We start from the raw sequence: 72,089 nt of genomic DNA, 5'->3' as shown, positions 1-72,089 counted from the left end.
TCTTGATTTTCCCTCCAAAATTGCTTTTCCCTCCATTTTCTCCACCTCAGTTAATGATGTCTTCCAGTTGTTTAGGGCAAAATCTAAGAGTCATCTTTGTCTCTTCTTTCTCTCTGTTCCATTGAATTATATCTATCAAATCCATTTTGCTCCACTTTCAAAATCTATCCAGAACTCTACCATTTGTAATCTCCACTGCTGTCATTCTAGTCCAAGCGGGATTCTTCTTGCCTAGGTTACTACATTATCCTCCTAGCTGGTGTCTGTCCCTCCACCCTTACCCTTGCACAGTCTCTTCTCAACAGGAAGCCACAATAATCCTAGCAAAACTCAAGACAGATCATGCCATTACTCTGCTCACAACTATCCAGTGGCTTCTCATTTCATTTCAAATTAAAGCCAAATTCTTTACAACAGCACATGACTTGCCTTTCCACAATTCTTCTCAAAATTACTTCCTCCAATTCTGCCAGATGGATCTTGCACTTCTTGGAGCATTCCAGGCATGCTTCTGCCTGAGAGTTTTGCCTTTGCTGGGACTCCTAGCCCAGCTGTTCTTTCTTCAGATGTCTACAGACCTCATTCCTACAACCCTTTCTCTCTTTATAGAGGTGCTTTTCATGACTCCCCTATTTAAATTTTCAGTAATATCCTTAACTGTTTAATTTTCTCTATGCACCTACCACTATTTTTCCAAAAAAAAAATTGTTTTTACTCTCTTCTTATTGGAATGTCAGCTTCAGAAGGGCAGAAATCTTGTCTATCAATGATTATGACTCCAGGACCTACAAAAATGCCTAGCAGACACTCAATAAATAATTATGGGTGGATAAGCATTTCTTTACCAAAAATAATGTCTTTGAAGTAATTAGCTGTTTAACATTACAGATAATACATGTTGACAAAAACAAACAAACAAACAAAAACTCGACTCAGAATTTTTATCTTATGGCAGAATATAAGAGGCTGGTGAAGAAAAATCTTTGGAAAATTGACTTAAAATGTAATAAGTCTTAAGATAGAAAAAAGAAAATGCCATGTTTCTACTTATTGGATAATTTATATAACAACATGCTGATTATAATTATATCATTGGGGAAAAATAAAGACTATGGATCTTATATAATTGAGGCAGCAAAAAGTATAAAGCTATTTGCCAAAACATTTATTTTTTTAAATATTTATTTATTTACTTTGAGAGAAAAAGAACATGCATGAGTGGAGTAGGGGTAGAGGCAGAGGGAGAGAGGGAGACTGAACCCCAAGCAGGCTCCACACCCTCAGCACAGAGTCCAATATGGGCTAGAACCCACAAATGGTGAGATCATGACCTGAGCCTAAACCGAGACTCAGATGCTCAACCAAATGAGCCACCCAGGGCCCCTTCCAAACCTTTTCTAAAGTAGTTTCTATTTATGGGCAACCTAAATTTCAAATATGTTAAGAATATCAATACTTCTTCATAAACTGATAATAGTAAATATTTCCTATTGAGAAAATTTGCATTGTTCATAAGTTACATTAAAAAGAATTTGTTGGGGAGCCAGGGTGGCTCAGTTAGTTAAGTGTCTGACTCTTGATTTCAGCTCAGGTCATGATCTCATGTTTCATGAGTTAGAGCATTGTTTTGGGCTCTGCCCTGACAGCTCAGATCCTGCTTGGGATTCTCCCTTTCTCCTCTCTCTCTGTCCCTCCCTGGCTTGTGCTTTCACTCTGTCTCTAAAAATAAATAAAGAAACATTAAAAAATTAAAAGAACTTGTTAATATCCCTGCTTGGAAACAAGCAAACAACAAAATTAATTACATATCCATTCAGAGATAAAAACTTGAGACCCGGAGAGAGAAAAAACAAAACAAAACAACGATCTTCAAGGTCAAAAACTAGCCAATGGAAAATCTGGTATCTTGTATATTCCTTCCATAGTCAACAATACTGTCCCTAAAATCTGTCTCTGTAATGTTTGGATTTCTTTACTCATAATACATTCCATGTTAGCAATTTATTTTAGAAAGAAAAGCTCTCGAATTAGTTTAGCAACATAAATGTCATACACATAGAGATTAAACATACAGAATCTTTAATGTCTTAATATAACAGCTGTTATCCTCATTTTTAGCTGAAGCTCAGGCAAATAAAATACTATTTAAGAATTCAAGGAAAGGGACATGCTTTTTTAAAAAATCTATACTATCTAAAATAAGATACTTACATATGAGCTTCTTAGTTCATTATTTCATACCTCAATCTCACCAGTGCTCCCTGAAGTGTAAATATTCAGTATGTTGGGGGCTATATCTGAATTTTCCAGATAGCTCAGAAATAAAAGACCAAAGTGACCATTGAAAATCTAGAAATTTGGTGGCAGCCATTATCTTTAGCATTTCTCTGTTCTGAGATTTCACAGAACCCTAAAGAAAAAAATAAAAAACTTTAAATGTTCCTCTCGTTCCACTGTAAACCTAATATATCATTTAAAGCTGAAATAGTGTTATACAAATAACAACAAAAAAGAGAAGAGGTTAGAAATCTTCGGCATGGTAGAACTTTTTACAACTGAATTTCTAGGTACTATATATCCAAGTCCTAGCTTAGGAATTATTGCAAAAAAAAAAACAAAAAAAAAACAAAAAAAAAAACTCATTAATTCAACTTACACCTTACCACACAATAACTAGTATTAGACACTAGAAATACTTAACCTTTACACTGAAGGAATGCAGTACAGAAGACAGATATAAGCAAAAATTTATGATCAGTGTGATGAGTGTTATCACATTGACCTGCAAAGGATACTGTAAGATTGTGTAAGACAGACACCCTACCCAGACAGGAAATAGAAGGAACCTTAGGAGAAAGGCAGGCAGGCAGGAAACACTGACCAAATCATCCAAGCAGAGAGGAAAGAAAATTTAGATATGATAATAAGAGGAAGAATGAAGCCACCATTTCCTCAGCACCCAATATCAAAACTTTGGAGTAATATTTTGCTTCTTCTTATCCTTCCCACTTCTTATTCTGGTTATTAAACTATGCTGATTCATTCTCCCTGTTTTTCCACTTCCTCTACATTACCTGGTCCCAAGTTTACTAGATGCTTCCAGCGTGACTGCAAAAGCCCCTTAACTGGTCATTTGGTCTTGATCTGGAGCCAAGGGATCATCTCCTAAACTACTTGATAATAAAAAGAAAATATACATATGTAATAAACATATGTATAATAAGTATAAATTATATATGTATATGACATATACAACAAAATGCTAATTATCACATTGCTGGGAAAAAATAACTATGTTTCTTACATAATTAAGGCAGTGAAAAGTTTAAAGATATTTGCCAAACGTTCTTTTACAGCATTTTCCGTTTATGAGCAACTCAGACTTCAAATATGTTAAGAATATAAATACTTCTTCCTAAAACTGATAATGGTAACAAATACATATTTAGTGTAAAGCTTAAACTTCCAAAATGGAAGAGCAAGGCTTTCCAGTAGATTGATTTTACCCAAACTATTCAGCTTTATTTCCTATTTAACTCCCCAGATCTTCCACTGATGCATGATTATTTTGTCTCTGTCCACAACATGTCTACACCTGCCACTTTGATTTTTTTTCCACATTGTTTCTACATACATAGCAGCACACATGCACCCACACATATACATACCCATACAGACTCCACTCTATTTTTGTTCAGACCTTAAATGTTCTTCAAGGTCCACTTTAATTTTCAGCTTTTCTGGATTGTCTTTAGCAGCTTTTCCATTCCATTCCAATTCAAATTGCAATCCTCCTTCCCAGAACATTTATAATCTCTTCATCCCAATTTGCTTCTTGTTCATTCAATCCAGATACATTTATTAAATATGCACAATGCATAAGGCACTAAGTTAAGTGCCGTCAAAACATAAATAAGCAAGGTAAACATGATTATTGCTTTCGTGGAGTTAACATTCTTAATTTAAGACTGATGACATACCGTCTCTGCAGCATTTTCCTAAACATGGTGTTTTATATGTACAGTTACTTCACATGTATTCTAGTTTCCTATATGTAAAAACTACATGAAACAGTTATTTTGTATTCTCTATAATAGTTCGTAGGCAGTGTCCATAAAAGGCAGGTGAGTTAAAAAGAAAAAAGAAAGTACATGGAGCTAAATTTAAGATGAAATAATTTCCTCTTTATTCTTATCTCTTTATACTTCAAGAAAGATTAACAATGGAAAAGGTTGCATTTGAATTCCAGGATTCAAAACAGCATTTTTCATAGATCTCTATTTAAACTTAAAAATAAAGTGACTTTAAAAGCTAATGTGTCCAATAGATGGTCATATCTCTCTAGAGAATATAATCCTTCAGAGGTTTTCCAAAATTTTATTAATATAACTTTTGGGGAATTTGCCAGTCACTCTCTTATTTTTTTTCTAGAATCTAATCAAAAGACTTCCCAATGCATCCTCCTTTGCAATGGAATTATCTTAAAAATAATTCAGAACAAACCAAACTAAATAAATTGTATTGCGCAAAGAGCAAGGGTATCTTTAAGTAAATCATAACTTAAATGTCTGCAAGTGTTATTTTTATAATAGCTTTAGGAACTATGACTAGAATTGACATAAACATGTTATGTGCCCTGGGATGGAGATGTGAAGAATGTTAGATAGTCATCAACAGTAGTCTAGCTCATCAATCAAGTAAAACTAGGTTTCAACCATTGTTCTGAGAAGGGTTTTGTCCTACCTTGACCCTACATTTTCAGACCTGCATTCTCCTAAGTCACAGTTAAAACAGAACATCTAATGTTCATGGCCTTGGGCAAATACTTCAAAAGAGTAATATTATTTGGTCCAATATATTAATTCCTTATCAACTGTATAGAAAGCAGGGAAAGTTAAAACAGTACTGGAACATGGTAGTTTTAGGGTGTTGAAACAATGATAGCTTTAGGTGTTTAAACACACACACACACACACACACACACACACTCATTCCCATTCAAAAGAGGAAATAAATGTTGAAACAAAATGGAAAACAATGTATACTGTATTACCCCAATAAGCCCCTCATACATAATGAGCTCATTTATTTGCATATAAGTATATTAGTACTCTTATTCTCTAAGCCACAATACTTAAAATACACTTATTTTTAAAAAGAATAACCCTCTCTAATTGAAGAAGATATAAAGAAATGGAAAGACATTCCCTGCTCATGGATTGGAAGAATAAATATTGTCAAAATGTCAATACTACCCAAAGCTATCTACACATTCAATGCAATCCCAATCAAAATTGCACCAGCATTCTTCTTGAAACTAGAACAAGCAATCCTAAAATTCATATGGAACCACAAAAGGCCCCGAATAGCCAAAGTAATTTTGAAGAAGACCAAAGCAGAAGGCATCACAATCCCAGACTTTAGCCTCTACTACAAAGCTGTCATCATCAAGACAGCATGGTATTGGCACAAAAACAGACACATAGACCAACGGAATAGAATAGAAACCCCAGAACTAGACCCACAAACGTATGGCCAACTAATCTTTGACAAAGCAGGAAAGAACATCCAACGGAAAAAAGACAGTCTCTTTAACAAATGGTGCTGGGAGAACTGGACAGCAACATGCAGAAGGTTGAAACTAGACCACTTTCTCACACCATTCACAAAAATAAACTCAAAATGGATAAAGGACCTGAATGTGAGACAGGAAACCATCAAAACTCTAGAGGAGAAAGCAGGAAAGGACCTCTCTGACCTCAGCCGTAGCAATCTCTTACTCGGCACATCCCCAAAGGCAAGGGAATTAAAAGCAAAAATGAATTACTGGGAACTTATGAAGATCAAAAGCTTCTGCACAGCAAAGGAAACAACCAACAAAACGAAAAGGCAACCAACAGAATGGGAAAAGATATTTGCAAATGACATATCGGACAAAGGGCTAGTATCCAAAATCTATAAAGAGCTCACCAAACTCCACACCCGAAAAAACAAATAACCCAGTGAAGAAATGGGCAGAAAACATGAATAGACACTTCTCTAAAGAAGACATCCGGATGGCCAACAGGCACATGAAAAGATGTTCAACGTCGCTCCTCATCAGGGAAATACAAATCAAAACCACACTCAGATATCACCTCACGCCAGCCAGAGTGGCCAAAATGAACAAATCAGGAGACTATAGATGCTGGAGAGGATGTGGAGAAACGGGAACCCTCTTGCACTGTTGGTGGGAATGCAAATTGGTGCAGCCGCTCTGGAAAGCAGTGTGGAGGTTCCTCAGAAAATTAAAAATAGACCTACCCTATGACCCAGCAATAGCACTGCTAGGAATTTACCCAAGGGATACAGGAGTACTGATGCATAGGGGCACTTGTACCCCAATGTTTATAGCAGTACTCTCAACAATAGCCAAATTATGGAAAGAGCCTAAATGTCCATCAACTGATGAATGGATAAAGAAATTGTGGTTTATATACACAATGGAATACTACGTGGCAATGAGAAAGAATGAAATATGGCCTTTTGTAGCAACGTGGATGGAACTGGAGAGTGTGATGCTAAGTGAAATAAGCCATACAGAGAAAAACAGATACCATATGGTTTCACTCTTATGTGGATCCTGAGAAACTTAACAGAAACCCATGGGGGAGGGGAAGGAAAAAAAAAAAAAAGAGGTTAGAGTGGGAGAGAGCCAAAGCATAAGAAACTGTTGGAAACTGAGAACAAACTGAGGGTTGATGGGGGGTGGGAGGGAGGGGAGGGTGGGGGATGGGTATTGAGGGGGGCACCTTTTGGGATGAGCACTGGGTGTTGTATGGAAACCAATTTGACAATAAATTTCATATATTGGAAAAAAAATAAATAAAAAGAATAACCCTCTCAAGCCTCAGCATTCACATTTTACTATGAAGGCACATGTACCTTCCTTTTTTATTTTCCCCTCTCATTATCAGATTCATGGGACTATCTCAGGCCTGTTGATCTGACACCTCTAGCACTCTGCAGGGCCTGATTTTATGTGTTTGTCCTTCTCTTTATCTCAAAGAAGCCCATTTCTAAAGGAATAGGCAAATTAATTGGTTTTGGCCTCCTCCTAACTAGAATTTAAATGTTTCTCCCATAGCCAACATGATTCTTCTTACATGTCTGATTATCTTTTCTTCCCCATGTGATTTATCTAAGGCTCTTCACTATTATTCATATACTGAAACACATATGCTGTAGCATTTCATAAGGTTCTAGAATGTAAGAGGGAAAACACTGTAAGAGGAAATAATGATCTCGGAGCAAAGTATCAAAAGAATATGCAGCATAAATTCAAGATTATTCCTACTGTATAGGGTTCCAGCATTATTTGTGTATTAAATCACCTGGATGCATTTTTAAAACTTATTCCCAGATCACAGCCCAGAATGATTACACAAGTTTCTAAGGGGATTCCAACACCAAGCATTACCAACCACTAACGCAACAAGGATATAACAAACTTGTATGGAGATTGGAAGGAAATATCTAGTTCCTTATTGAAATGAGAGAGATGCTAAGTGAGAAAGCCAGGTAATATGCCAACCTTTCTTCAGCTAGCAGGAGGATCTGAGAAGCAGAGGAAGAGGATGCCATTAGGCAAAATTCCAAAGATTGGTGTTATGGGTTGAACCATGTCCCCCAAAAAGATGCAGTTAAGTCGTAACCCCTATTACCAGAGAATGTGACCTTATTTGGTAACAGAGAGTCCAGAGGGAATCAAGTTAAAATGAGGTTATCAGCCTGGGCCCTGATCCAAAATGACTGTTATCCTTCTAATAAGAGGAAACTGGACACAAAGACACACATGAACAGAAGGGAAATGATGTGAAGACCCACAGGGAAAAGACAACCAGGTGACTGCGTGGTGCTTCTACAAGCCAGGGAACACCAAGGTTTGCCTGCAAACTCTAAAGGCTAGAAGAGGCAAGAAAAGACTGCCCCCTAAAGCAGTCACAGAGAACATGGTCCTGCCAACACTTGTTTTCACACTTCAAGACTCCAAAACTGTGAGACCGCCAATTTCTATTGTTTTAATTCACCCAGTGTTTGGCATTTCATTATAGCAGCCCTAGGAAACCAGTACAGTTGGGAAGGGGGATTATATTCTGGCAGAGTTCACAGCAGTTGGAGGAAAACTACACAAGGGGTAGGGAAATGCAAACTAACATTAAAGACCACAGTCTCTACATAGTTGGAATTTCTTGGCTTGGCACAGTGTTTTATCAGTGACTAATGATTAGCGATACATTTTCCTTTTCTTCAGAATCGATTGTCTAGTTATTACTAATGCATGACAATGTGCAACAACCAGCCCAGATATTTTTCCTTTTAAAGATGTTCTTTTTGCTATTAGATTGGCATGTGCTTTTCTGAGATGGTTCAAAACACCAAAACAACTGTTTCTAAGTTTTTCATTGTAGAGACCACCACTTCATTCAGCACTTTTGCAGCAAACCCAAACATTTCCATTTCATTGCAGATGGGAAATAACCTATTTTGAAAAGGGTTAATAACAAAACCTAAGCACTGACAATGAAAATGTAAATGATGAAGATACAATCCAGCAACAGTTTGTTTCTTAGATATATATAGTTTGGTTCTTAGATTGACCACTGAATTTTATTTCTATTTCTATTGTCATATAAACATGTATGAGTAAACATATGTGTAAACATATGTTATACATGTTACATATACACATGTACCTATACACATGTATATGTATATATATATATATATATACATATACACATATATATTATATATATTACATGAAGTTTCTCTTATTTCCTATTTAAACATTAAAATCTAATACCTTGTGCTATAAAAATAAATTTAAAAATTAAAACACAAAGGGGAAAAAAAGACCATCATACTATGCAATCAATTAACTCTTACTTTGCTGAAACACTAATTTCTTCTCCTAACCTCTTATAATAGTTCAAAGTAACACATCCATTATTCTCAGCCTAGGTAACACCCTTACTGGTTTTACTGGTTCTGTAAGAGGGATGGAAAGACTCACTGATAACCTTCTGCCAAATCCTATGTAACTTATAACCCAAAACCACAACACTGATATTTACAGTATTCTGTATCTTTTATGTAAATCCCATGAGAGCAAGATTCTAAAGGATGTGTGCATAAGAGAATGTTAATAGTATGGGGGGAAAAAATCTAATAGTAATAGTATGAGGGGAAAAAAATCTAAGTCAGCATGCGTCAAGAGGCCTGTGTTGGAAATCAAAATCTGCCACTCTCTAGCTACTGGATTTCAGACATATCACAATTTTCCTGAATGTTTTCTGGTCATTAAGACAAAAGTATTAGTGGTCATTAATACAAAAATCAATAGTGGATAAACAGCAATTAAAAATTAGCAATTGACCCTTCCTCTTCCTATGCCTACTTTTTAAGTGTCAGAGATTCTTGCATGTCTCTTGCGATCCCATTCTCTTTTTAGATGAAAACACACTCTTTCTGCACATATGTACTGCCAAAGTTTCCATTGTCCTAAGGTATGACAAATTTGTTGACTAAATGTATCAATTAGTGAAAACCAACTATATCTGCAACATAGATCTCTTTCTTCAGAGTCAGACCCATGCACCCAACTTCCAGTCACACAATCCTCACTTGACTGTTTCAGAAAAAGCCAAACTCACAAAGTCTAAAAGAGAGGTCATCTACTCCCCAACTATGCTTCTATTCTCATGTTCTCAATCTTTGTGACTGACCCCCTATAGAATACCAATCTTTCTATGGGTCTGTACATATGTGGGTGTCTTGAGTTCTTCTGAAGACAATGACATGAATTAGTACTATAATAATTTCATCATTTCCATTCTCAGGCCATCAGCTCTCTCTAGCATATACTTTCTTCTGAGGGACGTCAGTGGGTCCCAACATCAAATATGTTTGAAAAACACCAATATGCAATGTTAAATAAGTTTCTCCACTAGGGGAATTCTTGGTTTTTAATAAATTAATGAGCACCGTGAATGTACAAGGGTGTGGGAGTTGTAATGTGCAGCATTCCTAAATGTATTTGTCCATACAACACTTACCCATCAGATATCTCATGAAGAAAATGCTGGTGAGAGCATATTTTGATTAGCTCCGGTGTAGCAGACCCAGGATATGGCCAGACATTATCTAAGCCGGCCCTTCAACCTTGGACAGAGCTTAAATGCCCAGGGTCTCACTTCATCTCCACCATGCGGATTGGTCTGCACTACAGAAGACGAATTTGCTTTACATTAAATAGTTCCTAATAGCTTTTTGTCAAACCAAGTGAACCCAGTTATTTTCTTTTTAATTCTGTGAGGTATCATTATCTTTATTTTACAAAGAAGCAAATAGGATCAAGAGAGAGCAAACATTTGCTCAAGAAACATAGATATAAACTAACCAAGTTAAGGATTTACATTTTGTCATATCATAACCAGGCCAATCCTCTCTCCCCTGTATTAAAATTCTATGATTTACGATTGTTAGCATGGAAGAAAGATGAGTGAATGACAAACTCTGGGAAAGAGTTCTCATTTGTACTGAGTTAAAGGTAGTTTAAATCAGTGGAAAGTGAAAAAAAAAAATCAGCAGAAAGTGGAAATTACCAGAAACTTTCAACTTTCTGAAGATTTTATGTACGTATAGAAGATTAACAAGCAAATTTTAAAATTACATTTTATGACTACATTAGAACAATTTAGAATGAAAATATCAACTATTTTATGTAGCCTTTCAAGTTTATGAAAATAAAGAACTTTTCCCTTACATTACTAATTTTTTAAAAACAGCTTTATGTCACGGAGCCATCTTCAACCCTGACTATTCTGTGCAATAGTAATAATGAGGATGACAATAGCTGACATGTACCCAGGATTTACAATGTGTCACGTACTGTAGTGGAAGCTTCGCAAAGCATTCTCTTACTTAATCCTCACAACCAACCTCTGAAATAAGATGTTATTATTATCCTAGAGGAGCACAGTGAGTCTTGAAGGAGCTGTATCAAAACTTCCCAATCCATGAGCTAGTAGACAGAGCCAGATTCAAACCTCTGACCAACTGGCTAGAGGAAACCAATTCTTAAGGAACATGCCACAGTGTTTTCTGAGTAAAATAAGACTTAATCCATTTAAGACACAGCATTAGAAAGTTAAGAAAAATACCTGAGGCTGGAGCTTGTTACATGCTGTGAATATGTAATGATTCTAGCAAGAAATTTTAAATTAAATAGATCTATGCACTTTAGAAACAGGTTAAACAAAATTCTTCTGAAAGTTCTCCCCCAAGATGAACAATGTCAGGATCATACTACCTGTCTGGTGACATTAAAGAAAACATTACAAAACTCACTCACACAACAGGAAAATGTCATGATGTGATGGCTCGCATCCAGAATTAGCCTGGATTTTCTTGGCCAAAAAGAGGGAAGGGAGTAAATAGAAGAGGATTTTAAAACTACTAGGCTGCCTCTGAGATTAGAGCTACATGCAATGAGCCTGTCTCTCCTGTGCTCCTCTGGCCAAGGCCAGTATAGATTATGGCTCAAAATTCCTCCAAATTCTGCTATTCTATGATTCTACTAGGTAAGTAAACTACTCCCTGGGTGTGAGGTAACAACTCTTCTAGGAGATACATTACTGCTTTAGGTTCCCACATTGCCAATTAGTGTACTAGAGATGAAGTGTAATGCCCTGAAAGAGTTAGTGTTCCAAAGAGCCAACAAGGTGTTTCTTATTCACCTTGAGGGCTGGCTGGTGGAAGTTACCTGTCTAAGAACCAGCACAACATTTTGAAATATGTATCCTGAGAGTAAAGCTGGGTTCACTCACCTTTGTCTAAATCTGCAGCAAACCTACACATGAAAAATGAATTAAACTACCATGTGTTTTTATAAGGCAGTGACATTATCTGAGGGAAACTAATTGGAAAACTTTTATTTTTCTGGAAATTCCCAGAAGATATCATTCATCAAATAGGTTTGTGTCCTGGGCTGTTATATATGGGGCTCTCCAAACAGTGAGCTATTAACTCACAGCCTTATCTCCCTAAACCCACTCATCTTTTTTTCTTTAATCTTGTAATGAAATGTGAAGCTGTGGTGGTTATGTGTACACCCTTCCCCCGATGAACTTGGGGTTCTCTCTAGTCGACATGACTGTCACTCTCATGTAACTGGGACCTTGCTCCTGGGTTCAGTGCCTTGCCCCTACTCTTCCTTGACTTTACCTCTGGTGGACCCATCCCCACTTATGTCATCCCTAAAAGCACACATAGGTAAAGGGCACATTTACACTTAAAACTTCAAGACGAGAGAATTTCAAGGGATCCCTGTTAAGAGACATGGTAGTTGCAATATCTGTTTTCAGCTTAGAATTTTTCAGACTCTCAGTTACTTACCGTCTAGGTTATTAGAACACAGGCCATAAAAGCATCAAATGATTTCACCAAGCTCTGCTTGTTGATCATTTCCAAATATTTGTTGAGGAATATCTATGCACTGGCATTGGTGATGCAGCAGTACTCGACAAGGATATGGACCTTCTTACCCCGATCTTCAGGATAAAATGGAGAGACATACTAGTATAAAAATTTCAATATGCTATGTTTAGTAGCATAATCAGGGAAATAAGAGTTTCAAGCAAGTATGCACAGGTAAGGGACTTCTTGCTCTTCTCTTTCCTGGATCTACTTTCATCGGCCCTCATGAGTGTTCATTAAATGCAGTGATCTGTCATCTGGAACAATTTTAAGTGTACTGAGTTACTTAGTAGGTCTCAGCACTGTCTAAAGCACTTAACATATATTACTTCATTTTATCACTCCAAAAACCCAATGAAGCTAGTATTATTACTAAACACTTTAAGCTAAGGGTTTCACCTTAGAGCTAAGGCAAGAAAGTTTACCTAACTTTCCCAAGAACCCACAGTTATTAAGTGGTAGAGACAATATTCCATTCTGGGTAGTCAGGTTCTAAAGCCCACATGCTTAATCACTCCACTCAACTCTCTATTTTCTATACCTTTTTCATTAGAGTAGCCTCTGAACTGTACCAATCAACCACCAAATGCATCCATCTGTTTAATCTGTTTAGCCAACAAACATTTACGAGGGGCTTACCAGGTACAATGCACTGTAAGATCATAAAGACAAAACTACAGAGCTAGTTTCTGCCCTCTAAGAAATTTAAAGTCAACGCTGGGAAACAAATAACATAGAAGGCAAGGTCAATCCAATTCCATCAGAGACAACATCTAACTACCCCCAACCTGGGGAGGAGACAAGAGCACTTTCTCTCTGTATCCAATATCTTCCACATCTAAAGGGTGACCAGAAGGTAGCCGGTGAAATGTCGTTGGGGCAGAGAGAAGAACGTGTCCATGAGCACGAACAGAGAGATGGTTTGGTATGTTCCTGAAAAGCGATAAGCTGGCAGCTTGCAGAGCCAAACTGTCCTGGAAGTAGGGTGGGAAGTCAAGACGTAGGCCTGGAGAGGAAAGCATATGTCACATCATGAAAGCATGCCTTTTACTCAGAGCAAACAAGGAGTCACTGAAGGTTGATGAATTTTCATCAAAAGAGTGGCAAATCAGAACTAAAATGCTTTAGGAAGAAAATTTTGGCTATCGCTCATTTCCCATCTTTTTAATATCATTAGCTAACCATGTTCTCTATATGAATACATGAAAGAGTGAAGCTTCCTCCCTCTTTCCCTTATTAAGTCTACAGAACTTCACCAATGATTCAGAATAATTGTCCTTGAGGAGGGCTCTTTCTCAAAATTCTGCAATAAAGTATGCTTAATTCTTGCCCCCAAACTCTTTTGCTTGTCTTTTTCCTTTGGCTTCACAAAGCAAAAATGGAACACAAAACTGAGCAGAAGGAGAAAGCCGCTGCTCTGGATGTGATGAATGGCAGCGTTATTATGTTTAATGCTCTTCTCCTGGAATGGGTTGCTTTTTAGAAAAACATTAGTAAATGGCTGATAAAACATGCCAAAAGTCCAAGTATATTTAATTCAGTTCAGTCACCTAACAACTATATATGATTGAAGCTTTTAATGGCATTACAACTTCACCCCTTGACGTTCTTTCTACCTTCAATTTTAAGACATAAACTCCTACACTTTCTTTCAGTTTCAGAAACCACTCCTCTATTGCATTTTAGTTACTATACTTTTTTTTCTTTTTTGCTCTTGTATATGAGCCATGTAGAAAAGAGGAGATCAAGTATCTATATGTATATATTTATTTACATCTTAGTAAAACTATAAAACAAATGTCAGTGTATCTATCATCCAGAATAATATATGAGAAAATAAAAACAAGTAAAAAAATTTTTTTAGTGTTTATTTTTTTTTAATGTTTGTTTATTTTTTTTAGACAGAGAGAGACAGAGCATGAATGGGGGAGGGTCAGAGAGAGAGGGAGACACAGAATCCGAAGCAGGCTCCAGGCTCTGAGCTGTCAGCACAGAGCCCGACGCGGGGCTAGAACTCACAGACAGCGAGATCATGACCTGAGCCGAAGTCGGATGCTCAACCGACTGAGCCACCCAGGCACCCCTAGTGTTTATTTATTTTTGAAGGAGAAAGAGACAGAACGTGAGCAGGGGAGGGGCAGAGAGAGTGGGAGACTCAGAATCCCAAGTGGGCTCCAGGCTCTGAGCTGGAGGCAGAGCCTGAAACAGGGCTTGAACTCACAAGCTTTGAGATCATGACCTGAGCTGAAGTCAAACACTTAACTGACAGAGCCACCAGGCACCCCAAAAAACAACTTTAAAGCCCCTCTTATACTTCTTCCCACATCCCTCTCCCTCTTCCCAGAAGTAGCTACTATTCTAATATTTTTGTTAGTTGATCCTATGTTTTCTGTATTTATGTGGGAATCTCTAAACAACACAGCTTAGTTTCAATCATTTTGAACATAGAATAAATGAAAACAGATTAACAGTCTGCCATGCAGCTGTCCCCAATCAAGCAACAGTGTTCCTATGAAGCTTCAGGGCATTGTCCCTTATCTGTTCAGCAAGATCCCAAAGGAGAGAAGAGTTACCATGAAGAAATTTGTGATAAAGCCTTTGTCAAGTGGAATGAACCCCAAGAAAGTATACAAAACACCTAGAAAGTTCTTAAGAGTTATTTATGCACCAACATGTCCATTTTGCCTGAGGAGAATATAGCATACAATCAGGAGAGGACATCAGATCTTTAGAATTTTACTGACAGGCAGCAGACTGAAAGGGATGCTCAGCTACATACATATGCTGCCTGTGGTGACAAATTAAATATGAAGATGATAGCAAGAGCCCAAACTGTGGAGCTGGGAGCCATGGAGAATTATTCCCAGGCTTTGAAACCTAATGGAGGAAATCCTAATATTTGCCTGGCTAGGTTTCAGAATTTTTATGGGCCAGAAATTCCTCTGAGGCTCCCATTTTATTCCTTTTGAACAAGAATGCTTATACTAGTTACACTATGCCTGCTCAATCATTACATGTTAGGGGTATCAGGGAAAGACAACTTGTTGGTTTTGTTTCACATGTCCATAGATTAGGAGAGGTGGTATTCAGAAAGCTATACTTAAGAAACTATACCCAGAAAACTTGTTTACACCTGGCCCTGGTTTACAGCTAAGATGTTGGATTTTTAAGCTAATGCCATAATAAAATAAGATAGAGCTTTGGGAAGGGGTAACTGTATTTCGCATTTGAGAGGGCCATGAATTCTGGAAACCAGAGGATAAATGATGCAGGCACCACTAAGATCGTCTCTAATAATTCCTGCTTGTTGGTGTCCTTGTGTAGTCCCCTTGAGAAAAGGCTGGTCTTCCTCTCTTCTAATTAATAAAATATGGTGGAAGTAATAGACCGTTACTGTAAAGATTAGGTTATAAAATAACTATGGCCTCCATCTTCAGTTGGTTTCTTCTCTCTCTCTCTTTCTCTGTCTGTCTCTCCATTTCTGTCTCTCAAATTGCCTATGGAAGGGCCCATATGTTGAAAAACCAAGACCCGCCTACAAATATGGGAATGAGCCTGGAAACAGATCAACCCCTCCAATTTGAGCCTTAAGATAAGACCACTGCCTTAGCCAGTAGCTTGACTGAAACCTAACAGGAGACCCTGACACCCAACTAAGCTTCCTCCGTAATATTCCTGATCCACAGAAACTAGAAGATACTAAATGTTTATTTTAGGTTGTTAAGCTTTGGGTTAATCTGTAATGAAGAAACAAATAACTAATGCAGATTTCTGTTGTGTGACAATACAAAATTAATATATACTCAGATCCTCAGACAATGAAATGCTTAGTTATCTGATTCCAAAGTCTGGATGGTTTATCAGACAAGACCAATAATTCTATAAGACTAACTCCAAAACTTCTGAGCCAGAAGGGCTGAATAACCAGACTTGATACAAAACTTGGTATCCTCAGTGACAACTGTTTAAAGAAAAGGGATTATAGCAGTAAAAATAAAATGAAAATTATAATAGTACCTTACATTTATATAGGATTTTAGGGTTTACAGAGAAATTTCACATCAATGACCTAATTTTATTCTCAGAAATAACTCTATGAGTTTGATTATTCTAATTTCAATTTTAAAGATGAATAAAGTAGACAGCAGAAAAGTTAGAGACCGGCTGAAAGTCATCCTCTAATAAGTGGCAAAACTGTCCTTAAACTTCTGCCTTCTGAGTCTATAATCCACGCTTACCATGTCTCTGGAGTCTTTCTCATTGGGTCTAGGTGTAGGGCAGTCTGTGGTTGTATAGACGCAGAAGAATAATTCTAAAATGCCAGATGTTATTTGATATAAATGATAACTAAAACATCTCTGATAATGCACTAGCTTATTTAGGTTAAAACAGCTGATAACTAAATGGTTCTACTGCATAACAAAATTATCAGGCCTTATTAACAAACCAAATCATTATTACATGAGCACTTTATTTCACCATCAGTAGCCTTTATATAAAAGAAAGCAATTTCACATTCAGAGCCATGATGCTTTGTCTCTGACTATAAAATTGGAGGTGTCTAAAGATATGATAAAAATCCAATCACATCTTCTCTCATTTTTTGCCACTACAGTCATTCTAAAATATTCAGGGCTCCAATTTGCCTCAACTTGCAGAAGGCATGGAAAGTAATTTCCTGTAAAGAAAGAGCACGTGGCAGATTATCTCTATCCCATACATCAAAATAATGTAGCATTCCAATCTTAAGTTAAAATAGACCGAAGAGATCCTATGGTTTTGTGTAGGAAGGGATTGAAAAATATTCAAGAGAATATGCCTCAGGACAAAAAAAAAACTCTCAAAGGAAACTTTCTAAATATCACTGTTAAATTTTGACTCCCAATCATTTCAGAAGACAGGTAAGCAAAAATTTCTTATATTTGTTCTTCATTTCTCCCACTCGCCAAAGACTTTTTATTTTCCATTGACTGGTTAGCAGTAGTTGTGAGATAGAAGCATAAATGTAATTTTAATTTTTTAATGATAAATCTAAAGCCATTCTCATAAAACAAAAGTTGGTATTTCACATCTTCTAAGGTATAACTTTTAAGTTTTTCAAATTGAAAAAGTTTACATTTATTAAGGGTTTCAGATGCCTAGTGAAAACTTGAAAATTCATTCAGGTAAGATATTTCTGCTTATTTAGGACTTTTAATGGACAAATTTTTATATTTTTCTTTTGAGTATTTTAAAACTAAAGATATCTGCATAAAAATAGAATCTGCATTTTTAAGACTTCATCTGTTCCTCATTCTTCTTAACTCAAAATTATAATATTCTGTTTACAACATCATAATCCTTTCCATGGAACAAAATCTGATGTAATAAAGGACAATTATGACTTCAAGTGAGCAGTAAGTACAGGCAGCAAATAAATTCTTTCATGAAAAAAGCTTTGTTTACAAAGAATTTCACAGCATTTGATGTAAAAGTCAATATTTTACACCTGTTTTTTTTTTTCAGCAGCATTCAACACATTTTACAATTCTAAGGGCAGTATCTAATGTCTCATTAAATGAATAATATCATTTTAGCATCTTATAAGGAAAACCCTAATGAAATTATCATTCTCCTTCACAACTAAAAAGAGGAAATTCTTGAACTCTTAGCAAAAAGAAGTCTGCTGAAGATGTTGTCTCTGTGGAAATTTTAAAAGGGTCATACATTTAGTTGATTGCTGTTTTGAGCATACGGATTAGACTGGGTTTTTCTGCATATCTTTGTGAAACATGTATCAGATCATGTCAGTAACTTTCTTAAACACTTCGATATCTCCTCTACCACTCTCAAGACAAAGTCTGAATTATTCTGCATGACAGATGAGCATGTTCAGATTTTGTTCTCTGAATATCCAGCATTGTCTTTCATCTCTGTCTTCCTCCTCCTCCAATCCCCTATCCTATCGACACACAGACTTACCACTTTTTAACATTGCAACCTCTATCACATCTTCAATAGCTTTTTTAAATGTTAATTTATTTGGGGAGGCAGGGCAGAGAGAGAGTGGGGGACAGAGGATCTGAAGCATGATGGACGCTGACAGCAGAGAGCCAGATGCAAGGCTCAAACTCACAAACCATGAGATCATGACTGGAGCTGAAGTTGGACGCTTAACCATCTGAGCCACCCAGGTGCCCCAATAGCTTTTAAAGTTTATTACTTGAGGGGCATCTGGGTGGCTCAGATGGTTAAGCGTCCAACTTCAGCTCCAGTCATGATCTCGCAGTTTGTGAATTTGAGCCCTACATTGGGCTCTGCACTGACGTTGGGCTCTGCTTGTGATTCTCTCTCTCCCACTCTCTCTGCCTTTCTCTCTCTCACTCTCTCCCCCTCTCAAAATAAATAAACTTTTTAAAAAATGATAAAGTTTATTACTTAAGAAGTTATTCTTTCCCGAGCCTCAATTTGGTCACCTGGCAAACACCTTCCAAAACTTAGTGGGAATGCCAAGTTTTTCCTGGTTTCTTTTTTTTTTAAATGTTTATTTATTTTTGAGAGATAGACAGAGTGTGAGTGGGGAAGGGACAGAGAGAGAGGGAAACACAGAATCCAAAGCAGGCTTCGGGCTCTGAGCTGTCAGCACAGAGCCCCTGAATTGTTTCTTGATCTTCAGGCAGAATATGTCATTCTCCCTTCTGGATTCCCAGACTTTATTCAGTGATAGTATTTAACAGACTGGGTTTGGATTATTTGTTTCTCTACTCATCTCTCTACTAGAAAGTAAGCTCCTTGAGGTCCATGTCTCCAAGATGACAAATAAAAGAAAGATGTTTATTATTTGAACAGATGAAGGATCGAAAGAAGGGAAGATTGTCTGATTTCACGTTGGAATATATCTAATTAATCCTAACTAGAGATCAGACTGGTGACCCAAATTCTGATACAAAGGTAAGGAAAAAATGACACTTTATGATTTTGTATATTTCCTCATATAACTATTAAAATGAGGACTTAATATGTCTTATAAAAGAGAAAGAGTATGTAAAGTTCCTCAAACAGGGCAGACATTACCATAGCTAACATTTAATGGACTCATTTTATGTACCGGGTATGATCAGCGTTATTCCATTTGATTGTTAAAGAAACTTTACAAGGTAGATTATCATTAGTCCTATATCCCAGGTAATAAAACGAATGAATGGAAAAAAAGGTTACAGCTAATAATTAAGGAGGAACTGGGGGTAGATGCTCTTGTCTGTTCATCTTGAGCCCAAGTTCTCACTGCTACACTGGAAGTCACCAGATAATTTACAAAATAAAAAGCATCATCTATTGTTTATGTATCATAAAAATGGTTGCATGAATATTGCATTACAAAAGTGACAAAATAAAATTTCCCCAAACATAGACTATTAAAGCCACATATTTCTTTAATTAGAAAGATCCACAACAAGGAGCAGGAAGCAAGACAGAACCTCACATATACTGCTGATTATAATGTTACCTAAAACAAGCCTACCTGTCCCTAAGTATTGCCAGGAAAAAACACACATCACGTTATTTGCTACTTAGCCAAGGTCATCGGAATGTTGAGTAAAACACAGAGTTCATTTTCATGACACTTTTTAGATATTCAAATTAAGATATTTAGGTTCAGATAAATATAAACTGTAATTATTATTAGCAATAATATAATTTTGTCTTGTAAAAGAAAATGTTTGCTACTTTAACTGGAGTTTGATCCCAAGGATTACTTTGCAACAATTCCATTCAGGTGAATATTTCTTCTAAATGGCTTGCACACAGACAAACCTTCTAAAGTTCAACTCAAATTTATGCATCTCTGACATATATAAACAGACACAAGAGCTGCCATTAGATGACAACCTTAAACATCACTCAGAAATTCCCTGCACACAAATATCCTCGAGGCAGATAAATGGTTTTTGCAGAATTTCTTTTCCAGCAGGAAAACTACAGAGCTTATTTTGCCCCATTATGCTCACAGCATGTAAGTGTGAAGGAAATCATAAACATTATCTACCCCGGTGGTCCTCCAAAGTGTGGTCTCCATGTTACGAGCACTAGCATGGCCTGGGAATCTATTAGAAACCTTAATTCTCGGGACTCCCCAAACCTACTGAATCAGAAACTAGGGAGTGAGATCCATTAATCTGTGTTTTAACAAGTTCTCCAGGTAAATCTGATACATGCCAAGCTCCAGAACCACTGACTTACCCCCTGCTCTTGTTTTCCAGGTGAGGAAACAGAGTCCTTGGGTTCTGTAACTAACCAACTTAATCCGATCTAAACATAATAATTTCTTGTTCAGAAGCCAGTAAGCTCTCCTAGTCTTAATTTTCCTTTCACTGATTACCATAGGAGTCAAGCCTCTAAGCCACAATACAGAGAAGCCATTTGGTTTACTGGATCCCAGTGAATTTAAAGTCTTAAGATCTGAACATACAAATGGAAAACACCAGAGAGAACTTTATTCTTCAATTAAGACGAGACAGCTGCTTCACTAAGAATATACAATTCTTGTAATTGCCCCAGAAATCATCTCTATTATTGATTTATTCAAAATGAACCTATTTTAACTTCCCTATTAAACCCAAAGGAAAGACAAAATTTCCCCTTTCTTAAAACAATCCTTACATTTCACCATTTCCACTGGACACAACCCATCTGGAGGACCCACATACAATGGAGATACAAAAGTGAGAACCTTGACATGTGTGAGAATTACAATGTGTTGGGGTAATGTGGAACATCTGGAGGTTTAGGTTGTCTGGTTTGAGCCCTTACCCCATTTTGGTTCCCAGTTCCAGTATAGTTACAAGCCTATCACTCTCTCTGGATGTTTATATAATCTAAAAATACTTGTTCCCTTTCTGGGAGAGCAAGGCAAAATTTGTCATCATTGAATAACAGCATACCAAGAGCTTCTCCAATGTTCTGTATGGATTTCCACATATGCTTAGGAGTATACTTCCAATGTGGATCTCGAAGGAAGTACAATTTGTATGTATATAAAATTTTATTTAAGAACTAAGAGAATGTATCCCTCTACTCATTTGAGGACATGTTTTTTTCTAGAATTAGAGATTATAATTCAAATCAAAAGCATACATGAAATAGGAGGCCTGATAGCAATTGGCCTACGCGAGATCCTCTTTACAGATTTGCCAACTGCTTCTCTAGTGTCTGCAAACTCCCGTGTCCATGCACAGGTACTGCATGTTCACTGATTATTTCCTATGTTGGTCAGGCTTCTATTTGAAAGACAGTACTTCTTATTCTTAAGAAGATGTCACGTACTGTCATAAGAATTTGTGCTGTGCGTTCTGTGAAGATATTAATGCTTCCGTAGGACTGATCTTTGTCTTCTAATTTCAACCACCTGGTGTATCAATATATTAACTAAACTCTTGCTAAGTCTCCTAAGGCTAATAAACATTTCCTCATCTCCAGGATTTATTTGTTTACAGTACTTTAAATTACTAGAGATCATAAAGAATAACCCTTCATCTCCCTTATTGCTATGACCTTTCAGAATGAAGAGAGCTATAAAATTTAAAAAAAAAAAAAAAGAGAGAGAAAAAAAAACACCTCTGCTGCAGCATTTCAAGCCTTTACGACAGTATCTGGCTCGCAGTTTTCTCAACAGCTTGCTGCTTTCCTAATGATCCCTTTTTCAGTTTTATTTCCTCAAATCCATTTATTTTCAGGCCTGCAAGGGCATATCCTCTTCTGTCTCTCCAGATACATAATACAAGTTTCCAGAGATTAAAAACTATCTAATCACAAATTAAGAGAAAAAAATTTAGGAAGAGGTTGCCTGTTGGTAGGGCCTCACCCGAAATCTCTGCCCTGGCACACTCAGAAAGTCAGCAAGAGCAGGGGCTCTCCTTCCCAGATCGACAGTCAGACACAGGTTCATTTCACAGGAACGGCGCATGACAACTCACTCTGGGAACAGAACAGCACATGACAACTCATTCTGGGAACAGGATTTGTTACCATGCTTCTACACAGTATTGAGAACTAACAGCAGTAGCCCGTGTTATCACACTCAGCAAATAACGCATAAAAAGTCATGCTTAATGTGTTAAAAGTTGTTGATAACAGAAAGGAAAGTCATCAAGAGAAAAACCTCAGACCAATGCTAGACCAGGCTAGCTTTAGAAATATACCATCCCCTAACTATATACAGCGAGGTGGGGCGGCGGGGGGGGGGGGGGGGGGGGGGTTGTACTTTGTTCATTTGTTTGTGTGTAAGAAAAACACCATGTTTCTCTTTTACTCACACACAATACTATTGACACCAAATGTGTGGGGTTTTTTCCAGACCAAGCAATCCTCTTTGACATCAGCTGAGTGTCTTACAATTTAATTCCATTCTGACAATAACTGGAGTTAATTCACACACTACAGGTTAAGGGCTCAGTCTCACAAGACAGTCCCCCAGTTCAGATGCCAATAGCAAGTAGGAGGTCCTCAGGTTAACCACAATTTCTACCCAACGCGTCTACATATCAGCTCCCATGACCCTCTCCTTGGATTTCAGCATTTGTTAGAATAGCTCACAGAACTGAGAGAAACACTTATATTTATAGTTTATAATATAAGATATGATAAAGGATACAGATAAACTGCCAGATGAAGAGATACAGTGAGGAAGATCTGGAAGGGTCCCAAGTGCAGGAGCTTCTTCTATTCCTGTGGAGTTGGAGTGGGTCACTCTCCCAGCACACAGAAGTATTCACTAACCAGAAAGTTTTCTGAACCCCACTTTAAGGATTTTTACGAAAGCTTTATTACATAGGAATGATGGGTCATTAATTTAATCTCCAGCCCTCTCCCCTTCCCAGAGGATGGGTGGTGGGCTTAAAGTTCCAAGCTTCTAATCATGGCTTGATCTTTCTGGTAACTTGCCCCCTTCCTAAAGCTATCCAGGAGCCCACCAAGAGGTACCTCATTAGGTTGGGGGGGGGAGGGGGGGCGGGACATTCCTAGAACTCACAGAATTCCAAGGGATTTGGGAACAGGGATTTAGGTCAGGAACAGAGTCAAAGACCAAATAATAGAAGAAAAAATGTTCCTAATACTCTTATTACTCAAGAAACTATAAAAGGTAGGAGCTCGGTGCCAGGAACCAGAGACAGAGATAGCTCTAGATTTAAAGTATAGGTATAGGTATAGATGCACATTTACAAAGCATTATAATAGATAATACATTTTCTGTTATTTTCCAGTTCACCTATTGAAATAACCACATTTTCTGATCAATGAATTTCTTGTTTTAGATTTCTCTTGTTTTCTACAATATTCCCACTGGCTTCCACTTCTACCAAGGGGTCCGCAATGTTTGCTGTGGGTTTCCACATTAGGGGCAGACTTTAGAAATGCTTCGGAATGCCGAGTCACTCACAAACACAATAAACTATTCAATTCACAAAATGAGCCATTCATTATACTGGAGATTCTCACTGTAGACACAATTATTTTCATTCATTTATAAATATTTTTGAGGGCTTATAACATGCTATCCTCTGGACCAAACATTTGGGGGCAAAAGATGAATTAATCGTGGAATCTACCTTATGCCATTTGCTACATTTTAAAGGATGAGTCAAACTTAATGTGTTTTCCATGCTAATTAGCTTGATTTTTTTTTGTTTCTTTACCTAAAAATAAATACCTTTCCAAAAGAAATATATTTCTAGAACTATTAAAACTGCCCATCTATTTTCAGAAATGAATGGTCCCTCAAAAATGCTCATTTCCAGAATAATCTCCAAATTTTAATCATTTGTACTTTTATTACAGGAATAAATCTCTAGTATCTTTTTAAAAGAAAGTTACAGGTATGGTCAACTGTCCTCTGTAGAAAAGTACTAGTCTTTAATGTCCCACCTCTCTACTTCTATGCTTTCCTTGGCTTTCTCAGTGGCCCCACTAAGTACACTAAGGCAAAGGTGCCTCAAAGCCAGCCCCAGGTGTCCCCCCTCATAGAATCTTCCACCTTTCCCACCACGAGCCAAATTAGTCCAGACCAATTTGAGCTGCCTGCTTAGGGTAGAACACACCATCTGTACTAATGAGGCAATAACTTTTTTTTTTTTAATTTTTTTTTTTTAATGTTTATTTATTTTTGAGACAGAGAGAGACAGAGCATGAGCAGGGGAGGGGCAGAGAGAGAGGGAGACACAGAATCTGAAACAGGCTCCAGGCTCTGAGCTGTCAGCACAGAGCCCGACGCGGGGCTTGAACTCACGAACTGTGAGATCATGACCTGAGCCGAAGTCAGACGCTTAACCGACTGAGCCACCCAGGCGCCCGGAGGCAATAACTTTTAACGTGCAAATGTGTCACTCCTCCCAAATAATTTGTGTGTGTGTGTGTGTGTGTGTGTGTGTGTGTGTGTAATTTAAATACATAATTCCTTAAGTGAATGAACTGCTCTATATGGGAAATTAAGTTCTCTGTCATATGAGCAAATGAGATATTTGGGGATAAAGGGTCTTTCAGTATTCAAATTAGATCAGCTTCAGAGGTTCTAAGGATACGCCTCTATTCTCTTCACCTCTCCAACACCTACAATCTTTAAACATCAACTAAAATCTCATCCTTTCCACGGGCTTTTCCCTACCACTTCAGCCCTGAAAATATATAGCACTATGAGCCCCACTCTGCATTATATGAAGACATCATTCTACGTCATTCATTCATTCATTCATTCATTCATTCATTCAAAGCTACTTACTGAGCCCCTGCCGTGTATTAGGTGCTGAAGAACACTGATAAATACTGTAATAGGTACGGGAGATTTAATGCTATAATACATGCCCTCAAGAGCTTTCAGTCAGTTAAAACCAACACCAATTAAGCCTATGAAAAATTAGAGAATATGAACCTGTAACCAAACTTTGATCACTATACTTCACAAAAATTCATGTTATAATGAAACTATAGAATTAAGTAGCCTTATTAAAATTTTTACTCACAAATTAAAACATCGTGAGACTAGTTGAAAATTAACCAAAATAACATTGAAGCTGAATACTGCAAACAACAATGCATGTGCTTAGTACTGTGCCTGGCACACAGTAATCTACCATAGTTGCAGGTGCTGATCCACTTGTGATCAACTGAATCCAAACCTCCAGTTCTAAAATTCCATAGACATTTCTGATAATCACTGTTGCCTTGATGGATAACACCTACCCTATAGCAGAACTCCATCTTCCAAGGGAGAATAACCAAGGTAAACTTTCAGTTTTAATTAATTAATTAGTTAATTTGTTAATTAACTAATCTTACACACATTAAAACCATATGCCAGGAGATAGGTTCAAGATGGTAACATAGAAGATCCTGAACTCACTACCTCCCACAGATTGACAAATATGTAACTACAAATGGAACAATTTCCTCTGACAAAGACCAGAAAACTGGATGAAGAAAGCCTCTACAACAAAGAACAAAAAGAATAGCACTGAGAGGACTAGGACAGGCAAAGACACCATCTCACCAAAAAACCCCAGTGCCAACTACAGTGATCCACAATTAGGAGGGATCTCTCAAAAATATAGAACTTTTGGGGGTAATAACAAAATATGGAACTTTTCCCTAAGGAGTGGGGGGTTTGAGCTCCACATCAGGCATCAATGATCCTGCACCAGAAAGACAAGCACTCTAAATGTCAGGCTTTGAAAACCAACAAACATTACATCCAGGAAAACCAAAGAATTGCAAGACAAGAAAAACATGCTTTTAAAGGGCTCCTGTGCAGACTCGCCCACCCCAGGATCCAACCCAAAACACCAAATTGGAAATAGTCCTCTGACTATATATATGAAGGGCACCCACTAATTAATCTTGAAGTGACAGCTAGAGAGGTAGGAAATACTGAGACTTTTCCCAGGGCCTGAGACACTGATAGGCACCATAATTTCATCCTCGTCCTACTTTGCTAAGGTCACCACCAGAGGGTGCTATTTTGGAACACTCCCTCTAACCTGTTAGAGCTGGTGACCACACTCAGCTAAGAACCCCACCCACCCCTTGCAGCATATCTGCATGTCATGGCCAGGACAGGCATTAGTCCGGCCCAACCTGTGCCTTAACACAGCTGTGATCCATGGCCAGGCTGGACACCAGTCCCAGTCACCCATCATATCCCAGCATGGCCATGTGATGTGGCCAGCAGGAAACCAAGCCCACCCATCCCTGTGCAGCACACATGGCCATGCATCACAAAGAGGCACTAGTCCTGCCCACACACATGCCAGACACATGGTCTACTACAATAGATGGGTGCACACAGCCCACACGAGGGACACCCCTTGAGCACCTAGCTCTGGTGGTCACAGAGGATAGTGCTTCTAGGCTTCACGTGGCATTTCCTTCACACAACTGCTCCTTCAAGACAAGGAGAGGTAGTTGATTTGCCTAATATATGGAAATAAACACAAAGAGGCAAATAAAACGAGAAGACAAGAGAAATATGTCCCAAATGAAAGAACAAGACAAAACATCAGGAAAAGACATTAATGGAATGGAGACACGCAATTTAACGGATAAAGAGTTCAAAGTAATGGTCATAGAGATGCTCAGTGAACTCAGAAGAAGAGTAAATGAACACAGTGAGATCCTCAATAGAGAGAAAATATAATAAAATTTCAAACAGAAGTTACAGAGCTGAGGAACACAATAATTGAACTGAAAAATACACTAGAGGAGTTCAAAAGGAGATTGGATGGAGCCAAAGATTGGATCAATGACCTGGAAGACAAAGCAACAGGACTCACCCTGACAGAGCAGCAAAAATGAAAAGAATTTGTTAAATAAAGATAACTTAAGTGACCTTTGGGACAACATCAAACAGAACAACATTCACATTATAGGAGTCCCAGAAGAAGAGAAAGAAAAACGGTCAAAAGACACATACAGGTCCAGGAAGCCCAGAGAGTCCTAAATAAGATGAGCCCAAAGAAATCCATACCAAGACACCTTATAATTAAAATGGTAAAAGTTAAAGGTAAGGAGATATTCTGAAAAGCAGCAAGAGAAAAATAACTTACTATATACAGGGAAAATTCATAAGGCTTTCAGCAAATTTTTCAGCAGAAAGTTTGCAAGCCAGAAGAGAACAACACACCATATTCAAAGTGATGAAAGGAAAACACTTTCAACCAAAAATTCTCTACCAACTAAGGTTATCATTCAGAATTGAAAGAAAGATTAAGAGTTGTCCAGATAAGCAAAAGCTAAAAGAGTTCATCACCATGAAACCATCCTTGTAAGAAATGTCAAAGGAGTACAACACCCATTCATTATAAAAACCCTCTATAAAGTAGATCTGGAGGGAACATAATAAAGGCCTTATATGAAAAACCCACATACTCAAAGGGGAAAAACTGAGAGGTTTTCCCCCAAGGAGAGGAACAAGATAAGGACGCCCACTCTCACCAATTTTATTCAACATAGTACTGAAAGTCCTAACTACCACACTTAGACAACATAAAGAAATAGAAGGCATCCAAATTGGTAAGGAAGAAGTAAAACTCTCACTATTTTCAGATTACAAGTGATACTACAGAAATACAAAGGACCATAAGAGACTATTTTTACACCAGCAACCTACAGGAAATTAGGCAACCTACAAGAAATAGATAAATTGCTAATAATATATAATCTTACAAGACTGAATCAGGAAGAAACAGAATTTCTGAACAGACTGGTTACTAGTCAGGAGATTGAATCAGTATTCAAAAACCTCTGAGCAAATAAAAGTCCAGGACCAGAAGGCTTCACTGGTGAATTCTACAAAACATTCAAAGAAGAATCAACGTCTATTCTTCTCAAACTCTTTCAAAAAACTAAAAAGGGGGGAACACTTTTAAACTCACTTTATGAGGCCAGAATTACCTTGATACCAAAACCAGACAAGAACACCACACACACACACACACACACACACACGTGCACACACACGCACACACACATACACAATACAGGCCAATATCACTGATGAACAAAAATGCAAAAACTCCCAGTAAAATATTAGCAATCCAAATTCAACAATACATTAAAGGAATCATACACCATGATCAAGTGTACAGAATATATTCCAGGGATGTAAGAATGGTTCAATATCTGCAAATCAATGTGGTACATCACATTAACAAAATAAAGGACAAAAATCATATGATTATCACAAAAGATGCACAAAAAGCATCTAAAAAATTGAATATCCGTTTATGGTAAAAACTCTCAACAGGGGTGCCTGGGTGGCTGAGTCACTTAAATGGCTGACTCTTAATTTCGGTTCAGGTCATGATCTCACGGTTTGTGGGATTAAGCCCCACATCAGGCTCTGCACTCACAGTGCTGGGCCTGCTTGAGATTCTCTCTCTCACTCTCTTTCTGCCCCTCCTCTGCTCTCAATCTCTGTGTGTCTCAAAAATAAACATTTAAAAAAGAACGTTAAAAAAATACTCTCAACAAATTGGGTATAGAGGAAATGCACCTAAAAACAATAAAAGCCATATATGACAAACCCACAGCTAACATACCCAATGGTAAAAAGCTAAAAGCTTTTCCTTTAAGATCAGAAACAAGGCAAGAATGCCCACTTTTATCACTTTTATTCAACACAGTATTGGAAGTCCTAGCCACAGCAATTAGGCAAGAAAAAGAAATTAAAGGCATCCAAATTAAAAAGGAAGAAGTAAAACTGTCACTATTTGCAGATGACAAGATACTATATATAGAAAACCCAAAAGCCTCCAATAAAAAAACTGTGAGAACTAATCAATAAATTCAATAAAGCAGCAAGATACAAAATCAACACCAAGAAATCTGTGGTGTTTCTATACACTAATAACAAATTAACAGAAAGACAAATTTAGGAAATAATCCCATTCACAACTGCATCCAAAAGAGTAAAATGCCTAGAAGTAAATTTAACTGAGGTGAAAGACCTGTACACTGAAAACTAAAATACTGATGAAAAAAATTGAAGACAACACAAACAAATGGAAAAGTAGTCCACACTCATGGATTGAATGAATTAATATTGTTAAAATATTCATAGTACTCAAAGCAATGTACAGATTTAATGCAATCTCTGTAAAATTCCAATGGCATTTTTCACAGAACTAGAATAAATAATTATAAAATGTGTATGACATTAAGAAAGATCCCAAAAAGCAAAAACAATCTTGAGAAAGAACACAGTTGAACATATCACATCCCCTAATTTAAACTATACTACAAAGCTATAGTAATCAAAACAGTATGAAATTAACATAAAAACAGGCATAATGATGAATAGAACAGAATTGAGAGCTCAGAATTAAACTCACACATATATGAGCAATTAATTTAAAGGAGCTAGGAGAACACAATGGAGAAAGGATAGTCTCTTCAATAAATGGTGATGCAAAAACTGGACAGATGCATGCAAATGAATGAAACTAGTCCACCATCTTATACCACAAACAAAAATTAATTCAAAGTGGATTAAAGACTTGAATATCAGACCTGAAACCATAAAATTCCTAGAAGAAAACACAGGTGGTAAGCTCTTCAATATTAGTCTTAGCAATACATTTGTCCATCTGACTCCAAAGGCAAGGGAAACCAAAACAAAAATAAATAAATGAGATTATATCAAAGTAAAAGCTTTTGTGCAGTTAAAGAAATCATCATCAAAATGAAAAGTCAACCTACTGAATGAGAGGAGATTTTTACAAATCATATACCCGACAAGGAATTAATATCCAAAATATATAAAGAATTCATACAACTCAGTAACAAAAAACAACTTAATTTTTAAAATGGCAGAGGATCTGAACAGACATTTTACCAAAACACACATACAGATGGCCAACAGGCACATGAGAAAATATTGAACATCACCAATGATCAGGGAAACAAATAAAAACTACAATGAGATATCACCTCACACCAGTTAGAATGGCTATCATCAAAAAGACAAAAATGATAACAAATATTGGTGAGGATGTACAGAAAAGGGAACCATTGTACACTGTTGGTGGGAATGCAAACTGGTGCAGCCACTACAGAGAATAGTATGGAGATTTCTCAAGAAATTAAGAACAGAACTACCATATTATCTAGCTGTTCTATTTCTGGGTATTTATCTGAAGAATACATAGATGCTAATTCAAAACAATATATGTACCCCTATGTTTATTGCAGCATTATTTATAAATAGCCAGGAAATGGAAACAACCCGAATGTCCACTGATAGATGAATGGATAAAGAAGATGTGGTATATACATACATATTTAACGGAATACTACTCATCCATAAAAAATGAAATCTTGCCATTTGCAACAACATGGATGGACTTTGAAGGTATTATGCTGAGTGAAGTAATTCAGACAGAAAAATACAAATATCATAAGATTTCACTCATCTGTGTAATTAAAACAAATGAACAAACAATACAAAAACAAACTTATAGATAGAGAAACCAGATTGGTGGTCAGCATAGGGGAAGGATGTAGGATGGGGCCTATGTAAAATGGATGAAGGGTGTCAACTGTATGGTAATAAATGGTAACTAGATTTTAGTGGTGGCCATCTTTTTCTGCATAGAGATATCAAATTATAATGTTGTACACCTGACCCTTGAACAATGTGGGAGGAGCTGAAAATCCATGAATAACTTTTGACTCACCAAAAATTTAACTATCAGTAGCCTACTGTTGACTGGAAGTCTTACCAATATCTAGGCTACATGGTTCATCTGCAAGCTTTTAAAATTGTCACAAATCTCCAAGACATGTTCAATATATTTACTGAAAAAAATTCACATATAAGTGGGTCCATGCTGTTCAAGCCCACATTGTTCAAGGGTCAATGTATAATGTTACATACCAATTTTACCTCAATTTAAAAAAAGGTAATCTAAAATAAAATTAAATGGACAAACAAAACATATGTTAGGCATTGAGAACATAAAAATAATTAACTACAACCCTGCCCTCAATAATTTCACAGTCTAGCTGGAAAGACATTTAAGGAAACATAATTTCAAATCCTGTAGTTGTCACACTGGTTGTGTTCTGTGAGCACACAGGAGAGAGACCTAACCCTGTTGATAAAGAAATGAGCCAGAGATTTGGTCTCGTGGGCATTCTAGGCAGCTGGACTAATAAAGGTGCAGAAGAATAAGAAAATAAGGCAGAAATGTGCATGAATTGTTCAGACAAATGCTAACAGTAAATCTGGTACTCAGGCTACATGTGACTAAGTTGCCTATAAAAATATATAACCTCTGAAGGCTGGGCAGGTGGGAGAGTGTCAGATTGAAGGGCCCATATGCCATGCTCAGAGACTTAACTAATAGGCAGTAAAAAAACAATTAATAAAATGGGTTTTAAAATTAGAGTATTTCACTCCTTGTTTTCTCAAGTCTTCCCAAATTAATAAGCACAAGGAACAAAAATTCTACTCTTATCTTCAATGAAACTGAAAACATTTGTAGTAGGAAACTATATAAAGACTGAACTCAGAGGAATGGCTAATAAATTTTCACAGCAAAAGGTCAACTCAAACTGCCGGCGGAAGAGTACATTTACAAGAAGCTAGCTGGTTCCTCCAAGGAATGGAGGAACCAGGTACTACAGAGGTCATGGGGGTGGGTAAAGAACTGCAGACAGCGAGATTGTTTGAAATTTGTATAAAAAGCACATACAAGTTTCCAAACCTTCATTAGGTCTGGCTACTGTGCCATAACCACAGGGAGGGAGGTATATATTCTGGAGAATTTGAACCAGAGAAGTTCCTGATTCATACATATATACATAAAACTGCAGATCTTGATGTGGAAGTCACCAGTGAAAAGCCTGGATACCCTACCATCCTCAAGCAAAACCAACATTTCAAATAATCGTTACCCAAATACTCGAACCTCCAAACATCTTTTCAATGTTTACTCTTAAGTAGGTATCAAGAACAATAATGAGCAGACATTTTAGTAAAGTCTTTAACATAAAATGTAGGGACAAACATACCAAGTAACTTAAAAGAAATAAAAGTAATGCAAGGATGAGATGAAATAACCAAACACAGTATAATTAATATCCTTTAAAATGTACAAATATTATAACCAAAAAATAAAAATAGGACATTATAAAAGAAATGAAGAATAGCTCTTAGAAAAATTAAAAATAAAAATAAGAGACTCCAAACCAAAATTTAACTAGAAAAAGGGAGTGAAAGAAATATTTTAGAAGGCTGAAGTAGAAAAATATGGGGAAAAAAGATAGAAAATTAGGGAATCTATCTAGGATATCTAACATACAACAAACCGCAGTTCCAGAAAGAGAAAAGAAGATGTGATGACAATTATAATTTCCCATAAATAAAAGGTACCAGTCACCAGATTGTAAGATTATATGAGCAAATAAAAAGAGTGTTGTTTGCAGCTACCAAGTTTTCAGATGGATTTTATGCCAGGAGGTAATTATTAGGTCATTATTACCCAGCATAAGTCATGCTCTACATTCTAGCTGCTCAGGGTGGAAGGTGGTCCTGCCTTCTGTTTAGGGTCACACATTCTAGGGGCACCTGGGTGGCTCAGCTGGTTAAGCATCCGATTCTCGGTTTCAGCTCAAGTCATGATCTCACCGTTTGTGAGTTCGAGCCCTGCCATGGGCTCCAGGTTTGGAAGTGCAGAGCCTGTTTGGGATTCTTTCTCCCTCTCTCTCTGCCCCGCCAATCATATTCATTCTCTCTCTCTCTCTCTCTCTCAAATATAAATAAATACATTTTTAAAAAAGAGTCACACATTCTATAATTCACCAGTTTTAAGAGAGTTTGCTCACAAAAATGCACAAGCATTCTTCAAGTCTTTGTTGTATTCTATTAGCCAAGGCAAGATTCACTGCCAAGCTAAGAATCATGTGGGAAAGACTACATAAAGGTATAAGAAGAAGAGGGATTCACTGGGGACATTACTATAATAATATATCCTATTAGACCAAATAGGGTTACTCAGAATTTGGATCTAGACTGAGTAACTTAAAATAAAAAGAACAGTAAAAAAATATTCCATACGATGTTGGCTTGGCTTTCATAAACACGCTAATCTTAGCATTTATACTTATTTTCAACTACATATTTATTTGTGCACTTGCTTTTTAACATCTGTTTCTTGCTTTACATTGTAAGCTCTATGAAGACAAAGACCTACCTCCTTTTTTTTTTTTTCAACCTCTATTGGCTCAGGAAGTGGCAAAGTGCCTAGCCATTGTGTTTTGGTTTTGTTTTTATGTTTATTTATTTTTGAGAGAGAGAGAAACATAGTGTGAGCAGGGGAGGGGCAGAGAGAGGGAGACACAGAATCCAAAGCAGGCTCCAGGCTCTGAGCTGTCAGCACAGAGCCCAACACGAGGTTCAAACTCACAAACTGTGAGATCATGACCTCAGCTGAAGTTGGACACTTAACCAACTGAACCACCCAGGCACCCCCTAGCTGTTGCTTTTTATATGAAGTACTGGAATAACAAATGAATGCCCAGAAATGGGCAATTCTAGGGTCCATGATAGCACCAAAGACCTGTAGAGCCCAGGAGGAAGACAGCTGTTTAGCTACTTTAGCACATAGGCTGATGTGAAGAGGTCATTTGTGTATCTCACATATACAGAGGTTCACTAAAGGTGCATTCAATATGAATATAACAAAACAAAATGCGATCTCTGATCTTGGTTAGCATTTTTCTCTCCGTCCTATTGAGAAGCTTTCAAAACTGTGTAAATGTTCCTGCATTCACAAACATTTCATTTTAAGAGCAGTTCTCAAATTCTTCAGTCCAGGACCACTTTATACTTGTCAAAATTACCGAGGACTCTGAAGAGCTTTTGTTTATTTGGGTTTTACTTATTGATATTTCTCCTGCTATACAGTCCAGCTGAGAACTTTTAAAATATGTAATCATTTAAAAAATAACAATAACAAACTCATTGCTGTAACATAAATAACAAATGTTCATAAAAAGGAAAAACTACGTTTTCCAAAACCAAACACTTTAGTGAGCAGAGTTGTATTGTTTAACATTTTTGCAATTCTCTGTAGTATCTATCTTAATAGAGAACTAGATGGTCTTTTTTCATTCATGTTGTTGCCACATTATGCATCACAGAGCCTCTGGAAAATCCCAGTGTGTTTATTAAAGAAAGAAAGGAAGGGGTGCCTGGGTGGCTCAGCTGGTTAAGCGTCCAACTCATGATCTCAGCTCATGTCATTAGCTCAGGTCAAGATCCCAGGGTTTGTGAGTTTGAGCCCCACATCAGGCTCTGTGCTGATGGCATGGAGCCTGCTTGGGATTCTGTCTCTCCCTCTCTCTCTGGCCCTCCCAGGCATGCATGCATTCTCTCTCTCTCTCTCTCTCTCTCTCTCTCTCTCTCTCAAAAATAAGTAAACTTTAAAAGAAAGAATAAAAATTAAAAAGAAAGGGAAAAAAGGCAAATAACATATTAGTATCATTATGAAAACACTTTTGACTTTGTCAGTTCTCTGATACAGAACTGGGTATTTGTCAGGCATCTGGCAAGTCAAAGTAGTAAAAACATTTTCCCGTAAAGTTGGTCATCTTCAAGATAATACAACCTCAAGATACTAGTTAGAACCCAAGAAAATGAATTCAACTGTTGGGATTTCTTAGTACCAAACAAAATACTGTTCTACACGGTCTGTTAATATAAGTTCATTACTTAGTGGAATAAATTGGGCTGTCTTATGGGTTTATCATACATAATGTGATCAGTTTTATAGCTCTTTGAGCAATAGGTAGTGATTGTTTGCATCTCTCCTTTCATTTCTCAAAACTGAAAACAACTCTCCAGGCAGCTCTTTTCTCTTTAGACACAATCATAATCTTATGTTAATTATGAGATAATAACTAAAATTTCTCAAGTGTTTCACATGTTTCAGGAAATGTTCTATGTGCTGTATTGCATTGTTTTATTTAGCCCTCAAAACTAATCTCTGAGGAAGGTCCTATTCTCATAATCATTTTATAGTTGAAAAAATGAAAATCTACCAAGACTAAGTAATCTGTGCGTGGTCATACAACTAGTAAAAAACTAATCTCAAGGTTTTAACTATAGTTCCATATAGCTTCCCTATTCATATCTGCTACTGGTTTTCATGTTAATGACTTTCATTTTAATGGCTTTCAATGACTTTTGAGGCCTCGTCTGGGAAACTAACCTTGTTTTCAGAATCTTGCCAATGTCAAAGTGTGTACCCAATTCTATATCCCCCACGGAATAAGACATTTGGACCACAACACATTCCTGCACTGACTGCTCTGCTTCATTCCGAACAACTTCTTCTAGATCATTCCTAAAACAATGCCACTTTCACTACTGTCATTTCTTTGGTCATTCTTGCCTCTCCTATTTGAATTGTTCAGCATCACTGAAGGCAGATTGAAACCGGCCTGCCAATAATGGTGCAGAATCTTCCAACAGCCTGATTGCCAACATTATCAAGGATCTGGGACAATCCTGTGGCATATGTCACACCTTTACTCTTCTTCTCAGAAATCCTGTCAGTAACAACTTTCTGCAGACCCCTGTGATTTAGAAAACAGTCACTCTATAAACTGTGTGGAAATGAAGAGCAGATGTGTGCTAGCTGCCCTGGGAAATTCAGAAGTGTCAGTTTAATATCCTGGGTGTTGCTGGCTGAACCTGAAAAGTCAATTCAGGTTATAAAAATTTCAGTAGATTGCCACAAATCCCCGAATGTTCTCTTCAGTTCAGGTAGAGCAAAGGTAATGGGCCACAGGAGTAAAGCAGGGGGAAAAATAATGGATCCCATCTCACTAATTGAGAGCTAGCTCTTGAAAAGGATAATGATACTAAAGTCTCTATTTCCCCCCATAACCCCTAATTTTAATACATGACCCATCATACACTCCAGTGTTATCACATGCAAGTCAGACTGGAATGACAGAAATGTTATTTTCTCCCATTATAGCCTTATTTGTGCCAGGTAAAGTACACAATTTTTGCCTCTTGGGTTATAACTCTGTTGCCAAGCATTTTAATTATCAATTATCTGTACTACAAATAGGATGACACTGATTTAACTTTTGAGAAAATTACTATGGCAACTTAATTTAAATAATGGAACAATGTGCTTTTTACCCTCAGAAACTTTTCTTTAGGTTAATCTTTAGAGCATTATACATTGTTTTTTTCAGTTGAATCACTTACTCTGTTAATACGATTCCTTAGAAAACATCCATTCATTACCAAAAGACATAACCACATTATTTCGGCATGAATGTCCCAAAAGAGCCTAGCTTGCATGAAGTATACAGGAAAACGAGAATAGCCAAAGCTATTCTCAGTTCGGTTAAGTATGATTAATTACATGTACTATCACAAAACTGATATTACAGTATTCCAATATAACGCAGTGTTTCAACCGATACCTACACTGAGCTCTTAAAATTGGTTTGTTTATTTATTACACAATCATATAACAAGCATCTACTCTGTAGCTATGTGCCAGATATTGTAGCTAGGAAGATTGATGGGTGTTGTTCCTTTCTCTCCAAGAGTTCACAGTCATATCTAATAGGCCTACATGTAAAGAAATTAAATATAATACAAAGTGATATGTTTTATAGTAACAGAATGTAAAGGTCACATGTATGAGACCACTGATCAAGAATCTAAACCATGCATAGAAAGATTAGGAGTTTCCAACATTTTTAAAAAATATTCTTCTGAACTCAAATCCAGTTCTTTTACCAATTAATATGCTTTATTATAAAACAAAGCCTCACATATTTTCAGTATCATTAATCATTCATAAATGGATACGCTAGCAATCAAAGCAGTATGCCCACTTGAAGAACCTGTCCTAATAATAACATTGTTCTCATTGTCACAACCTGTGAGGAGTTGAGAAGTATCTCCATTTTACATATAGGTAAAGGGCAATGCAATGAGATTAAGTAATTGCCAAACACAGAATTGTACTAAATGTTCTACCTGGGATGGAAATTGATTGCTGAGCCTAAGACTTTCCTGCTTTGCTAGCTAATTGCCCAGCTAACTAACCTGCCCAACAAAGCCATCGGAAATGTGTTCTATGTATATGCTCAAACATGTATTTCAATGATTTAATTAGAAGTAGAGTTGAAATGTTTGAGCCTCACATTTGAACATCTGAAAGATAATATCACCTTAGTGAGCAAACAGACAGCATAGAGACTCTGGAAGCTAACAATAATAAGATTGGGAACCGCAGCAATTGTACATGTTGCATTTGAAGCCTTACATCACTGACTTCAAAACTCCTTGCGGGGCGCCTGGGTGGCGCAGTCGGTTAAGCATCCGACTTCAGCCAGGTCACGATCTCGCGGTCAGTGAGTTCGAGCCCCGCGTCAGGCTCTGGGCTGATGGCTCGGAGCCTGGAGCCTGTTTCCGATTCTGTGTCTCCCTCTCTCTCTGCCCCTTCCCCGTTCATGCTCTGTCTCTCTCTGTCCCAAAAATAAATTAAAAGAGAAAAAAAGTTAAAAAAAAAAAAAAAAAAAAAAAAAAAAAACTCCTTGCTTCCTGGTACGTTCCTGCCATATTTTCTATACGTACATGTCAGTGTGATATAGTCTGAAATAAATTTGCCTTCCAGGCAAGAGAAAAAATAGAATAAGCAGTACTGCAATTACAATTACTTGACTATAAATGGTAAATCCGTTAGTCAAGTAATGTATTACAATGGGAAAATAAACGTTGTAATTTGCATACAGGTAAACAGCTAAGACCACGTGCCCAGAGATGTAAGAGGGCATGGAAGTTAAGGATTTAAGACCTGGAATCATATTTTCTGTGCTCAATCCTAGCCTCTATTACATAACTGTTGTGTAATTTGGGACAATCTTAATCTCTTTGTGTCTTACTTTTACCATTTATAAAAGAGGAATAATAATAATCGTGCCCACCTCAAAGCGTTATTATGAGGATGAAATTAGTTAATACGTGCTAAAGCTTAGAACAGTGCCTAGATCAAAATAGTGTTCCATAAATGTGTGCTATTTAACGTCAAATACATTTTTATTACTGCAGTATTATGTGGTCTAATGCTATCTTGTTCAGAAAGAATATGTAATGTAAATTCAGCCTTTAAAATAGTTACGTACACTCCGAATTAATTTTCAGGGAGCACTGCCAATTCTATTTGGCATTCTATTTGAAGAAAAAAAAAAGAACATATTTTAGTCAGGATGGTCCTCACAGACTACTGCCTTCCATAATAAAGAGTAATAAATGGTTACACAGTGTCCAATGTCAATCCGGAAAGATTCTAAAACACTGCACTTTGGATATGCTGGACTGGATTCAGCTTTTTAGTGAATCATTTCTAAGGTTCCTACTGTCTTCAATTTCAGGATAAACATCAAAAAAAAAAAACTGAAATGCAACTGAACTGTATCCAGTTAAGAATGGTTCTTTTGCTGGGAATGCATGCTAGTGCAGCCACTCTGGAAAAGAGTATGGAGGTTCCTCAAAAACTAAAAATAGTACTACCCTACAACCCAGCAATTGTACTACTAGGCATTTATCCACGGGATACAGGTGTGCTGTTTCAAAGGGACACATGCACCCCCATGTTTATAGCAGCACTATCAACAATAGCCAAAGTATGGAAACAGCCCAAATGTCCATCGATGGATGAATGGATAAAGAAGATGTGGTATATATATGTATATATATATATATATATATATATATATATATACACACACACACACATACATACAATGGAGTATTACTTGGCAACCAAAAAGAATGAAATCTTGCCATTTGCAACTACGTGGCTGGAACTGGAGGGTATTATGCTAAGTGAAATTAGTCAGTCAGAGAAAGACAAAGATCATATGACTTCACTCATATGAGGAATTTAAGAGACAAACAGATGAACATAAGGGAAGGGAAACAAAAATCATAAAAACAGGGAGGGGGACAAAACAGAAGACACTCATAAATATGGAGAACAAACTGAGGGTTACTGGAGGGGTTGTGGGGGGAGGGATGGGCTAAATGGGAAAGGGGCACTAAGGAATCTACTCCTGAAATCATTGTTGCACTATATGCTAATTTGGATGTAAATTTTAAAAAATAAAACTAAAAAAAAAAAAAACGGTCCTTTTTCAGTCTTAGAAATAGATGGGAGCAGAGAAAAGAGAGGTAGGTTTATGCATTGTGGCAAGATGGTTTCGTTTTACATCTCCCTGTATTTCTTCCTCCAAGCAGGTAAAGAGCATGATTTTCAAGGCCTTCTGCATTTCTGTTCTTGTCAATGTCACTTCTGTCAATGTCCTCACACAGGTAATTAACCTTATCCTGATAAGCAATTTTGTCCCAAGCGCATGCTTTACTAGCCCTCTTATAGCTATTATATCCTGAACAGGAAGTGTGTCCACCTCCATGTTCCCTTCAATACCTGTCAAGGCTCTGCAAATATTATTAGGTAATAACTTCTCATTAGCATTTCCTTTGGCTTTATGATACTAAATTTAATTTTTCCATGACGCCAGCACATAAAATCAAGATATCACTTGCCAGGTCCTAAGTTCCTTATGATTCTAACAGATATAATTTCTGTTATTCTCCATGTCCCTAGCAACTCCCAGGATAAGCTGTACGTAGGGATTTTATCCCTACAAGTGTAGGGAATGGGATACCATTTCCAGGCCCAATAACAAGCCTAAGCCCTGGGAGTGTGACATTTTGTGACATTTCCTTCCAACCCCCTCATTTACCACCATAACACCAACCACCAGGGGCAGGAAACATATTTTAGGACAAAATGGTGAGGACATCAGACAATGATTTAGCAAATGTGCCAAATAGAAACTTGACCTCCAAATTTGGCTTCTACAATTGTTGTTTTCTGTCCATTTCTACCAGCTGTTTTAACTACCCTGTTAATATGTGAGTTACTGGGTTCATGACATTTCCAATCTTTCCAATTTTATAGATGAGATTCAGACTATTTTAAAAATAATCCTTTCTTTTTATTCCTCTAGGGAGTAAAAGAACAAGAATAGAGTTTCAAGAAAGAGAACATAAATTTCACTTTTGGCTTCACTACTTATGCACTGCACATCCTTCGAAGAGTTATTCCATCTCTCTGAGCTTTAAGTGTCTCATCTGCAAAATTTAAATAATACTAATATCTACCTTGCTGGGCTGATATGAAAATAGAATGGATAATGCATATAGAAAATTATTTGTGGTGCTCCTAGGTGGCTCAGTCAGTTAAGTATCCAACTTCGACTCAGGCCATGATTTCACAATTCATGAGTTCAAGCCCTGTCGGGCTCTGTGCTGACAGCTTGGAGCCTGGAGCCTGCTTCAAATTCTGTGTCTCCCTCTCTCTCTGTTCCTCCCCCACTTGCACTGTCTCTCTTCCTCTCAAAAATAAACAAAGATTTAAAAATTTTTGAAAAAAAAGAAAAAGAACATTATTTGTAAATATGGAAAATGTTCCCCCTCCCACAAAAGGGAAGAATTCTGGTATTGTCCTGAACTGTCTGTGGGAACATCTGAACAGACATGAGTGATGAGCCAAGTACAGCAACTTAAAGTAGTAGGCCTTGACTGTAATGACCCAGACCTGGAAGTGGAGGAATGTAACTATGTACTTATTTCTTCCACTCTATTCACCTCAGGAGAAAAGGAACTATCTGCAAAACCTGTTAGGAAAGACAAAAGGTATTATTCAAAGTGATGCTGTAGAAAACATCCAACAGCAAGAGTAAATGATTTCTTACAAGTGTGTAGGTGTATGTAGGTGAATATAATGCCATTCGGTAAACATATAGATGGATCAGATTTTTAAAAAACCTGGGTGGCTCAGTCAGTTGAGCGTCTGACTTTGGCCCAGGTCATGATCTCGCTTGTGGCTTCAAGCCCTGCGTTGGGCTCTGTGCTGACAGCTCAGAGCCTGGAGCCTGCTTTGGATTCTGTGTCTCCCTCTCTCTCTGCCCCTCCCCTGCTCATGCTTGCTCTCTCTCTCTCTCTCTCTCTCTCAAAAAAACATTTAAAAAGCTTGTTTAAGAAAAAAATATGGAAATATTAATAGTTGTCATCTTTAGGTAGTGGGATTATGACAAACTTTTATTCTTTTTTATATTCCTTCCATCATTTTTCTTTCCATTAATTAGCATGTATTACTTTGGTATTAAGATAAAACATGTTGGGGCACCTGGGTGGCTCAGTCGGTTAAGCGTCCAACTTCCTTCCGCTCAGGTCATGATCTCTTGGTTTGTGAGTTTGAGCCCCGTGTTGGGCTCTTTGCTGAGCCTCTCTCTGCCCCCCTCTCTCTGCCCCTCTCCTGCTCATGCTCTGTCTCTCTCTGTCTCAATAATATATTAAAAACATTTTTTTAAGTTTTTTTTTTAAAGATAAAACATGTTATCAGGATGCTTGGGAGATTCACTCAGTTAAGCATCCAACTCTTGATTTCTGCTCAGGTCATGAGCTGAAGGTTCCTGAGATTGAGCTCTGCACTGACAGCAAGGAGCCTGCTGGGGATTCTCTCTCTTCCTCTCTCTCTACTCCTTCTCTGCACTTGTGTGTGTTCATGTTCTCTCCTTCTCTCTCAAAATAAATACTTTTTTTAAAAAGTCATCTTAAAATAGAAAGATTATAAAATCTTAACGCTGTTTTTGTGTGTATGTGTGTAACTTTAAGTCCTCAAACCCAAATGTTTTGACCCCAGCTTTGCCATCTGCATTTCTTCCCACAATCATTTTATAAACATTCATGTGTCATTCTATCTTTTCTTCTTTTCCATCTCTTCTCACTCCCTAAGCATTTACGTTCCTGGCCTTTGATTCTCTATGATCAGTAAACCACTGTATATGATGTTGCTCCTTTTCACCTCACTACCTACTTCATCTCATGTTTCCATGAGTTTCCAAACCCACCTTTCCTCATCCCCATTCTCCACAACCTGGACATATGCACTATCCCAGTTTCAAATCCTTTAAGAACATACCCATTTCACTGCCTTATCTCCCTCTTTCTGTCTTTCTAAAAACTATTCAAGCATGGGGGAAAAAAATGGTTTTTTTTTTTAAGTTTTTTTTTTTTTTAATGTTTACTTATTTTGAGAGAGAGAGAGAGAGAAGAGAAGAGAAGAGTGCATGAGCAGGGGAGAGGCAGAGAGAGAGTCTCAAGCATGTGGAACTTGAACCCACAAACCGTGAGATCATGACCTAAGCAGAAATCAAGCCAACATTTAACCAACTGGCCACCCAGGCACCCCTCAAGTTTTAGCTTAAATTCCAGTTAGTTAATATACAGTGTAACTTTAGTTTCAGGTGCAGGATTTAGTGATTCATCTACAACATACGATTTAGTGATTCACACACAAAACCTGGTGCTTATCACAAATGCTCTCACTAATATCCATCACCTATTTAACCCATCCTCCTGCCCAACTCCCCTCTGGTAACCATCAATTTGTTCCCCATTGTTAAGAGTCTGTTTCTTGGCTTGCCTCTTTTTTTTTTCCTCTACGTAGTCATTTGTTTTGTTTCTTAAATTCCACATAATAGCAAAATCATATGGTATTTGTCTTTCTCTGGCTGACTTACTTCACTTAGCATAATACTCTACAGCTCCATCTATGTCATTGCAAATGGCAAAATTTCATTCCACCAAAAAATTACTAGAACCGATACATGAATTCACTGAAGTTGCAGGATACACAGTCAATGTATAGGAATCTGTTGAATTTCTATACACCAATAAGGAAGCAAGCAGAAAGGGAAATCAAGGAATCAATCCCATTTACAATTGCACCAAAACCCACCAAAAATATACCTAGGAATAAACCTGACCAAAAAGGTAAAAGATTGGTACTGTGAAAACTATAAAACACTGATTGAAAGAGACTGAAGATGACACAGAGAAATGGGAAAACATTCTTGCTTATGGATTGGAACAACAAATATTGTAAAAAAAAAAAAAAAAAAAAAAGTCTATATTACCCAAAGCAATCTACACATTTAAGGCAATCCCTATCAAAATACCACCAGCATTTTTCACACAACTAGAACATATAATCCTAAAATTTGTATGGAACCACAAAAGACTACAAATAGCCAAAGCAATCTTGAAAAAGAAAAGCAAAACTGGAGGCATCAAAACCCCGGATTTCAAGTTACATTACAAAGCTATAGTGATCAAGACAGTATGGTACTGGCACAAAAACAGACATATAATATGATCAATGGAACAGAAAATTCAAAAATGAACCCAGAACTATATAAGCAATTAATCTTCAACAAAGCAGGAAAAAAATGTTTTTAGAAGACATGAAGACAGCCAATGGACACATGAAAAGATGTTCAACATCGTTCATTATTAGGGAAATGCAAGTCAAAACCATTATGAGATATCACCTTATACCTGATAGAATGGCTATAACCAAAAAGGCCAGAAAAAACAAGAGTTGATAGGGATGTGGAGAAAAAGGATCCCTCATGAACTGCTGAGGGAATGTAAATTGGTATAGCCACTGTGGAAAACAGTATGGAGGCTCCTCAAAAACTTAAAAATAGAATTACCACATGCTTAAGTAATTCTCCTACTGGGTATTTACCCAAAGAAAACAAAAACACTAATCGGAAAAGTTACATGCACTTCTATATTTACTACTGCATCATTTGCAATAGCCAAGATGTGGAAGCAATCCAAGTGTCTCTCCATGGATGAATGGATAAAGAAGATGTGGCATGTGTATACACACACACACACACACACACACACACACACACACACACACACACTGGAATTTTACTTAATCGTTAAAAAAAAAAAAAAAGAGAGGATCTTGCTATTTACAACAACATAGATGGACCCAGAAGGTAGGACGATAAGTGAAGTAAGTCCATCAGAGAAAGACAAATGCCACGTGATTTCCACTCACATGTGAAATCTAAGAAACAAATGATCAAACGAACAAAAAAAGAGACAAACAAACAAAAAAAAAAATACAGGGAACTCTCAAATACAAGGAACAAAGTGGTGGTGGCCAGAGGATAGTGGGAGAGGTGAAATAGATAAAGAAGGTCCAGAGAGCACACTTATCTTAATGACCACTGAGTTTTGTATAGAATGGTTGTGTAGCAGTGAGTCCTGAGAGAGAGTCGGGACACAGAGGCTTTTCTTTCCAAGAGGCAGCTCTTCTCACCAGCACAAGCTCAGCAGGCTAATACCCAAAAGGCTGAGCCCAGAGCACAGAGGGGGGTTGCCTTTTGTACAACTTTTGCTCCTTTGTCTCCATATATGGTAACAAACAGTCTGAATGGGCAGTCTATGTTACAGAGCCTTGAGGAATGTCACACACATGCATGTAGCCAGGTTGCCCTCCCTTGTCTTGAGGCTTCCACCATATTCCTGAGGTGTGTGTGTGGGGGGGGGGGGGGGGGGCTCTACCACAGTTGAATCATCATATTACACATCTGAAACTAATACAATACTTTGTGTCATACTTCAATGAAAAAATTGTCATTTTTAAATCGGTTTTTTTGACATATTTGTAACCCGTGGATTCTTATCTCCTCCCATTCCAGTGACCTGACCACCCACTGAAAGTTTTCCAACTGTGTTCATCCACCTACTCATTTCCTTCTAACAGTACATGAAATGTATTTGACTCCTTGCTTTGCTTTTTTCTATGCCCTTTGTATTATCTGGGTTTAATGTCTCAAACCAAGACTTCTACACAGTCTCAAAATTTATGTTCCTGGTCAGTCTTTTTCTACAAACACGAAAATAACGTAACACAAACTTAATTTCACCACAAAATTTCTCTTCCACAAGGATTTGCATTTTGTTGCTATTGCCATCTTAAATACTCCCTCTACTACCTTTCAGCCCTGGCACCATCTCACCTCACACTGCGGGGCTCTGAAGAACATATTTCATGTTTCTGCAGTTAGGTTTTTTTGTGCTTGCTAAGCAAATTTGACTGCAGTTTACCTGGGCTAAAAGACAAAGCTTAATCACAGTTGAACTGATCCTGGAACTCTGAAAGATTTACCTTCTAGGAGTGAAGTGTTTACATTTCAAGGGGGAATAAAACCCTAAACAAACCCTGGGTTGAAATGTCAGAGATAATGGTCTTTTCTTGCCACTAGAGACATATATTTACATTCCAAACAATAAAAACTCAGGATCCTCCTTAAGAAGAATTTGTTTCTAGTAGGGAGCAATGATTTCTCTTCATCTCCCAAGAGGGTATGGCCAATAGCTGTTCCCTCTCTTTAGAAGCCCCAGATTCTTAATTTTAGGCTTCCTCACGTAACGTGCAGTTCCCAGTGTGTAGGATGACATCTGGCCCTCATCCCACTAACCTCAAAAAAGGGAAATTTAGGCATAGAAAACAGGCCCAGTTAAGTAATAAGTAATTATTCTGCCCCAGAAATATCATATCCAATCTTAGGGCAATAGAGGTAAATATGGATATTGAACAGTTATCACATACTAAGTCCATCTAAGTAAACTCATTCCTCTGTTCCTCCCCGGCCGCCTCTCTAGTCCTTTAAAATGTTTCTTAGGGGCACCTGGGTGGCTCGGTTGTGCATCCAACTTTGGCTCAGGTCATGATCTCACAGTCCGTGAGTTTGAGCCCCACGTCAGGCTCTGTGCTGAAAGCTCAGAGCCTGGAGCCTGCTTCGGATTCTGTGTCTCCCCTCTCTCTCTGCTCCTTCCCTGCTCATGCTCTGTCTCTCTCTCTGTCTCAAAAATAAAAACATTTAAAAAAATTTTTAATGTTTCTTAAAAGGCCGTACTATATAGGAGATACATGTATATATATATACATGTTCCTACATCCTGTGTCATCACTAATGCTTAATCTCCATGTGAATGTCTTCCTTCCTCTTTTAAATCAACTCCAATTCCTCTTTGCCATTAAAAATTTGAGAAGTCTACCCTGAGTAAAATCCTTCATGTTGCTCAGTTTATTAGACCATATATTTCAAGAGTCTTATACTAGACTGGTAATTACACAATATACAATGTCAAGTTAAGTCAATTTCAAGGCAGACATCCTTAACCCTGTTTTAAATATAAGGAACCAGAATCTCAGAAAGATGAGGAAAATTGCCCACAGTCAGAGTTAGTAAGGGAAAGGACCATGACTCAGATCCTTGGGTGCTTAATATAGGGCTTGGCCATGTGAGTTTCTTTGACCAATAAAATGTCATGAGAGGTGTCACAAGCCACCTCTCAGCAGAAGTGTGAAGGCACTTTGCATGCTTCCTTCTGCCACAAGTCCAGAATTTCCCTGATGGGGCTTTTTCATCAACCCTCAAACTTAGAGAAAAAGATGTAGATATAACGTGCAGTCGAAAAAACATGATATGCAGGTACCAAACATAAGAAATAAATCTTTGCTAAAGCCACTGAAATTTCCACATCCTTTGTTACTATAATTTATTTTAGTCTAAGCTAACCAGACACAGAAATGGTTACAAAGAATAAAATGCAGCCAGAACAATACCCTAAAATATGTAGTGCCAGATACTGGGCTACTAGAAAGGAAAATTATTTTTGGAGAAAGAAAACAATCTGTGTCACACAGGAGCAAATATCTGGTGGAACTGTCCCCTCCACGAAGCTGAAGGGCAGATAACATACCTGATCATCTTGTGACTTCAAACAAAGAATAGGGAAAAAGAATATTGCTAGCATGAACTGGTTGCTATTGGCTGTTTGTGGCAAGGTGCTACAAGAAGATGAACAGAGGGAAAAAAATGGCCAATTTGCAAGAGAATTGAGAGATATGGGGAGCCAAAAGAGAGTAGAAATTTCAGGCCTTGAAGAAGTACAAGATGCAAGTTGTCTTTATTTCTAACTGGTAAATAATAAATCTGAAAATAAAGGCTGATTAAAACTCAGTTTCATTTTAAAGACCAAATTAGAGTCTTTTTGTAAAAACGGAAAAAATAGCTATGTATTAATTAAGACGGTAAACAGCGAATTTCTTCTGTTTTACAAAATGGTTCAAGAAAAAAAGACTAAAGGTATGGCTCTCCTATGAACATCCAACAACTACAAGGTGCCTGTTATAGGCAGAATGTTTCCCAAATATGTCCATGTCCCTTCTAATCCCCAGTGAAAATATATATTACCTTACCGAGCAATATGATTAAACTAAGGATTTTAAAATAAGATTTTTCTGAACTATCTGAATGGGACTGATGTAATCACAAAGGTCTTTGTAAGTAAACGGAGACAGAAGATATATCAGAGAAGGAAATGTGATGAGGGAAGCAGAGAGATACAAATGTAATCCTTGAATATGAAAGGGGCCATGAGCCAAAGAATGCAAGGAGCCTCTAGAAGCTGGAAAATGCAAGAAAACAGATTTTCCCCTAGAACCTCCAGGGAAAAAAACACAATCCTGCCAATACCTTGATATCAGCCCAGTGATAACCATTTTGGACTTTTGACCTCTAGACCTGTACAATGACAAACTGGTATTAAGACTATTATTGGGGGGCTCAGTCAGTTGAGCATGGCTCTTGATCTCGGCTCAGATCATGATCCCAGGGTCGGGGGATGGAGCCCCACGTCTCAAGAGTTTAAGATTCTCTCTCTCTCTCTCTCTCAGGGTGCCTAGGTGGCTCAGTTGGTTAAGGGTCAGACTTCAGCTCCAGGCATGATCTCACCAGCTCTTGAGTTCAAGCCCCACATGGAGGAGTACATAGCCTGCTTGAGATTCTCTCTCTTTCCCTCCCTCTCTCTGCTCTTCCCGCACTGGCACATATGTGTACTCTCTGTCTTTAAAAAAAAAAAAAAAAAAAAAAAAAAAAAGACTATTAACTATTGTTAAGGATTTTTTTTTAACATTTTTATTTTTTTTAAGTTAGCGCAGAGCCCCCCAACAAGGCAGCCTCAAACTCATGAACAGATGAGATCATGACCTGAGCAAAATCAAGAGTCAGACACTTAACTGACTGAGTCACTCGGGTGGGTGCCCCAAGGATATTTTTTAACCCTAAGTTTTGTAGTAATTCATTATAGTAGCAATAGAAAACTAATACTGTAGCCATAACTAAGTTGAGAAAGACAGGCATGTCTCAAAAGGAGCTGTTGGTATAGCTGTTGATCAACACTGATTTTATCAACAAATTAATAAAAAGCTGATTCAGTTCTTTTTTTTTAATGTCTATTTATTTTTGAGAAAGAGAGAGACAGAGCATGAGCAGGAGAGGGGCAGAGAAAGTGGGAGATAAAGAATCTGAAGCAGAGTCCAGCCTCCACACTGTCAGCACAGAACCCAACACGAGGCTCAAACTCACGAACCACGAGATCATGACTTAAGCCAAAATCAGATGATTAACTGACTGAGCCACCCAGGGGCCCCAAAGGTGATTCAGTTCTTAAGAGAACTGCAACATCAAAAGAGTCATGAATCTAGATGAAGAGAGACTGTGACTATTTGATAACTGAGATGTTCCTTTGAGTTCAGTGAGGAGAAAGCCGACTAAGAAAGCTGCTCAGTCCTCAAGCATAGCATACTCTCCAATTACTTTGCTAGCATGACAGAAGAACATAAATGAAAATGGAGGGGCCTCCAAGAGAATGGAGTCAAGTGTCCCAAGAGTCATGTAGAGCAATGGACAGGGGCATGAGCGAGAACTATTCCCAACTTCGCGTTAGGGGTCCCATCACACATCCCAACATGATTTCAGAATTGTTATGGTCAGTGACTTCTTGTGCCTTCCACTCTTTTCTTTTTCAGATGGAGCTATTTGTCATATGCAGTCCCTATTCTTCTACCGACTATGTAGGAGAATATGGGGGGCGAAGGAGTGACTTGTTTTTGTGTGTTTCTTTCTTTTCTAATAAATCTCCCGCTCAAGAAAGACCATACCAGCAGCTGATGTGGAAACTGTCATATAATCCCAGACTTTGAGCCTAATAGGACGGAACTTTTAGATTGTCTCTATTAGAGAAGAACTCTATCATTTCATGTATTTTAGGTGCAGAAGGGAGATGAGTGAACTTTTGTGACCATGTAGTAGGCTAAGACAGAGTTTATTACAGTTTCCAAATATTTTATGCCCCTCCCTGTGGAACAGCTGTACTGCCTTGCCTTGTTGATGTCAGGCATGCTTACGTGACTTGCTTAGACAGTAAAATATGAGTCCAAGTAAAATATGCCACTTCGGAGGAGAAGCTTTAAGAGACACTGTAAATCTAGCGAGTCTCTTCTTTCTCTCTGCCACAAGCCCTGCAACGCTGCACAGAGGGGCTGCTTTGTCAGCTTAGTAGAGACACTGTGAAACTGAGCTGTAGATGATGAATGACCCACGATTAAGATGTAACACAAGCAAGCAATGAAGCTTTGTGGTTGTGTAAACTACTCTAATTGTGACTGTGGGGTTGGATGTTACTTCAGGTACAATATCCTAAGCTTATGCAGTAGAGGTCAAAGAAAAATGACTGGTGACCACTGTCCCTACTAGAATGACCCAATGCTATTAGATATGTTTGATTACTTCAGTTTAATAAAAGGCTCTGACCAAAGGACAATGTAAAAATTACTCCATGTTCATGTGTGGTTTAGAATGTTTGTGATGGGTGCTAAATTTTGTATTTAAGAACAGCTGCAAGAAACTTCCACATAGTACTAGATGAGCCCAGAGAGAAAGCAATCATTCACTTGGGCAAAAAAATTTTTAATAACAAAAGATGAGATATAATCTGTGCTCCAATCTGGTGAAATGTTAGAGTCACAATTCTTCCATAACAAATGGTAGATGTCCAATATGACACAGAGAAGAAAATAAATGAGGCTTTGACATCACAATCATGTATTTAATGATCATATTGTGTAAAAGGCTAATATCCATGAACCAACATGACTTATTTGCAATAGCGCCATCACATATTTCTAAAGCACAACCACAAAGCTAATCCTTACAACTCATTCACACAGCAGAAGTCTGGACTTGTAATAATCAAGCTCCATACACATACATGTCAAAACCACAGTGGTGAGTATCTGGCTCAGAGAAGGCAGCGCTATGGATTATATCACAAGGAATGCTTGCTCCCTCACTGAAACACCTGAGTAAAAGTAAAATTATGACGACATGAACATCAAGTGTGTTCTTAAAAACAAAAAAATTTCCTGAAGTCCCCATAAAGACAATCATGGAAGCCAGGAAGGCAGTCCCATCCTCTCGTTGATGTTGAGGGGGAAGGGGCTGATAAGGGTCTGAGATTGCTGCTGCTGCTGCTGCTGCAGATGTGGCTGGTGCTGCTACTGCTGTTCCTAGTGTTCCTGTTTTAGGTCCAGATCTTACTCCTCTACCCACTGTTTCACTGAGCTGCTGCCCATTGTCTACAGGCTTTGTGCTGTGTTTAAACAAAGGCTATGCTTTGAAGAGACTGAATAAGAAGCAAAGTAGCAATGACTTTTGGACTTTGGATTGTATGCTCCTCAAACTCAACAACATGCCTTGAGCACTGTGCACAGAGGCTCGAAGGCATGCCTTTGAAAATGCAAAATGATTTCAATATTGCTCCTATAACTCACCTGAGGAGGTGGTAAGTGTTGAAGCTTGCCTCCAGATGCTCACCTACAGAGAAGAAACTGACAATGAGTAATACAAAAGCTGCCAAGAATAGGAAGCACAAAAGAGAGTGGCTTTTATTAATGATGTATAAACTTAATTAGACCTTCCCTTCCAACTAAATATTAGTAAGAATACTATGCTCAACCTATAATATGCAACAAGATTCCCAAATACTATACTATTACACATTTTTAATACTATGATATGTTGCATAGATAGAAAATATTTTATGGCACTGTGACATGAACAATACCAATTATTTTAGCTGGTAAAATAGGAGTCACAAACTTAACTGTAGGAATAAGATAATAACTTAAATAAATAACTTAAATACTCTGTGAATAGCAATAATCTGTGGGCCCAATGAAACATACCTGCTGGACAGACTGATCCAAAGACCCACATTTCCAGCCTGGGCTAGTCTATTTGATCCCCTCCACTCTATAGCCCTCTCTGAGATACCAAAGGAAAACACCAATGAAAGGGAGTTGTTTTAACCTGAAACTATAAAGGAAAAATATGTATTTGTCATCAAGTACCAAGACTATAGTAAGATTCCTCTTTTACAAATAAATGTATATAATGGGTTAATCTTTTGAAGATATTCTTAAATTTCAACTAGAAACTGAATATTATTTTACAGAACTATTTTGCGGGAAGCATAATGTGATGGGAAGTACACATAACTGGGATTTAAGAGACCCAGATTCTAGGCCTTGGCTCCACTATGTCGCTTTCCAGAGGAAACAGGTGGGGTTTGACTCTGAAAGATAAAATGAAAGACAAAAGTGGCTAATTTTCTTCTTCTTCTTTTCCTTTTTTTAAATTTCAGAGAGAGAGAGGGAAAGCCCAAGAGCAGAGGAGAGCAGCAGTGTGGGAGGGAGAGAGAGAATCCTAAGCAGGCTCCACACTCAGCGTGAAGCTGAACACAGGGCTTGATCCCACGACCCTGGGATCATGACCTGAGCCGAAATCGAGAGTCGGACACTCAACCAACTGAGTAACCCAGGCGCCCCATGACTAATTTTCTTTAATTAGAGGGTTTTTTCCTTTGTTTATTGGGTAATTGTTCATTGAACGGTTACTGCAGTGAGTGAACTTCCATGGGTTGGGGTGGATCAGGGCAGAGGATTCAGGACAATGGACCGATCCAGAGTTAATAGTTTCCTAAGGTCCTATCAAACTCATGAGGAAATTATAAAACTCAGTGTGATTGGGATATAGTTGAGTAAATGGTGAAAATACCTTAGAAAACAAGATTGGCGGTGGCTCTCTTCAAATCTTTGAATGGCTTACAGGAGATGAAGATTTTAAACCTACTTATGTAGTGCCCAGGGACAGATTTCATAGGAAGGTGGGGTATTCAAAAGGGGACTTGAGTAGTCGGCCTCAACTCCATTCATTTCCCACCGTGGGCAGTGTACGTCATCATTCACAGGTTCCGAATCTGCGAGTTCACCTACTTGCTAAAATTTATTTGTAGCCCCAAAATCAATGCTCGCACTGATTCCACAGTCATGGTCACTCATTGGCATGTTCACGCAGAGAGCTGTGAAAAACTGAAGTCATCTGCCGCACACGTTCCCAGCTGAAATGGAACAAGGAACCTACGGCCTTTTTGTTTCAGCTCTTTTACTGTAAACAAGTATTCTTTTCTCAGTCTATTTCATGCCACATATTTCATATTTTCATGCTTTATGATGGTGATTTTGCTGTTAAAATGGCTCCCCAAACACAGTACCGAAGTGCTCTCTAGTGTTCCTAAGCACAAGAAGGCTGTGATGTGTCCCATGGAGAAAATACACATATTAAATAACCCTCCTGGGTTATAGTGCTTTTGGCTATGAGTTAAATGTTAATGAATCAACAATACATATTAAATAAGGTATCTTTAAACAGAAACACACAAGCAGAGCCTGGGTGGCTCAGTTGGTTGAGCATCCAACTCTTGATTTTGGCTCAGGTCATGATCTCATGGTTCATGAGTTCGACCCCCGCATCTGGCACAGAGCCTGCTTTGGATTCTCTCTCTCCCTCTCTCTCTTCCCCTCCTCCGGCTCATGCTCTCTCCCTATCTCAAAATAAATAAATAAGTTTAAAAAATTATTAAACAGAAACATACATAAAAGAAAACTATGCAATGACCATTTAACAAAAATGTGACCAGAGGCTGGAAGGAACCTGTCCCTGTATTTCCCTTAGGGGCACTGATTCAGTGTTCAGGGTGACTTTATAAAACATAACTACCACAAATAACAAGAAGTGTTAAATGGCAATTTTATTATCTCTTAAGAATAATGTCATAGAAAGGTTTCATATATCAGATCAAAGAACAGCAAAGAAGCCACACAGTGACCTTTCCAACCTCAAATTCTAATACTTAGTGAAAAATTGATTCAAGCCTCAGATGGGCAGTTAGATTAAATAATTTTCCCCTTTGAGCTCCCCCAAATTCCCTAATTCACCAATTGGTCAGAGGGCTGATTCAGTCTCAGATTCCACTTTTATATAATATGAGTGTTGGAAAAAATAATACCTTGGATTTCTTCCTAGCTCCAAAGTTTCATTATTGAAGAAAAAGATTTTCTTAACATTCTTCTGGAAAAATACACATTTTGTCATTAAGTACCTTGACCATAAAGATTTCTCTTTTAAACATCAAATTCTATTCCATATTTTTCTTACTTTCTACTCAGTATTTCATCTGTACAAATTTTCCTCTATAGAAACTTGCATTTCCTATTTATGATCTTCTTTTTTAAGTTGGTTACTATCTTTAATTCACTGGTATAGGAAAAGACTCTCAAAGTTTTCCTACATATCAAACATTCCATACTTCTAAGGAAGGACCCAAATCTCTTTGCCTTCCCCAGGCTACCTTTGCTCATTCTAAAGAACTAGATTCAGAATGTTGTAATGGATAATGTGCCATGGACCTTGATCTTAAACCAAACAGGTAATAAGCTTACAAAAAACCTACAGAGCATCTCTACCGAAGTGAAAACAGCCTTGGAGTAACAAATCTTATTTTCCTATAAACCTATCTTTAGGACAAGCACCTTAACCTCTTGAGTGGTTCCCTCGAAAAAACTAAGAACACATCTACGACAATTGTGACCACTTTTAAAGCAATTCATAGCTAGGTTGGCAGCAGTAAACCATGAACCTGCCTGAACTGGGTAAGAACACAGTCCATTAAGTGATAACATCTGGACAGCAGCCAGGTTATCCATTTTCCTTATTCCCAAGGGGGTTAAAACACAGATCTGAAACTGTGTAATTATCTGCATAATTTAATATTATACATCTCATACAAAGAAGAAATGGGCTTGTAGGTGTGAGTGCCTTTGAAGAAGACAAAGCAATACACAATGAAGAAAGATGCAAAACAGGAAAGGGAGAAAAAAATACAACAGAGAGGGAATACTGTATCATAATTAATAGGATAGAAGAATCAATACAATAATTTAAATAAAGCAACTCAAATTGGTGCAGCCATGTTTGTCTTCCCCATTAAGCTCTGTATATCTTGGTGATAATGATACCATTAAGTACCTCTGAGTATCTTAATGATAACTACATCATTTGAGATAGTAGGATTTAATCATATGTGGATTCATAAACATGGTGCCTAGATTGTAGAAGCCTGTTAATAAATGTTGAGTTTAACTGAATTGAAGGCTTTTATTATTTTGGTTACTCATATCACTACTTTTCAAAAAATTATGACACTCTCAAAGGAAGCATCAGGGTCTCTTAGATTAGAGCACGTGAGTGGCCTATTGTCAATCCAGAATGCCTTACCAGCCTGGGGTGAATGGAAGGGTGAAAAATACTAGTGAAAATGTAAACAGAAATATACCACCCTTTCTTCCCTAAAATAAGATTTCTTGATTTATCCTTAAATGTGCCAAAATATATTTGCCTTCACCTAGAAGCTTCAACAGATTGCTGAGAGAACATCAGTAAGTTTAATATCTTATTAAGCTAGTATAAAATCTAAGATTGACAGTTATAATTATTTTATTTTGTCATGAAATTATGATAGGAAACCTTTATATTGTGATCATGGACACCAGTAAAGTCCCCTACCTCATCTAAAACTAAGTTGTTTTATATCATGAACAAATTGTAAGGAAAGACTTTATCATCAAATTAATCTATTAATCTTATAAACAAAACTGAAAAGAGGATGATTACGTTGCTGTTCACATCACAGATTCACTTCATTATATTCAACAACAACTACTTATCCAATAGCTACTGTATACTTGGTGAGAGATTAGAAAGACTGGTAAATCATAATTCCTCCCCTCAGAGAGATTACAATCTTTTTGAAAATCTAAACAATTAAGTAGTGTGGATAATATAGTCTCATAAATACTGTACCAGAAGTAAGCATGGCATGTTGGGATGGGGAGGGATGGGTGCAAACATAGGGGAAACATAACCTAGCTTGGAGCAGTTAAAAAAGTAATGACCAGAAATGTTTTCTGTAGACTGCTGAGCCAAATATATTAAGACTATTGTATTTCAATTCTGCAAATTTGAAAATGTCTCACATGAAAGAGGTTGTTTATACACACACACATATACACATACACACACAAACATGCACATGCACACACTAGGCATCATAGCAAAGTTATCTTGTAAGACATTCTTTCAGTGCCCCTTGGCTAAACCAAATGTGACCTTTAATGATCCAGGTAAAGGTCTTATCCAGAGAGAATATTTCAAAAATCAACGTCCACTCTGTAAAATATAATTGATCTTCAATCTAGATTGACAGCAAACTCACACTTGCTGGGAAAGCTGATGATACCACTCCTATCAACACCGCTGGCCTTTTCTACTATAAAAAGTGCACCAGTGTACTATTTGCAAGGTCAAGAAAGTAATTTGCAGACTACACAAAAGAAGCATCACTTATAGAGGGAAGGAACAAAAACACCAGTAAAATAATTCCAGAAACTGTCATAGCAGCTTGCATCACCTGATATCTCGTAATCTTGAAAGTGATAATATTTAGATGATCCAGAGAAAGATGCCTCCAATTAATCTATTTACAGGTATCAATGGCCACAGTGCACAAGGTTTTCTATTATCATCCTTTATCCATAATTGGTAATAATATTATGCAAAGAGTTTTTATCCAAGACTATTTAGGCCAAAATGTATTATTCACATTTACAATGACAACACTGTTGATGTTACTGGGATTTATTATGAATATCTCTACTAGACCCTATATGACGGTAATATGACTGCTGTAAAAAAAATGGATTAAGGTCACAGAAATCAATTTCCAGTGCATAGGTGATTCTCAAATTTTGACATAAATCAAATTATTGAAAGACTAATCTAAACAAAGATTGCTCGCCTCTATCTCCAGATTTTCTGATTCAGTAGATCTAGGGTGAGATCCAAGGATCTGCACTTCCAAATTCCCAGGTGAGGTTAATTCTGCTAGTCTGGAGACTAGACTTGAAAATAAGCTACTCTAAAATAATACAACAATTGGGGCTCCTGGGTGGCTCAGTCTTAAGCATCTTACTTCGGTTCAGGTTATGATCTCTTGGTTTGTGGGTTTGACCCCATGTTGGGCTCTGTGTTGACAGCTCAGAGCCTGGAGCCTGTTTCAGATTCTGTGTTTCCCACTCTCTTTGCCCCTCCCCTGCTCACACTCTATCCCTCTCTCTCAAAATTAAATAATAAAACATTAAACATAAATTAAATAGAATAAAATAACACAACTACTTAAAATTGCTAACAAATTTACAAATGTAGTCTCCAGAGCACATAACTGGCCAAACAGTAAAAGTAAATTAATAAGCTTATTAGGACATCATGAAAAATATTATAATACAGGCATTCCTAGGGCTCCTTAGAAAGACAGAGAAAAGTCATTTATATCACAGTGGGAAGAGTGTCAGAAAACATTCCTAAAGGAAGATGCTGTTGGGGTCATTTTGAAAGAAAGAATTACTGGGGCACCTGGGTGGCTCAGACTTTAAGCATCTGGCTTTGGCTCAGGTCATGGTCTCATGGTTTGTGATGTGAGCTCAAGCACTGCAACAGGTGAGTCCTGCTTCTCTCTCTCTCTGCCCCTTGCTCACTTGCACTCTCTCTCTCTCTCAAAAAGAGGAAGGAAGGAAGGAAGGAAGGAAGGAAGGAAGGAAGGATTACTATGTAGGAGAGGAAGAATATTTTAGGTACAGAAAGTAATATATGAGAAGAGTCAGAGACCTCTGGGTTTGAACTTACTTGCATTTATTCTAAGTGTATCCATCATCAAGTTTTGTTATCCCTCAGTAAAAATGAGTCTAAAAATAGCACTTTTACTATGTGGATCTGTTTTGTGATTACATGAGATAATATACATAAATGCAAAACTTGATGCCAGGTTCTGAGTATGTGCTCACTAAATGCTGGCTACTGATTGATTAAGATGAAGTGGTAATTGTTGGGTGTTTTGTTTTGTTTTGTTTTGTTTTGTTTTGTTTTGTTTTGTTTTCTACAAAGCAATAACATATTGCAACCCATGCCAGATGCTATATGTAGATCCTATGACTCATGTGCAAGGCAGTAAACGTTGAAGATAGAGAGTTATAGAATCTATTTTATGTGGAGCTTCCTGTGTGCTTAAGCCAAGTAGTTTGCAAGTGATCACAGAAGTTGTAAAAGTCCATTGAAGGGTTTTAAGCTGGGAAGCTGCAAGATCAGGTATGCATTTTAGAAGGTTCATTTCTGCAGATATATGACAGGTGAATTCATGGAATTTAGGCCATAAGCAGGAAGATCAGTTGGGGAGCCACTGAATAATCCAACCTAAACTCAGGCAACAACAAAGATGAACTTGAAGAATAAAAAGTGGATTCAAGGGATACTTGCAATATACAGGAGAGTAAAGATGGCAGTTGGGTAAGATAGAATCATCAAAGACTACTTGCAAGTTTCTCTTAAAATTTAAAAAAGAAACACAAAGAAAACTCAAGGTTTTGATCAAAAATACACTTAAATCTATTTATATGTACATAGTGGGTTACACCAATTCTGCCAATTATCAAAGACACAACAGGAATGCAGAAGGCTAAGAAAAATGAACAAACAGATGTCATTATAAGTTCAGGAACTGCATAGAAATATCAACATTTCTTGTCTTAGAAATAAATCTTTGTAATTATATCTCAAATTCTAGCAACAAAATGAAGTGTTTCACATATCACTGTCAATGAACACTGAGTAACTGTACTTTAAAAAAAAAAAAAAAAAGCACAAAAGAAAGTAATGTCAGACTTGACCTATCCTCGCACCCATCTTCTTCCTCTTGCCCCCACCAGCCCCAACCCTCGCCATCACAATGGATATCCCTGACATATGGATTTCTGTGTTCAACCATTTTGGCCTATCCCTATTTACAAGGATCATTGAATACTGCAAAAACTCTAGATGGCTTTCTCTTGCAAGGCTTCTTAATCTTTTTTAGGTCTGGGGCATTTTTGATGAGATGATAAAACTTACAGCTAAACTCTCTCCCCAAAGAGGGACTGGGTACAAAATCTGCATTCACAGCTAAAGGTGTATAATCCCCATATGTGGAATTACTACTACAGGGAATAGAACATACACACATTACAAAGTGGACACAAGGCCACAGGATAAAACAATACAAAAACAGAAAGACTTTTGTTATGTAGCTAAATCAAAATCCTCTAGGGCAAAGTTATGTAAGGTCCTAACAATGGATATAAGGGAACCAACTTAGAAAATAAACATCCCAAATGTGTTTTTTAACAACAAAATAAATTGTACACTGATATCAGGCAAGAGACCAAGGAAACACCTTGTAATAACACCGAGGGCAAAATTAAATAACATGAATCGTAGATAACAGAAATTAGCCTGTGAAGTTTTAATTCTTCCTGTTTTTAGAAAAGATGCTCCAAATAAAAGCCATAATTAAAACCTTCATAAAGATTACATTCTAAAGACTTTAATCATTAAGGACTCATTCCAAAGTATGTCTAGGGTAGAAAGAATATTTTAGAAAAGAAATTATCATTAGAAGTGATTCCTTTAGAATAAAATAGATTTACATTTGCTTCATATAACTAGAACCATTTCTATCCAAGTCAAGTACCACTGGAAAGAACCGAGATAAGAGCTGAGGAAAATTTTCATTAATATTTATTTAACTGTGAAACCCCATCAATCTCTTTCCCATCCCCCTCCTAGAACACCTTCCAGAAGATGACCCAAAAGCCGCTTCATCAATATATCCACTTCTCTCCATCATCCTCAGCACTACCGTAGGCCTCTACCTAATTTTTTTTTTTTAAATATACATTCTCTTCAATAGATCACCACTCTTTTTGAGAGGTTCTATTGGTATAATAAACGTTAGACAGGAATGAATGAGGTAGGTCGTACATATTTCCCTCCACTTCTGTCACTTTATTCTTTACAACATACACATAAGTTTTTAAGTGCATATCAGATTGTAGTTGAAGAATTGGAAATAGATGTAGGAAATACTAAAAGAGAAAAAGTTAAATTCTCTAGCAAACATTACTTTTCTTGTAGTCAAAGGGAACAGCATTTAGGAAGTAAAAATCTTTATAAAACATTCACCCCTCGTGAATATTCCCAGTTTCTAAATGTGCTCCCCTATCTTCAATGCTATCCCCATAAATACTCTACCAATTCCATACAGAACAGTCTTTCCATCTTTTAATCTCTGTCCTCTTTGAGGAAACTTCCCCACAAAATACAGTTATTGATTTCACTGCAACATTTCATCTCCCACGTCCACAAAGAACTGTTATGGGGTCAGCAAAAGAAGAGCCAAGGTGGCTTTGGCGACCAGGTTCTACAGAGCAGTCAGAACGTGAATGTCAGTCCAGCCCACCTGACATCTCTTCACCAGTGTGGTCTCAGGTAAGTGTACTTGTTTTTCCAGTTGTTAAAAGCAGGTAACGTATTAATCTTCATACCTAGCAAAAACCACCCACATGCACACGCACGCGCGTGCGTACACACACACACACACACACACACAAACACACACCAATCCCCAAAGTAAAAATGATTATTCCTCAGAGACAGTACAATCCAGATCCGTAAGGAAAAAGAGAAGTATGTTTTTAATTGTCTGATGATTTATATGGCTGCCAGTCTCGTTGTAGTTTTTATTTTATTCTATTTCATTTCATTTCATTTCATTTCATTTCATTTCATTTCATTTCATTTCATTTCATTATGCAGGACAGTGTATGTTCCTTTATTTATACCCCTACTTTCAAACTGTGCCCTCTCTGGCTTGATGAGGATAAAAACAAGGCTATTTTCTTGATTCACAAATGTTTAATATTCTGAAATAATCATTTTAGTCACTTTCAAAGGCCTGATTTAAAATCATGAACAAGGCATCTTTCTTGGTCCCGTTCTCAATTCACGTATGGGTTTAGGGAGTCACAGTGTCTATGTAGGTTTCATTACACTAACATTTTTTTTTAATTTTATCTAGCCATTATATTTGGATACAATGTCATTTCTTGGGATCAGTAACACAATAAACTTAATCTCCCTAGGATGGGCACATTATTTCGGTGTTTCTATATTCATTAGACCCTCCCCAGTTAATGTAAATGTACACATTTTCCAACATTCTCACCTTCTCTGAAGTACTTCATTCTCTCATTAATTGTATTTTCTTTCTGTCATGTGTTTGGAGAATTTGTCATCATCTCCTCTCCCCTCTTCCTCCAACTTTGGAAATCACTTCTGCAAACATTAATTTAAATAAAATGATTGCCAGAATTCTTCTTATGTTCACTAGTCTGTATAGATTAGTGAAATCATATTGGGTTGTGGCCAGGAAAGCAAAAGACAATTCACTTTTTCCAATCTTTTAATTAAAGAAAAGTATATAATTGAGGCTAGCAGGTTAATTATTTGCATGGATAAATGGTAAGAAATAAAAAAACACACTCACTTACTGGTTACTAGAAATTACTATCATAATTCAAATGGCAATAAGGGTAAGACATTTAATTTACAGGGATATTATATGTTTAGGAAAATTACTTTCTCAGTCACAAGCAAATGATTGAAACATAACTTTCAAGTGATATAAATGAAAAGGATATTAATAAATAAGAATCTTGTCAATCATTGTAAAAACTCTGAAATGTCTTTTTTATATGAGCAGATATTTCTTAAAAGTGTAAAAATTCCAAACTATTAATTGTGCTCTTTAATTACATAATATCTTATAATTCAAAATTCTCATATTTTGTGAAAGGAAAAATTGAACACTCTAATCAATTTTACATAAATTCCAACTGTTAGAATTAAATTCTCCAAATATAATGGAAGATAATCATAAAATAACCAAAATAAAAACTTAACCCCCAAATTTTAATTACCACAACTCAATCTTCATGTAAACTATATAGTTACATGACCATTGTTTGAAAGAACAATATTATTTTTACACCAAATATGAAAAGTCCTGCTTAATTCTCCTAAAATCGCTGAGGTATCAATGACTATTTCTTATTCAAATCTTTGGGGACTTACTGAGTAAATCTATGTCTACATTATCTAAGCTGCAACTACTTGGGCTACCTGTTCTAGGGCTTTTCTTGTTCTAACACATCCTTCAAGGGCAATTCAAATGTCACTACACTTACTGTAGTCTGCATTTTTAAAGAGTGCTAATAGAAAGATTTGTTTACTAATATTGTTCTTGATGATGTCCGAAGCTGTGTTGACATTTTAGCTCTAAAGTTGATCAGGAACTTGAAAGAGATTAATCTAACCAAATATTAAAATATAAAGCTAGACCAATTTAAATAGTGAACTACCATCACAAAACTTAAAAGTTGTAGTTTCATTAGTATAAAATATCATGTAGAACTAGTATACCTTATCATAAATAAGACATTGATATAACGTTGACATAAAATAAAGCATCAAAAATCATCAAAGGGAGACTTCTGCTTTCAGAAAGATGAAACTGATATAATTTTACCATTCTTCCCACTAAATAAAACTAAAAAACATGGACTTTACATATAGAACTACACAATAGGACTGAAAGTTTAAGAGAAGAAGGCAGTCCAGCGAGGGACCTTGTGACCTAAGGAACAGCAAAGGTGAATCCCCTGAATTTCCTTCTTGCTTCACGTATTTCACATTTGGAGATGAAGAAGCTAGCAACTCAGAAGCATAAATGGATGAAAACAAAAAAGGCAAAACAAAAGTCTACTCTATCTAGCCAAAGGATTGGAAAGGGGGCAGTCTGACAAGAAAGAAAAAGCATTTGGACAATTAAGACACTGCTACAACAAATACAAAAGAAAAAAAAATTATGACCCCACCTCTACTAGTGCCAACTAAACCTGAGTGGGGAGCCTAGAGTTTCACACTCCCCTCGCTGTAAAGAAGCAATAAATACATCACACCCTTCCAGGATGGTGTCAGAGAGAGCTGGATAGAAGGCGTGACATTCATCCTATTAGACAGTAACAAGCTTCTCCTCCAGCCAGAAATATCAGTGGAGACCACATGGGGAGGAAGGATTTCTACTCCCAACTGGTAGTAACAAGGATCCCCTCCAGCTCCCTGCTGGGGTGGTGTCAGAGAAGTCTAGTGGAGAGTCAACTTCCATTACCTCCCAGCAAAAAAAAAAAGCATACACCCCATGGTGTCAGTGGAAATCAACTAGGAACAGTAATGAGGCATACTCATTACTTCATTCAAAGAAGTCACAAAGAAAATAAAAAATTTATATGAAATTAATGAAAACAGAAATAAAATAGGGGCATCCGGGTGACTCAGTTGGTTAAGTATCCGGCTCTTGGTTTCAGATCAGGTCATGATCTCATGGCTGATGAGTTCAATCAAGCCCCACATCAGGCTCCATCGCTGACAGCACAAAGCTTGCTTGTAATTCTCTCTCCCCCTCTCTCTCTGTCCCTCCCCCCACTTGCTCTGTCTCTCTAAATAAATAAATAAATAAATAAATAAATAAACAAATAAATAACTAAATCTTTAAAGAAAAAAGAAAATAGAAATCAAACATACCAAAATTTGTATTGTACTATATGGCTAAACCAGTACTGAAAGGAAAATTTAAAGAACTAAATGTTTACAAATAGAGAAGAGTTGTAAAGTCTCAAGAATTTTAGTTCCCACCTCAAGAACCTAAATAAATAAATAAATAAATAAATAAATAAATAAATAAATAAAATAAACCTACAGCAAGAAAAAAGAAATTGAAATTGAAAACAGAAAGACAATAGAAAAAAAATCAAGTAAAAAGTTAAATATTTGAAAACATCATCAACATTCACAAAATTCCAGAAAACCTGACAAAAAGAATATACACCTTACAATACTAGGATTGGAACAGTATAGAACTTGTAGATATCAGAAAGATGATAAGGGAATTCTATACACATCAATATAGAAATGGATCAATTCAATTTATCAAAAAACAAAGCTACCACAACATGACAAACTCAAAGCTCAAAGCTCAGACAACATGAAATAGATAATTTGAATAGGTCTAACTAACTATTAAGGAAATTGAACTGATAATTTAAAAACTCCAAAAAGAGAACTCTCCTAGAACACATTATTTCACTGGTTAATTCAACCAAATATTTAAAGAAAAATTAACACCATTTCTATACAAGTTCTTCCAGAAAATAGAAGAGGAAAAAACACTTCTTGATTCAGTTCATGAAGCTATTACTCAGATGTAAACCTAGAAAGTCAGTACAAAATAAGAAAACTACAGACCATTATTCCTCACAAATACTACAAACACAAAAATTCTTAACAAAAGTATTAGCAAATATAATCTGGCAATATGTAAAAAGAATCAGACACCATGACCAAATGGGGTTTATTTCAGGGATGCAAGGCTGGTTTAACCTACAAAAATCAATTAATGTAACTCATCACATCAACAGGCAAAAGAAGAAAAACCACATTATTGTATCAATTTATATATAAAAAGCATTTTACAAAACCAGAATTTTTAACATAAAAACTTTTGAGAGGGACACCTGAGTGGCTCAGTTGGTTGAACATCTGACTTAGGCTCAGGTCATGATCTCCCAGTTCGTGGGTTTGAGCCCCATGTCAAGCTCTGTGCTGACAGCTCAGAGCCTGGAGCCTGTGCCTGTCTCTCTCTCTCTCTCTCTCTCTCTCTCTCTGTCTCTCTTTCTCTCTCTCTCTCTCTCTCTCTGCTTCTCCTCCACTTGTGCTCTCTCTTTCTCAAAAACAAATAAACATTAAAAAAAAAAACTCTGAGGAAAAAAATTTCCTCAACTTGATAATAAGAATATAGAAAACACCTGCTGCTCACATCCTCAATGGTGAAAGACAAAATTAATTTCATCTAAGATCAAGAAGAAGGCAAGGAAGAATGTCTGCTCTCACCATTCTTATTCAATATAGGGTTGGAAGTTTTAGCTAGTAAAATAAGGCATGTAAAAGAAATCAAGGGTATATAGATTGGAAAGAAGAAATAAAACTGTTCCTATTTGCAGATGACATGATTGTCTTCATAGAAAATTCTGAGGAATTTATAAAAACCTCCCAGAATTAGTAAGTGAATCCAGTAAGGTTGCAGGATACAAGACAGGTGTTGAAAAATCAATTTTATTTCTATACATTAGAAATAAAAGAAGGGATATTTACTAAAGACCTATGGCTAGAGAAAGAAAGAAGTAAGGAGAAATTCAAGTCAGGAAAGGGAATATGGAGGCTAGTCCTCTAGCAAGATGGCTTAAAAGTAAAAGCATATCATCTGGAAGAGTATGAGAATAAAGAAACCAAGCACAGAGACATGTGCACATATCCTAGTGTAGATCTGTTTCTTAAAGTTATACCAGCTTTTTGTATCTTCTGTCTACTGCTCACCTCCTTACTATTGTCCTCAGCCTCTGGTAGGATACAGGTGCAGTAGTGGAGTAATACGGTATTTAGGGAATAAGTGAATTTTTCTGGTGGAATTTCAGGGACAAATCAAGGACAGTATATGCAAGCTAGTAGCAGTGAATCTCAGGAACACTCTTCTTATCAAAGAAAGGAAACTGGAAAGGTCACAATTCCAGCTGGTGCACGGCAAATGAGAAAATAATAATTGTGTTTATAATTTGCATTCAGATGGCAAATACAAGAAAACATGGCCTAAGGAAATCCTTTCCACATGTTGAATTATTAAAAAATGAAGTAAAATATTGATTCTAGGGCTAGGACAGGGCAAGGTTGAGTCATGTAAGTGTAGGGCTGGTTTCTCTCTTTACTTAAAATTTTGATATTTTGTTCAACTTGGACCTTTTTTGCATTAATTTTGATTGTTTTAACATTTTACATTTAAATACTTTCTCTTTTTTGAATTGTTTTAATGTTTGTTTATTTTTGAGAGAGCTTGAGCACGTGAGCGGGGGAGGGGCAGAGAGGGAAACAGAGCAGGCTCCATGCTGTAAGCACAAAGGCCAGCATAAAGGCCCAGGTGGGGCTCCAACCCACTGTGAGATTACGACTTGAGCTGAAGTCACACACTCAACCAACTGAGCCACCCAGGTGTCCCAAGAATTTATATTATCACAATAAATCCTCACATTTATTAAGTATGCATTAATAATTCCCAGTTATACACATTTGGAAATTTAGGGTCAGTCAAATACATTTTCTAAGGGCAAGAAATTAGTAAGTGGAGGGGCATGGTTGGAGTCTACATCTATTTGAATTCAAAACTCTACAGGCTTACTTGACCTCTGCTCCACACCTACCTACTCATAGAGACAAGAGGGGATGAGAGTCAACAGGAGTTCAGAGTCAGGGCTTAAATGTAGAAATTTAGTGTTTGATTTCTGAAAATGTCTTTCTTATCCTTAAATGGTGTGCAACTAACCCATGTCCTCAAGTTGCAGACAACAAAAGCTTACGTGAATTTCAATAATTCATAGGTCATGTGTATTCACAAAGCTAAGGGATCATCCAATTACCCAACCACATAGAGACACAAATGTGGAACATAAGGAGAAATAAGAGTACAAGTTCCTAAGGCTTGTTCTGACCCCACCCTGATCAGAGATCTAAAGTGATCAATGTAACATCAGCCAGGGAGAGGTTCCCCAGACTCCCAAAGGCCTCTGAGGTTTGGGGTCTTCATTCTGTCGATTAAAGCACCTGCTAACACTCTGGGTATAGCAGGAAGAATGCAGACGTAGGAACTAGGAGATTGTTATGGGATGCTTTTTCTCTTTATATATTTCATGTCTGGACATAACAGTATAGCACACTGAAAGCCAAATGAGATCCTCTGGGGCTGACCAAATGAGCTCAATAACTCATCACAGTCCCCAAAGACAATTATTTTGTCTTTTCAGTCTATAACCTAAAGGGAGTGCTCCAGTAGAAATGTGAATAATTCTAAATAAAGCTATCCGAGAGCACATCCCTATGGTGCCAAAGGGAATTATTCTAAAGCATTTGTTACAAATACCCAGACAACAATAACAGTTGGTGCCAAAGCATTCTGGTTTTGTAGGGCTGGAGTTTAACTCACATCAGAATTTAGATTAATCACAATGTTAATTGTTAATGTAAACAGGCTTAGGTATCCTAGAATGGAAAGACTAGAGGATATAGCCTTCGTATCATTTCAATTAGACATTGTTTATATACAACAATAAAAGGTTAACCACTCATAATGCTTTGTTTTGGTAGCGAATTATAGGAGCTTAATAAATGTTCACTATCATAACAATAATGTCAATTTTAAAGTTTCTAGAAAATAAATATGTTTGAAATTAAAAGATAGATAGGGTGCTATATATTTTGCCTAAATCTTACTAAAAGATACTGATTCCCAACAGGCCACTTCTCTTTCCAAAAAGATCACCCTTAAAGAAAGATTCCCTTCTTAAATTTACTCTTAGAGGAAGGAATGGGGCAACAGATAAACAAAAAGACATGTAGCAGTGTACCTTGGAGAAGTACTAAATTCAGCCTAACCCCTACCCTCGCACCAATGAAATGCAAGCATTTTAAGGTGGCGTTTTATAAATAAAACACAAATTATAGCAAATATTCAGAGGTATGCCATTTTATCAAGGCCTGGGTACAACTGCTGCTAGGGAAACAGGGCTATAAGGAAAACCCATAGTCCACAGACATGACTAGCAGGGGATTCTGGTAGGAAAGTCGCACTCGGAGCAAAGTTCATAACCCCGGAGAGGGGTCGTTTACACTGTAGTCATTACAAATGGCAACTCTGTGAGTTGGGCAGTGTGCATCCTGCACAGCTGTGACCCTGGACACATGGTATCAGAAAACTAAACCACATGTAACAAGCACAGTTTTTTTAAGACTAAGGTATCTCCATTAGAGAAATGACTTGAGCCAGATAATCCAAGTCTGGCTGACAGGACAAACTATAGGCTCACTTTTTTCAAATCAGTATAAGAACATTAAGCCTTTTTCACAACTATTAATAGAACTTACCTTAAAACTGCGGTTTCAGCCAGCTTTCATGACTAAAGTCTGTCCAGTTTGATCTCTACTGACCTTTCATCTCTGCTTCAAGTCTCACTTGTGTCACAGCCACCCATCACCTGATACCACGTCCATTCCAATTTAACAACTGCCTCCATCAGCCTGAGAACCCAGCCCACACCAAACCTTCCCCGGAGCAACCAGAGACAAGCAGTAGTGGGAGGAAGAGGAAGGAGACAAAAAATAAATATCAAATGCAATGTTTAGGGGCGCCTGTCCCACTATCAGTGCAGCGGCTGGTTGGGATTCTCTGTGCCTCTGCCCCTCCCCAAACTGCACTGTCTCTGTCTCTCTCAAAATAAATAAATAAACTAAAAAAAATAAATAAATAAATGCAATGTTTAGAGATAGTTGAGATAAAAATAAAAATTTTTTATTCAATAGGTGCCAATTTTTTTTTGTTTTTTTAAAGTATCTATATTTCAGGGATGGGAGATTGCCATGCATTTCCTCACGCAAGAGTACAGATTTCAGCAAGAAATAATATTACATGGTGAACGAGCTTCAAAAAAAAAAGTACTTTCAACAGCTGAATAATTCTTACCACTGACACAATATAGGGTATTTCTCAGTGCCCAAAGCAAGGGCATTACAAAGAGGAAGAACAGTACAAGGTGAAGCTATAAGTAAACAGTTAGGTGAAACATACCAGAAGTTTTTTAAGCCTATTTTTTTTTCTCATCACTGATAGCTGTCTACCCAACCCTCAAACCCAAATGCCACCCTAAAAATTTCCCAACCTAGCCTGTTCCTTGAACTTCTGTTCATCTTGAAGTGCTTTTCAGAGCCTGCCTCTATGATCATCTACCACTGAATGCCATGGTCCACAGCACACCTCTGCTCAGACTGGGCTTCCTATCACAGACCTGACAGTCGCTAGACCCTAAAAACTGAATATTAGTCTCATGTTTTTCTTCCTCATGTTTTCCTAGAGTTTCCTAGATAATGGGACCTGATTCCTTATAGGACTGCTGTACCCATTCCAATAGGAGGCTCCTTTCTCTCTAGACCACATTAAAGACAAACTGTTCACCATTAACTGCTGCCAAAGTAACCGTCAGTGTCAAGAGGGGGAATTTCCTTGTTTCCTGAAGCTCCCTGAAGTTAGAGTAGCAGAAACACGGAAAGAATTTGAAAAGCATTAAAATGCACTTCTCTCTTTCTTACTCAGTTCAAATGGACTGAAAGAAAGAGAACATTTATTTCCATGACTACTTCAGGTAAAGCCTCAAATCCTCTGGTTTCTCTAAAGTTTTTGCTTTTGTTTGAGAAATCGTACTGTCTTTCATCAATAAACCCATAAGGGTTTTAGAGCTCTGTAGTCCTTGTGAGCAATCCCACAATGATTTAATGTTATCTTCTGGGGTTTTTTCCTTACCTCAACAGCAATTCAGAATGGATTATAATGAATCCATTTTTGTTTCTAGGCCCAATTGCTTCACAAAATATGCTTTTAAAAGAAATCAAAATTATTTCAATGTTACAAAATTTTTTCTACACTTCTGTATAGGCCTGGAAAAAATCTTAAGGGTCCCTATCAGACAATTTTCTGGCCACAAGTAAGTCCATCTCAGAGAAATAAAGGTTTCATCTTCTTATAAAGGCTCACAAAGTGGAGATTCCACAGTCTTCTTCAGTTACCCCAAAATGTTGACAAATTTTAGTGTTGACAAATGCATTCTCATCTGTAGAGACTCATGTTCCAAACCTGTGCTGTTTATTCCTCAATTCTGAAGAGATGTTTCAGATGGATATTCACTTTTAATTCAATTCAATAATCATTTATTGAGCAACTCCTATATTCAGGCACTTTACTAAGCATCAAGGATACAGAAATGAAGGATACAATTCCAATCTTCAGGAAATTTGAAATCAGTTGTCGTTTTTTGAGAGAGAGACAGAGAGAGAGGGAGGGAAGAAGAAAGCGTGTACGTGCAAGTGAATGGGGGAGGGGCAGAGGGTGAGGGAGAGAGAATCTTAAGCAGGTTCAAGGCTCATTCTCACCACAGTGAGATCATGACCTGAGCCAAAATCAAGAGTCAGATGCTTAACCAACTGAGCCACCCAGGCGCCCCAAGAAATTTGAAATCTAATAAGACAGACAGACAGACAGACATGTAGACATTACAATAATGTTTGTTACAAAAGACGCTGGGCAATATTCAAAATATTTAACTGTTAGAACATGGACACCAATCCATCAAAATGGAGACCTACAAATAGAGGAGGATTCTGAAGGACCCTTTCTCAACTCTCATTGCAACTCTCATTTCTCATTGCAGAGAGATAGAAGAAATGTGGGAAAAAGGCAAAGATGCCTGGGAACAGAGGGAGTGACTTGGCAGGTCAAGGCACTGGCTATTTTACTACTGATACAAAAATATTTGTATTTTTGCTATTTTACAACTAGCATGGTCATTCTGGTACATAGAACTTAAAGATCAGCTTCAGAGAAAGGAACCATTCTTTTTTTTTTTTTTTTTTAATTTTTTTTTTTTAACGTTTATTTTATTTTTGAGACAGAGAGACAGAGCATGAATGGGGGAGAGGCATAGAGAGAGGGAGACACAGAATCTGAAACAGGCTCCAGGCTCTGAGCTGTCAGCACAGAGTCCAACGCGGGGCTCAAACTCACGGACCGTGAGATCATGACCTGAGCCGAGGTCAGACGCTTAACCGACTGAGCCACCCAGGCGCCCCCGAAAGGAACCGTTCTTAAAGGTAACCATGCATTAGAACCATTAGCCTAGTCCGTGGATAATCACTGATGACTTCCTGTGATAGTCCTTAACACCATTTACATATTATTCTGGTTTCCTTCTTCCTACTTTCCTCCTTCCAAGTAGGAATGTACTTTCCACCTCTTTTGAGGCAAAACATAACCATGTGATCTGCTTGTGCCAGGAAAATGTAAGCAGAAGTCATGCGAAAGTGTTAAAAGACTTTAAGAGCCAGCAAAAGATTTGATTAGAGCCACATATCACCAACATACCCACTCAATGAACATGTAGCATAAACTAGAAATGTACTTTGTTGCCTTAAGCTCCTGAAATTCAGGGTTGTTTATAAGTGACATCTACTTAATGTATTCTGATTGATGCAATAACTGAATTTAATTTTGTAGAACAAATCAAATTTGGCCAGAAGGAAAGGGAGGAATGATAATTCTAAGCAGAGGGATAGCAGGAACAAAGAGTATTTCTGATCAACATGATGACAAAGAATAATTTAAAATACAGGTAGAATTTTGTCATAAAGTAGCTTGTATGGGATTCCAAGAAATATAGACTTAATATTACAGGCAGGATTGAGGAGCTAATGACCAAAAGGGCCTTAACATTCCCCTCAGTGTGGTTAACCTTTAGACAGATTTCTTCTTGACTAGGCCCCTGACCTCCCTTTTCTTAGAGCATTTATTTTAGAAAACTTGCAATTGTAAATTATTTCTTTGCTCCTTTGAGATGTAAATTTCTCCAAGCCTCTGGTCAGTTTCAAAGGGAGTATGTCTTTTTCAAGGGCCTAGGAGCCATCTCTTTGAAATGTAATCCTAAAGAAAGATAGTGCTCCTATCCCTCAATCTCTGTGGGAGGGTAGGAGTCTGACCTGGTGGGCCACAATTAGCAAACACAGATGGCCTAATCACACAGACCACCTCCTACTCACATCCTCCAGTACTTTTCCACCAGCTTACCTTACTGCCTATAAACTCTCCTGCCTTCTGTTTTGGCAGAGTTAAATTCAATCTCTCCTCACACTGCAATAGTCTTGAATAAAGTCTTCCTTGTTAGCTTCCACTGTGATTTTTCTTTGACAGTAGGAACAAAATGAAGATCATTGCAGCAACCCACATTAGAATGAGTGAATTAACATAACCTGATAACTAGATATGAAGAGAAAGAAGGTATCTGAAATCGCTCCACATAGTTTGGGACGATGTTGCCCACTGACATGGAGAATAAGAGAAGGCATTCCACAAAGGCAGATTAACATGAAGTCAACAAATTTTTAGGGTTCCTCACTTCTTTGATCCCTTCCAAGGTCTGGAGACCTAACAAAGTGTTCATATAATCATGTTTTTTCAAGCTTTGCAAAATCATGATATTGTAATCGGTAAAAAAAGCTTCCAATTTCTTTCCATTAAAACTTACCTTATATAGCATTTTTCTCATGTTACTGTCTAGATATGAGCATTTGTGAGACCCTGTTAAGAGAACGCTCAACTGGGAAAATGTCAGCATTTGCAACTTGGAAATAAATTTTTGGAACATTTTAATAAGTGAGGATTAACAAACCTCCTGATTTGGGCTTATTTAAAGTATATCTAC

General features: G+C 37.3%; 1 long non-coding RNA gene across 1 annotated transcript; it reads right to left on the bottom strand.

Moving 5' to 3' along the window:
- Positions 1-13,158: 13,158 nt before the first annotated feature.
- LOC122199146 lies at positions 13,159-60,916 on the bottom strand. The gene is made up of 3 exons (XR_006193378.1): positions 60,857-60,916; positions 51,141-51,183; positions 13,159-13,525 (listed from the first exon to the last, which is right to left on the bottom strand). It is a non-coding gene; the product is annotated as an uncharacterized LOC122199146 (long non-coding RNA).
- Between the last annotated feature and the right edge of the window lie 11,173 nt (positions 60,917-72,089).

This window comes from Panthera leo, chromosome A1, assembly GCF_018350215.1.
Source record: "Panthera leo isolate Ple1 chromosome A1, P.leo_Ple1_pat1.1, whole genome shotgun sequence".
In the NCBI taxonomy this organism is placed as follows: Eukaryota; Metazoa; Chordata; class Mammalia; order Carnivora; family Felidae; genus Panthera; species Panthera leo.
The sequence above is the reverse complement of the archived record's forward strand: the minus strand, read 5'-3'. Positions and strand labels throughout refer to the sequence as shown.